This window comes from Pinus tabuliformis, chromosome 7 (genome assembly GCF_031772625.1).
Source record: "Pinus tabuliformis cultivar Carrire ecotype Pingquan chromosome 7, CPIR1, whole genome shotgun sequence".
Lineage (NCBI taxonomy): Eukaryota > Viridiplantae > Streptophyta > Pinopsida > Pinales > Pinaceae > Pinus > Pinus tabuliformis.
The window spans coordinates 355,049,240-355,121,328 of record NC_142293.1 but is presented as its reverse complement, the minus strand read 5'-3'; the positions used below and the strand labels follow the sequence as shown (position 1 = coordinate 355,121,328).

The 72,089-nt window shown below is 34.9% G+C and overlaps 1 protein-coding gene across 3 annotated transcripts; it reads right to left on the bottom strand.

Moving 5' to 3' along the window:
* Positions 1 to 40,604: 40,604 nt before the first annotated feature.
* LOC149247415 (uncharacterized) lies at positions 40,605 to 49,577 on the bottom strand. 3 transcript variants are annotated; one of them, XM_089458201.1, is made up of 6 exons: positions 48,420 to 49,577; positions 46,680 to 46,964; positions 46,317 to 46,490; positions 46,104 to 46,210; positions 41,752 to 42,119; positions 40,605 to 41,569 (listed from the first exon to the last, which is right to left on the bottom strand). In XM_089458201.1, the coding sequence occupies exons 1-6, from the start codon at positions 48,564 to 48,566 to the stop codon at positions 40,845 to 40,847; spliced, it is 1,806 nt and encodes a 601-aa protein (XP_089314327.1). In that variant the 5' UTR covers positions 48,567 to 49,577; the 3' UTR covers positions 40,605 to 40,844. The 3 variants fall into 3 exon arrangements, with proteins under 3 accessions (XP_089314327.1, XP_089314325.1, XP_089314326.1); XM_089458199.1 differs by having other exon boundaries at positions 40,605 to 41,575; positions 48,420 to 49,575; XM_089458200.1 differs by having other exon boundaries at positions 40,605 to 41,575; positions 46,680 to 46,961; positions 48,420 to 49,575.
* Positions 49,578 to 72,089: the final 22,512 nt, after the last annotated feature.

Below are 72,089 nucleotides of genomic sequence, written 5' to 3'. Positions count from 1 at the left end.
ATATATAAAAGATACATAAGAAAACAAAAATTCAAATATCGAAAAAACAAAAAAACAAAAACAAAAACAAAAAAAAAAAAACACAAAAACAAAAACAAAAAACAAAAACAAAAACAAAAAAACAAATAAAAAACAAAAAACAAAAACAAAAAACAAAAAACAACAACAAACAAACAAACAAAACAAAAAAAAACAAAAAAAACATGACAAAAAAATCAAAATATAAAAAATATATAGAAATGCAAAAATTCAAATATTAAAAAAAAAAAATCAAATATTGAAAAAAAAATAATAATAATAATAATAACAAGTAATAAAAGAAAAAAAAAATGACCAAAAAATCAAATATAAAAATTATATAGTAATGACATAAAAAAATAAAAATTATAAAATGTAAAAAAAATTAACCATACCATGTAAAATTAAAAAAGAATAAAATAAAATAAAAACCGAATAAAAAATTAAATTATAAATTATAAAAATAAAATACAACATTAAAAAAAAGAGAAAAAAATTCCCAGCCACCCCGATGCCCAACCGACCAAGGGTAGCAAGGGGACAATTCATAACCAAAAAAAAATCATAAAATATATAAAACAAAAAAAAAAAATCAAAATTCACTTGTAAAAATGAAAAATTTAAATAAATAAATAAAACAAAAGAAAATTAAAAGATTAAAAAAAATAAAAAATAAAAAAATGTATATATATATATATATATATATATATATATAATTTAAGAAAAAATAAATAAACATTAAAAAAAACATTTTTTAAGTTTATATATATATATATATATATATATATATATATATTCTTTTTTTTTTTTACAGAGGAATCGGCGAGTGGGGCAACCTCGCAACTCGAGTAACACGGGGTCAGTTCTGGCCACTACCACTATAACCCCTAAGACACTGTGCCCGCCCCTCTCCACAGCTCCAGGTTAGTCTGAGGGATTTGAACTCGTGACCTTCACTATGGAGCCTGCCTTTCTAACGAACTTCACCGCAATGTGATTACCAACTCACCTACCCCGTGGGGCTCATATATCTATATATATATTCAAAACAATTGAAAAACAAAATTAAGTTATAAAAATTAAAAAATTAAATAAAATAAAATAAAATTTAAAAATAAAAATAAAACAATTAAAAATAAATAAATAAAAAGTAAAAAAAATATCATTTAAAAAAAATCAAAAATTATTAAAAAAACAATTAAAAAATAAAATAAAAATCGTATGAAAAAAATAGATAAAAATAAATAAATAAAAAATTATTAAAAAAAAACAATTAAAAAGAATAAATAAATAAATAATAAAATAAAATAAAAAATCATATTAAAAAAAAGCATATTAAAAAAAATAAAATAATAATTGCTCCTCCGCTCACCACCCCACCTCGCCCCACACCCTTCTTTACTCACCACCCCACCTCGCCCCTCCCCGAGCCCAACACACCCGTCCCCCTCCTCCGCTCTCCACCGCACCTCGCCGTGGGGTGGTGAGCGGAGGAGGGGAAGTGATGTTTTTATTATTATTTTTTTAATATGCTTTTTTTTATGTTTTTTTAATACGAATTTTTTTTATCTTTTTATTCTTTTTATTTTTTATTTTTATTTTTAATTGTTTTTTTTATATTTTTTTTAAATGTTTCATTGAATATTTTTTTAATTGTTTTTTTAAATGTTTTTTTCTATAATTTTTATTTTAATTTTAATTCTTTTTTAATTGTTTTGAATTTTTATTTTATTTTAAATTTTTTTTTTAAATTTTGCTTTTAAATTTTTATAATTTTTTTAATAATTTTGTACTTTTTATTTATATATATATATATATATATATATATAATTTTATTTCATCTTATTTCTTTATTTTTATAATTTTAATTTAAAAATAATTCTTCAATTTTTATTTTATTTTATTTTTTATTTTTTTATTTTGTTTATTTAAATTTTTTAATTTCAATATTTTTTATTTTTTATTTTAATTGGTTTTTTTTTAACTTCTTCCTTTTTTTTCTTAATTTTTTTGGTTTTTTGGGTAATTATTTTAAGTTTTTTTTCTAGTGAGGTTTTTATTTTTTATTTGTTTTTTAAACTTAAAGAAATTGTTTTTAGATTTTGTTTTTTATGTGTTTTTTTTTCCTTTAAATTATATATGTTTTTTGAAAAAAAAAAAAAATTCAGTTAATTTATTTTACTTGTTCATTTTGGTTTTTTTTTTTCATTTTTATAGGTTTTTTCTTTTTTTTCTTTTTTATATATTCTTTTGTATTTGATATTTTTTGTCTTTTTTTTTTCTTTTTTTTATTACTAACATGAAAATCGTCAACGTTTAAAAAAAATTATCCACACTTGATTCATTAGAAGATTTAAAGTGTAAAAACTAAGCCTTTTAAACAAAAAGGGTTGCCACTCATCAGCTCTTTTCAAGATCAAGATGAAAATCACTAACAAAAAAAAAATGTTCCTACTTAATACATAAAACAATTGAAAGTGTCAAAAATAAGCCGTCTAAAAAAATGTGTTGATGTTGCATCAACACTTTTCAAAATCATCTTGAAAATCACTAACATTTAAAAAAATGCCCATACTTGATACATAAAAAAATTTAAAGTGGCAAAAATATGCTCAAAAAAAAAGGTGTATTCTAAACCACCATTTTTCAAAATCGAACGATTTTTTGCTACCGCAAAAAAACGGGTACTAGGTCATTTTCTTATTTGATCGGTAACTATGTTATGTATTCTTGTTGCTCTCCTTCACTTCCTCACTACTCAGAAATTTTCTCCTTGCTCTTTCTTTTCTTTCTCTCAAATGCTCATGAAAGAATGAATTGATCTTTTCCTCTTCTCTTCTCCTTTTGTTCTCTAAATGACCTTTTAGGTTACCCTAAGATCTAATGGTTGAGATTCATTTAGATCTAGGGATGAGAATAAATGTGCATTTAATTCTCACTTTCTATATTTTAACTCACCCACCTAAATAAAGACCCACTTAGCCTTTTATTTCCATAGTCACGTTTTCACTTTCTAATTCTTCATTGACTTTAATAAAGTCACCTTTAAATTAGAATGTAACTTTACCACTTATAGAGTCATTTTTAAATTAGAATGTAACTTTACCACTTATAAAGTCACTTTTAAATTAAATTGACTTTACCACTTATAAAGTCACTTTAGGAGAAAAGTACAAATAAATTTGGACACTTTTCCCTAGGCCAAAAATAAAAACCTTAGGGAACCACTTGTCCTCTGATACCCAAATTTTAACGCTCCCTCTTACCGAGGAAAGTGATCCTCACCACTCCCATCTTGTCTCTCAAGTAGACATGCTTGCCCCGTGGTAAGGCTTTCGTGAAAATGTTCGTTACCTACGCATTTGTGGAAATGTACTCAAGCTTAATAGCTCCCTTTTGGACATAGTCTCTAATGAAGTGATATTTGATCTCAATATGCTTTGACCTGTCATGAAAAACTGGATTCTCTGTGAGTTTTATGCAACTCTGATTATCACAGTAAATCACTGAAGGTCTCAATGCCTGACCAAATAGACCAAACAACATCTTGTGAATCCATATGGCCTCATAACTAGCCAAACTAGCAGCCATATAATCTGCCTCAGCTGAGCTCAATGCAACTAACTGTTGTTTCTGGCTGATCCACAACACAACTGTCGAACCCAACACAAAACAGCATCCAAAAGCACTCTTCCTATCTGAAGCATAACCTGCCCAATTTGAATCCATGTACCCTGCCAGTCTCACTCCATCACCTTGTCTATAATCTAGACCAAAATCCACAGTCCCCTGCAAGTAACAAAGAATGTGTTTTGCATCCACCTAGTGCACTCTCCTGAGCTCACACATGAACTCACTCATAGTGTTAACTGCAAAACATATATCTAGTCGAATACTGACCAAATACATCAAATAACCAATCATCTATCTGTATAGAGTAGGATCCACCAACTTGGAATCAGAAGCGTGAAGCTTCTTTCAGTTAGTGATCATAGGTGTAGACATGGGTTTGCAGTCCTCCATGTGAAATATGCTAAAAATATCCACAGTGTACTTCCCTTGTCCTAGGAAGAAGTGCCCCTCCTCCTACCACACCTCCAATCCCTTAAAATGATCCATCAAACCGATATCCTTCATCTCAAACTCTAAAGTAAGATATCTCTTGCATCCCTCAATGAGTCTTTCTACACCAGTGATGAACAAGTCATCAACATACAACACCAAAATGAGAGGCTCCTCACCCACAACAATGAAGTATAGGTTCGGATCAGCCTCACTCTTTATGAAACCCAACTGCTGCTAGTATGTATCAATCCTTGAGTACCAAGCTCTGGGAGCTTGCTTCAGGCCATAGAGTGCCTTTTTCAATCTGCGTACATGGGATTCCTTCACATGCACCTCAAAGCCCTGCGACCGCTTAATATAAGCCTCCTCCTAAATGAAGCCATTGAGAAATGTGGTCTTCACATCCATCTGGTGGATATTCCAACCCATATTTGTTGCAATCGATATAATGGAGCGAATAGATGTATATCGAGCTACGAGAGAGAAGGTCTCCTCATAGTCAACTCCCTTTACCTGTGAGAACCTTCTCGCCAAAAATCGATCTTTGAACTTCTCAATGCTACCATCTGCAGCATGCTTTATCTTGTAGAGCCATCTGGAAGTAACAATTTATTTACCTTCAGGTCTCGGCACTACCTCCCAAACATCGTTCTTCATAATAGAAGAATACTCCTCCATCATGGCCTCTCTCCAGACCTGCTGGCTGGCTACCTCCTCATAACTAAAAGGCTCGGAGTCAACAATGCTTGTTACCAATGCCATGTAACTACAGAACTGCTCAGGTGGTTTACTCTCTCTAACCTATCTCTTTGGCCCAGCAACTGGTGCGGCCTCGCATAAGTTATCTTAAAGCCACTTGGGCTTCCTCTTCCCTGAGCATACTTCTCCCACCAGAGTGAAAGAATCCTCATCGTCATCAGAAGCATGAACTCCTAAAGGCCTGCCAACTGACCTCATGCCTGAATTTGTGCCTGTAGATGCTGAAGTACTGTGTGAACTATCCATTAGTGGACTAACAAGTGAACAGCTCTACGAACTGCCCTGCATGCTGCCCGAAGAACCACCCACCTGACTCTAAGAGTCATTACTCACTGATGAACTTGACATTGCAATCGATGTACCTCCTGATCCCTGACCACTGGATCCTTGTGACTGACTCAGCTTCTCCTGAGGGTTTGGTGACTTTGGGTACTCTAACTCCCGTGACCTCTTGAAAGCTCTCTCCTCCTTGAATTTCACATCCCGACTAACAACCACTTTCCTCTGCACAAGAATATAAATCCGATAAGCTTTCAAGGTCTTTCTATAACCCACAAAGATGCCCTTGTCTGTAGTGGGCTCTAGCTTGGTCATGCTATCCTAGGGGACATAGGAATATGTAAGACACCCAAAGATACGAAAGTGCCCAACATCAGGCTTCTTCCTAGAAAAAGCCTCCTCCGGAGTCGCATTCCCCAAGGCACGATGTGGACTCTTGTTCTGCAAGTACATAGCAGTGTTGCAGGCCTCTGCTCACAAAAATAAAGGTAACCCCTGATCATGAAGCATGGCTTTGGTAGCCCCTACAACAGATCTGTTCTTCCTCTCTAGGACCACATTCTGCTAGGGGTTTTAAGGAATTGTGAACTCCCTTCTAATGCCTAGCTCAACACAAAAATCAACAAACACACTAAGGGTATACTCCCCTCCATTGTCCAACCTGAGGACCTTGATCTTCCTACCTGTTTGGGTCTCCACGAGAGCTTTGAACTCTTGAAACCACTTGAAGACCTCACTCTTGGTCTTCAAGAAATAAATCCAGGTCTTCTTGGAGTGGTCATCAATGAATAAAACATAGTACTCATAGCCACTCAAGGATACATGAGACATCTGACCACTCACATCGATATGAATCAAGTCAAGGGTCCTGGTTACTCTGTTGTCACTGTTGGGAAAAAGGGATCTAGAAAACTTCCCCATAGCACATCCTCTGCATACATCAAGGTGATCAAAACTGAAATCTGGCACACCAGTGGTGATCTCCCGCAACGTACTCAAGGCCCCATGATACATGTGCCCCATCCTGCGATGCTAAATCTCACACAACTCTAAACTGCCAAATCTGTTGTCAGTTCTGTCTCGAGTGCTGCTACTCAATTCCATTAGGGTCTAGAATGAGAACTTGTACACCTTGGCATGGCGCACACCAATCTCTCTAGATGAAGAAGCTAGATTTCCTCTAGGATATAAAAGCACCTTCCCTCTCCTAACAACACATCATACCCTCTGTAATATCCCATATCAGGAATATACCCCAAACACGAGCAAACTCCAACCAGAGATGGACTGGGAGGGCATTTACCAGATATGTCGCCTCTAAAAAGAGGATGAGATCCGGAGGCTACCTGGCCCTTTCCATACTCTATCTAAGAGTATAATAGAAACACACACATGGTATAATAGCTGAGAATGCTCACAGAGATACAAGTAACAATGATACTATATATATCAAATAAGCCATAAACAGATACACAAGAAATGTAGCAAGAAATGCTAAGCCATTTTATTATACTGAGCTATAAATGAGTACAAGAGGTGATTAGACAGATGGCACCTCGACTTGCACAAGGAAAGTGAAGAAATGCTATCAGAATGACAAGAATGGCCTCTCTGCGTGGATGCTGCTAGAAAACAAACGATGATTTGGGGTTGCTCCCCTCCTCGGAAAAAGCTGAAACTCTGGATTCAGGCTCTACTCAAGAAACCCAGAGAAACCCATAAATCTTTCCTGGAATGGCCTCACACTGATCTGTGTCCCAACTGCTGGAAAACTGTTGTGCTACTACTACTGCTGGAAATCGAATGAGGATTTGGGGCTGCTCCCCTCCTCAGAAAAGGTTGAAACTCTGGAATCGGACTCTACTCAAAAACCCTAGAAAACCCAGAAAGCTTTTCTGAAATGGCCGACCCCCGAAAATCACCCCCTTGGGGTTCTATGCAGTTCCTCAAAGATGCTGATGAAACTGCTGCTGAAATGCTGATGAAACTGCTGCTAAAATGTTGATGAATCTACTACTGGAATGCCAATAGAAATACCTTGCCTGAGTAGGCACTCGAAGTCCCCCAGGGCTAAGGGTGAGATCTCCGAACAGAGACACTCAATTTACTAAACGGTGCTGCAGACTAGCTAAACAACCAGCGTGCTCTAAGTCGAAATGACTATCACAAATGCTCATAACCAGAATGATCAAAATGAGGGGGCTCCTCTCTCCTTTATAGCTTTTTCCTCTCTCAATCCCAAGGCTCACCTCCTCCTGCATGATTCCTCTCCTGCCATGTGTTCCTTTCCTTTTGCAAAGTCCCTCCATGTGTCTGCGTGGGCCCCATTTCTGCGTCTCCCTTTGGCCCCCTTGGTTCCCCCTTAAGTCACAACTTTGTGCTACCTAGGAAGTGACTTTTTATCCTAAAGTGAGTTATGTTCCCCCTTCCTCACTTTTTATTTACAAATAACTATAAAAGGAAAAAATCGAATATTATAGCTAATTAGGAATAGTATAGTCTCCCCCAGCAAAATGTTGCTTGTCCTCAAGCAACTGAAGTGATGGATGTTGTAAGATCTCCTCACTCTCCCAAGTGGCATCCTCATCCGACAAATTCTTCCACCTCACCAAGAATTCCCAAACCATCCTGCTCTGCAGTCGTCTCTCCCTAGAGTCAATGATAGGCTCCGGCTGCAATACCAAATGCCCCTCATCATCCATGGGTGGTAGCTCATCTGTCATGGTCACCTGCTACCCCAATGCCTTCTTCAAGGATGATACATGAAAAACGTTATGAATCTTGCTGCCTTGGGGTAGCTCCAACTCATATGCAACCTGTCCAATCCTACGTATCACCCCGTATGGCCCATAAAAGTGGGGCTTGAGCTTCTCAGCCCCCTTTTGCTTCAGCGATGACTGTCGGTATGGCTATAATCATAGGAAGACCATGTCCCCCACCTCGAACTACCTCTCCACCCGACCACTGTTGGCATACAACTTCTGTTGGTTCTACGTTGTAGTCATGTTATCCTTGAGAGCTTGGAGGATATCCTGACTCTCTTGGATCCAAATCTTGGCTCTAGGAGCCCTACTATCACCAAACATCACATCGACAAAAGATAAAGGATGATACCCATATAAGGCATAGAATGGTGACATACCAATGGACATGTGATGCGAAGTATTGTAGCAATACTCCCCCAGATGCAGCCACTTCATCCATGCTCACTGTTGTCCACTGACATAGTTACGTAAGCAGCCCTCCAGACACTTGTTAACTATCTCCATCTGTCCGTCCATCTGTGGGTGATAGCTGGTACTCGATGTCAACTCCGTCCCCACCAATCAGAAAAGCTCCTGCCAAAACCCACCCATCAAACGGTTGTCCCTGTCACTGACGATGGTCTTAGGAAGACCATGTAGCCTAAAGATCTCCCTGAAGAACAGCTCGTCCACTTGTGTTGTTGTATAATGTGCGGATATGGCAAAGAAATTTGCGTACTTCGTCAGTCGATCAACGACGAAAAAGATACAATCCTTGCCCTGTACCATGGGCAACCCTATGATGAAATCCATCGAAATACTCTCCCATTTCCCCTCCAGAATGGGAAGAGGTTGCAATAATCCTACAGGATGGCTCATCTCTCCCTTGTTCCCCTAGCAAACATCGCACTCCCGGATGTGTTGGAGTACGTCCTCCTTGAGGCCCTTCCATGATAACCTCTCCCTAATGGCCCTGTAGGTTTTGGTAAAACCCTGATGTCCTGCCAATGGGGAATCATGTGATGCCTGGAGTATCTTCTTCTTGAGCTGAGACCCCTCAGTCAAGAAGATCTGGTCCCTGTAGTAAATGAGCTCATCGACTGCCCTGTACCTATCATCTACCACCTGCCCATCCAGAACCTCACATGCAAATCTGTCCTTGGAGTACTCTACTAAGAGTCGATCCCTCCAATCTGTATCCAAGCTCATAAGAGACAACGTGGCTAGTCTATGTGAAAGGGCATCTGCTACCACGTTTTTCTTACCTTTGACGTACTCAATGTCAAAGTCATATGCTTGGATCTTACTGATCCACTTCTGTTTCCTCTCCTGTAGCTGCTTTTGCTCCAAAAATAACTTGAGGCTATTGTGATCAGTCCTCACCCTGAACCTGTTGCCTACCAAATATTGCTGGTACTTAGCCAATGCATGCATGATGGCCAGCATCTCCTTGTTGTATATGGAATACAACCTCTCGTGCAGAAGGAGCTACCAGCTCTCAAATGCTATAGGGTGACCTCTCTGCATCAATACTGCGTCGATCCCCTCTCCCAACACATCACACTCCAAAACAAATGGCTGTGTGAAATCTAGCAATGCAAGCAACTCCTGGATAGCCCGCTCAATCTCATCCTGATAAGCCTTGGGGTGCCTATAGGGGGTGGTAATCACGGCCTGTATGCCCAGGTCAAGCTCGATGGTGTGCTCAAACCCCTGATCTGGTGGCTTCCCTTGTGGAATCTCCCTAAAAACTATGGCATATCGATCAAGGATAGACTATATCTCTGGATGTACCGTCTGCCCTGTAGTTCCTGCCTCTGATGCACATAGCTCTACTACCCACTCTATGTCTCCCTTTCGGAAGACTTCCTCCATCCGATGAGCCGAGATAGTTTGAGGCGGATATGTGTACTGTCCCCATATCTTCTCATGCCTCCCTATCTTCTCATCATCCCACTCCATCTCCAGGGTCTTCCAATCTGTCGTGACCTTCCCTAGAGTGATGAGCCACTGAACACCTAGTATCATGTTGGTGTCCATAATATCGACCATGAAAAAGTGGTCAGTCAATGTGTAGGCACCCATTGTCACTAATAGCTCTGGAACATAATGAGCACACATCATATTTTGATATCCTGGGACCAAAACTAAAAACCCATCGAAGCTCTCTATTTGTATACCTCTCCGCCCAACCATCGGTGCATCGATGAAGTTGTGAGTGGCCCCACTGTCAACCAAAACTGATACGCACTGGCCATGTATTGTCCCTCGTACGTGTAACGTCAGATACTTAGGAACTCCTTGCAACACTGCAAGGGCCCCTCCAGTGGATGCAAAAGATGCACCACCTGCTGCTGGTGGTGGAGGTGGCAAAGGTCCCTGTATGGCATGGCTATCTCCTACCTCCACATCCTCCTCGTCATCCTCTTCTCCACTGCTCTCAAAGAAGACCTCAATAAAATGTGCTTTGCCAGCAGCACATCTATGTCCTAGTGCCCATGGCTCTTGATAGGTGAAGCACAACCACTTCTTCTTCAGCTCCCTCCTAGCATCATCGTCAAGATGCACTCGTCATGGATTCCCCTTTGGAGGACGAATCCTCACATCCTTCCCCTTAGACTGAAATTTTTTTCTCTGGGGGTAAGGTGTCCAGGTCCTGGGTAAGACATCCTGTAAGTCTCGTGTCCTGCTGATAGCGTCCTGGAGCATAGCTGGTCTACTGGATCGAACTAGACCCCGACGTGGCTCTGCTAACCCCTCAACATACATATAGACCCTCCATGCCATGGAGAGGTCTGGCACCATCACGGAGACCCTCAAGAAATCTGCGATGTAGGTCTTTGGGCTCCCTGCATGTTTGAGCCTCGTCAACTCAACGAAATGCTGCTCTGGATCCCTCCGATCAAATCACTCCATCAGTCTCTTGGTAAACTCAGCATATGACATCACTATGGAGTGCCCCAATGTGACCATCCCATGAAACCACCAATCCTGGGCCTCACCATCCAAATGCAACGTTGTCACCTTGATGGCCTTTGCCTCTGACATCTGGTTAAGCTGGAAATAAATGTCCAGCTTTTCCACCCAAGACTTTGCCGAATTGTTTGATGAGCCATCAAACATAAGCAAGTGGAATATGCTCGCTACATGGTGGGTGTCGCCATCATGGTAATGCTGGTACCCTCTGTGATGATCTCGGGGTCTGCTATCCTACTGAAGCTGAACAAAATCTCTAAATGAGAGGGCTTCCTTGAGCTCCTACCCATAAGCCTGGTACTCTGCAAAATAATCACCCATATACCCGGGCTCTGCCTCCTGCTGGGTTGTAGCCCCGTGTTCGCTCCTAAGAAGGTGGGCATGGTAAAGCGTGTAGGGCATGTGAGGCCCCCTGCTGCACAGTATCACACTACTCTGGCAAGTGATGGGATGCACCTGATCCCTCACCTATCTGAAAAACTCGTGGGCTCTTTGGCTGTCTGGCCTCTACTACTGTTAATCTCTGCCCCATCACCTCAATCTGCCTCGACAGATCCTGCACTGATTTGAGGAGCATATCTGCAAATCTCTTCCTGTCCTCGTCTTCCATCTGCTATGCTTCCACTACTGGCTCTCTCTGTTTTGCGTCTACCACAGGTTCCTCTTGTTCTGCGTCTGCCACAGGAACACAATCTCCCTCTCCGTAGGTATTCTCCAACCTACACCAAGTGTCTCTGTATCTCTGACCTTTGTAACAGATATAGGGTTTTTCCCCCGGTGTCATAGATTGCTAGCTCCACAGGCTAAGCCAAATCTATGCTCTAATACCACTGTAATATCCCATAACACGAATATACCCCAAACACAAGCAAACTCCAACCAGAGATGGACTGGGAGGGCATTTACCAGATATGTCGCCTCTAAAAAGAGGACGAGATCCGGAGGCTACCTGGCCCTTTCCAGACTCTATCTAAGAGTATAATAGAAACACACACGTGGTATAATAGCCGAGAATGCTCACAGAGATACAAGTAACAATGATACTATATATATCAAATAAACCATAAACAAATACACAAGAAATGCAGCGAGAAATGCTAAGCCATTTTATTATACTGAGCAATAAATGAGCACAAGAGGTGATTAGACAGATGGCACCTCGACTTGCACAAGGCAAGTGAAGAAATACTCTCACAATGACAAGAATGGCCTTTCTGCGTGGATGCTTCTGCTACTACTAGAAAACAAATGATGATTTGGGGTTGCACCCCTCCTCGGAAAAAGTTGAAACTCTGGATTCAGGCTCTACTCAAGAAACCCAGAAAACCCAAAAAGCTTTCCTAGAATGGCCTCACATTGATCTGCATCCCAGCTGCTGGAAAACTGTCGTGCTACTGCTACTGCTGGAAATCGAATGAGGATTTGGGGCTGCTCCCCTCCTCAGAAAAGGCTAAAACTCTGGAATCAGAATCTACTCAAAAAAACCCAGAAAAATCCAGAAAGATTTTCTAAAATGGTCGACCCCCAAAAATCACCCCCTTGGGGTTTTGCGCAGTTCCTCAAAGACGCTGATGAAACTGCTGCTGAAATGCTGATGAAACTGCTGCTGAAATGCTGATGAATCTACTGCTGGAATGCTAATGGAAAAGCCTTACCCGAGTAGGCACTTGAAGTCCCCCAGGGCTAAGGGTGAGATCTCTGAACGGAGACGCTCAATGCACTAAACAATGCTACAGACTAGCTAAACAGCTAGCATGCTCTAAGTTGAAATGACTATCACAAATGCTCATAACCATAATGATCAAAATGAGGGGGCTCCTCTCTCCTTTATAGCTTTTTCCTCTCTCAATCCCAAGGCTCACCTCCTCCTGCATGATTCCTCTCTTGCCATGTGTTCCTTTCCTCTTGCGTAGTCCCTCCATGTGTCTATGTGGGCCCCATTTCTGTGTCCCCCTTTTCCCCCCTTGGTTCCCCCTTAAGTCACAATGTTGTGCTACCTAGGAAGTGACCTTTTATTCTAAAGTGAGTTATGTTCCCCTTCCTCACTTTTTATTTACAAATAACTATAGAAGGAAAAAATCGAACAAAATCGAATATTCCAGCTAATTAGGAATATTACACCCTTTGTCCTCAAGTGCCGAGACGGATATCAGGTTCTTCATTTCAGGCACATATAGAACATCTGACACTTTCAAGGGAGGTTTGGGTCCCCTATCAAATGTTAATGTCCCCACACCAACTGCTCTAACAATGTTGTCATCACCAAGTACTACCCCCATATCAGTATCACCCTCTGAAAGCTCTGAGAAGTAATCTTTGACTCCTGTCATGTGGCAGGAAGCGCCATTGTCAACATACCAAATGCTATAAGATTCTCTGTTAGTAGCGGGGAATGCACACTCCCTCTGAACCTGTATGGCAGGTGATCTTGCACTAGTGACATCATAAGCTATGAACCCAAACTCCGGATCAAAGCTCTTTGAGAAGCTCTCTATCTCTACAGAAGTTGCCATGGGTTTTTCTTTCCCTTTCTTGTTCTTCTTCTCCCGACACACAACAGCATAGTGTCCCAATTTTTGACAATTCCAACATTTTACTTTAGAATAGTCCTTCTCCTTGTTCTGTTGCTTGCCTTTACCTTTGCCTTTGCCTCCACTGTTGGAAGCTTGCTTCTTTTCTCTGCCCTTCTTGCCTCTTTCTAACAATGCCACATTGTCATCCTCCTCCACCTAATTGGCTATCCCAAGATGGTTCTTTATGATCTCATTCTGAATGCAATCATCCCACAACCTCTCCCAATCGAGAAGGTTTTCCCGTGCAACAATGTCATCCACAAAATTCTCCCAAGTCTTGGGAAGACCATTCAAAGCAATCCTCACCAACTCAGTGGGTGAAATAATCTCACCTACGGCTACCAACTCATCTCTCACTGAAGTGATATTTGTGAGGTATGTTGTAGCACTTTCAGTCTTAGCCATTTTAATGGCATACAGTTTCTCCTTTACGACCATTTTTATGTTTCCTTTGAGCTCTGGTAAAGACTGTTCAAGGCTGTCCACATCTCACATGCATAAGTTTTTCCTCTCACATGAGGAATGACATGGTCTTTGATTCCTTCTAGAATCAATCTTTTTGCCTTAGCACTATTTTTGTTAAACTCTGTCAACTGGGTCAGCAGGTACTACCACTGGGTTCTATGTGGTATTTACCATAATGGCCCAGAATTCTACTTCCTCAAAGATGCTCTAGATTCTCTCCTTCCATGCACCATAGTTGTTCTGCCCATCCAAAATGTCCTCAACTCTCAAACCCAAAGACATTTTTCATTGTCCAACCAAACTGAAATTTTCAAATCTGTGGTAAAGGTTTCTGTTTTCTGTGTAAAAATCAGCTTGATGTAATTTTCACTTTGTTGTCCCAAACTACACTTTTCAGCCAACCAAGCTCTAATACCATCAAGAAATTTCAACCCCCACTCCAGTTATCAGTTTTCCTTATCACTCCATGCATTTAGTTTTAAATCTAAGCATGAGAAAAATTCTAAAATCTGGAAATGACAATATTTTCTGAAAACACAAATTTAGAGATTTCACAACTATTGAAATTGCAAAAATAAAACATAGCAAAATTATGATAGCCACGCACATAAAATAACACAGTGATTTTTTGTTAATGTGACCCTGGAAAACCCCCTACAACTCTTGGGGAAAACCAGTTTGAGAACTCTTCTTTATTTCTAAAAATGCTTTTACAGATAAACTAAAATATACAGTAAAAATTCCAACAACCACAAATTACAACTTATCTCAATTTTTGTGCTTGAAATCTGCCTCAAAAATCGTGCCAATCAGCAAACAGCCAAAACAGAAATTTTTCTAGCAATAAAATAACATTAAATGTTGTACAACCTGCCTCGAAAAACATGCCAAGAACTTGTTGTATGGACTATACGGATTTCAAAGTATGTCTACCTCGAAATGTGTGCCCAAATCTGCCTCGAAATTCGTGCCTTTGTTGATGTCCCTCTTCCTCGATTTTTGTGGTGTCCCTCTTCCTCGAAATTTGTGCCTTTCTCCTATTGTACGATTTTTTCTTGGGATGCGTGCTAATAAATGTTGCTTCACAGATTTCTTGAAATGTCTTCTTGCTGTTCTCCTTCACTTCCTCACTACTCAAAAATTTTCTCCTTGCTCTCTCTTCTCTTTCTCTCAAATGTTCATGAAAGAATGAATTGATATTTTCCTCTTCTCTTCTCCTTTTATTCTCTAAATGACCTTTTGGGTAACCCTAAGATCTAATGGTTGAAACTCATTTAGATCTAGTGATGAGAATAAATGTGCATTTAATTCTCACTTTCTATATTTTAACTCACCCACTTAAATAAAGACCCACTTAGCCTTTTATTTCCATAGTCACTTTTTCAATTTCTAATTCTTCGTCGACTTTAATAAAGTCACCTTTTTAGAATGTAACTTTACCACTTATAAATTCACTTTTAAATTAGAATGTAACTTTACCACTTATAAAGTCACTTTTAAATTAAATTGATTTTACCACTTATAAAGTCACTTTAGGATAAAAGTACAAATAAATTTGGACACTTTTCCTAGGCCAAAGATCAAAACCTTAGGGAACCACTTGTCCACTGGTACCCAAATTTTAACATTTTGTTGTGCATAATTTCTTTGTTTTTCAATGTTTGCAAATCAAGGCATATGTCAAAGGTGCACATTTGCAAATGTGACAAATATTGTGACAAATCAAAAATGAAATTGTAGAATATGAACATTAGAAAAATGACTCAAGGTGACAACAAAGATATGGTAATACAAATTGTATGATGATCTGTCCAATAAGCATCGAAGACATGTAAAGAAAAAGTAGTACAAGAAAGGTTTTTCCAAAAGTGATCTAGCATTGAGATATAGTCAATGGTTGGTTTTTTTGTATGAAAATTGAAGCCATTATTTTGCATAAATGAAAGTAGTTTTTTTGTTGGTTGCTAGTTTGCGACATGTCCAAATTGAAATAACCAACGAGCACAATTGGGTAGTCTTTGCATTTGTGCTCTAAAATGAATTTGATGAAATTAATTATTTCTTCAATGTTTGCATTTGGTGCAATATATACATTTGCAACTATAATGGTTTTTTTTCAACATGCAATGTTGCGATTATTGATTCAATTTGGTCATTTGTATAAGTGAAATGATTCTCAACCATAATATTTTTTCTATAGTATGTGAGAATTCCATGTAAATGGTATAAATGTATGTAGTCATATTTGCTTCACAATAATGGATTTGATGGAGGTGATTTCTGTTTTGTTTCTTGGAAACAAAGAATGCCAGCACTCATTAGATCATAGTCAGCAGTGATATCTTCGAAATGCAGGAACAAACTACGAGTGTTCAATGAAAATACTGTCAAATCGTCAATTGTTTTATTTTGATATATGTTATATCCAAGCTCATAGGAGGCATTTTGTCTAAATCTATTTAGCTCAATAGAAAATTTGTCATTGAGGGAAAATGTGCCAATTTTTTTAATAAATACAAGGACTTAATATATTTGACATGAGAAAGTGCAGTATAAACAATTGCATGTTGCCTAACTCCTTTTGGGTAAAAATCCAATTTGTCCATTGTTAACCCTTGTGATCGATTTATAGTTCGTGCACATGCCAATTGAACAGGAAATCGTTTTCTTGTAAAACTATTTTTTTTGTTTGATTCATTATTCCTACAAACTCTAGTAACATGTGTCCATGCAGACATTATTACATCTTTGTACAAATGTGTCATTTTTTCTTGTTGAATAGTGCCAACAACTGGATCAGAAAATTCAATCCAAATCGCGCCATTTTAAAATGTTGTCTATGCTCTAAAAATTCCTCCAGCACCATTCACCAAGCCATCTTAAATATTGTAATTTCCCCCAATTAGTTCAACAAGCATATTTTCCTTGAGCACAATAGAAGATGACAACTGCATTTTAATTTGTTTATTATGATTTATATTTGTTGAGTCAAATTTTTCTATCATATGAATTTAATATAATTTATTCTTTGTTGATGAGAGACAACATTCTTTCATTATGTTCATGTACATTCTTGTTTAAATAAAACAGGTATGGAAAAGTTGGATCATTTGGTGCCGATCTATAACAATGCTTTTTCAAGAATGCAAGATCATCATAAGTATGTGAACATGTCCTAATTTTTTTCAAGATGGATAAAAATTATTTATTGTCTTGTAGCGTTACCTATTTTAGTTCATAAGTTGTCATATTTTCTTTCCAAAGGTTGTAAGGAGCACAAGTTCCTTTAAAATGCGGTTGTTCAAATATCCAATAATCAAATATAGGCTATGCTTGACATGGGTCACCACAAAATATTATGTCAAGGTTCCCAAACAGGGAAGCTGGAGTATGCATAATTTCACGGATTCGCTTGTCAATGCTATAAAGCAATCGAGACCCAATTAATGAAGCTTCATCTATCAACATAAATTTAAGTTGTTCGCATTTTTTTCTCAATACATCGAGTCTATTAGAAGCCAATGGAACCATGTGACATGGTGAAAGTGGCAAATGCAAAGTTGAATGGACTGTAACACCATGTGCAATATACGCAGCTTTGCTTAGGCTTTTTTTTCAAAGGGTCACTTTGTAAGTCTTTATTATAAGGACATACAAGTGCATGGTGAAGTGCTTCTGGATTGAATGTCTTTCCTGTACATGCACCTCTAGTGATGAACAAATAGAAACGCTTACCAGGATTAATATTTTTCCATAGAACTATTTGTTTGATTATTAATCGTTGCTCTTGATTTCATTTTCTCATAATTTCATGGTATGCCAATGTGTCCAAACCAAAGGGATGCTTAATGAATTCATTGTTTTATATATATATATATATATAGATATATATATATATATATATATATATATATATATATATATATATATATATATATATATATATATATATATAGTTTGAGTGTTTTTGAATTGAATTTTCTCTTGTAAAGCTTGTTGAATGTCATATTTTTCATTAGGACAAGCCCTATTGTCAGTTTCTAACGGCAAGTGAAGCATAAATATCTTGTCACTTTGGGATGTAATTATAGTGGAATCAGTTCCAATATCACCCCATGGTGCGACTAAACGAGAAAATTGTTTTTATGTGACATCGATAATGTATTTATGTGAAAAGTATGATTCAGGCCACGTTTCTTCATTTTTCTTTAATGTGTATTCAGATTCCCTATTTGGGATGTAAAGCATTATTTTTTCTCTATAATGGTTTTTTGGGTCCATGTGTTCTTTGTATCAAATGAATCTTATGACACATGTATGTTTTCTTTTTTTATGTTGTTTTCATGATTGAATAAGAGGAAACATATTCTGCCAAGAAAAATTGCTCAAGGGCAACAGGAAGTGCAACATATCTATCAACAGTCATCATGCAAACAATATCTTCAGAATTACCGGGTTCTTGTTCTAACAAAATAAGCCTTTTTAGAACATATGTTTGTTTTTCAACTAGAACAATGTTAATGAAAAAATATTTTTTCTGGAAGTTGAATACAAAGGAAATGATAGAGAAATGTGGACTTCTTGTTGACTTGAAATTTGTTGCATAGTTAGAAATGTGTTTCCAATTTTACAAATATTTTCAATTTTGTTGTCTTTGCAATTTATGCAATTTTCTTGAATTTTTTTGAATGCAGTTGTCATGGAGCAATCCATTTTTGTCATATAATAGTAGCAATATGATGTTGCAACATAGGCATCTAAAATAAATTGAGCATTTGTGTTTGCTTGCCACAATGAAGGGATTTTTTTGCAAATGCATTAATTTAAACATTGCGAGGATTTCTTTTGAGCAATACGGTTGGCCGAGTAATACAAAATCGTAAGTGCATGATTTATTCTTGTGTTGTATTCCAAGATCGGCTAAAAACATGGCAAATGTTATGTTCTTTTAATAGGATTTGTCATGTATAAGAAATTAAAGTTTCTATTGCATTGTTTGTATATCATTGTTTTCATTGCACAAAGGATGCAAGATACAAGTTTCATCAATTGGTGGGATAGGAAAATCAAATCTACAACTAGATTTTTTATGTTTTTTGCAAGTTTTTGTGTGATGATGAGTTCAAAATTGAATCATTTGATTCAACAAAATTGTTGAATCACAAGTCAAATACTGATCAATGAAACCTCTGGCATCAACATCAAGGGATTTTTCATATATTGGCGCATTTTGAATCCAAAGTAATCCATTGTCATGCTCTATTCCTCTACTTTGGAGTTTTGTAATAAAAAAATTATCGTGCACTTGACCAAATAGTTCATTGTTTTTTGTTATCAAAGAACGCAGTGACGAGAATATATGCCTATAATATTGACTACATATGATCGGTTGACATTTGATCAATGTGTCAATGCATTCATCATCGAATTTCTTTGCCTCATTTGTTATGGAGTCAATACTTTGTATTTTTAATTCATTTATCAATGGTTCCCAAAAGATGCTTAGCACTAGTGAATGTCACAAAGAAATTCGGTGGATTAAGTTATTGTATCATTGCAAATATATCTTCCTTTAAATGTAAAATAGTCAGACGATGTGCGAATTCTTCTTAAACATTGATATGCAATTGGTGATTTTAATCATTTTTAAATATTGCTTTTATTTGTAACGTCTTTATCAACTAGTTTTTGTCCTTTAAGCTCTCCTTTGCGAATAGAAATCCAAGCTGAGTTAGAAACCCAATTTACCAAAATATGAATTGCTTTAAAAAAATATGTTTATAATATCTGTTGAAAAATCAACAAACATGTGAAACAGTTACCATTGTGTAATTTTTTTATATGAAAAGTGATTGATAACATCAATAGGGTGACTTGATCCAAAGAACAATGTCGAAAAGTTCATTTCTTCAGAGAATTTTTCTTAAAAAATGCCTAGGCGACGAAACCCTTCAAAAGGTGCAATCTGTATTATTCTTGTATGAAGATCATGGATAAGGTGTGCCTCTGAATAACCATGTACAAATGTTTCATTTTCTTTCTCTAGATCATTATCGGCATTTGGTGAGTCTAGTTCCTTCATTTTTGGACTATCGTTCTGATGATCTTGTCTACTTTGATCAAAATTCTTTTTCCATTCATAGTTGACTACTATTTGTCTACTCTTGTATAGAGATGTATTGCACAAGTCATGTAATGCACACATTACTTTCTTGGGTCAAATATTTCCAGACAAATATGAATTCTTGTATTCTAATTTTCATTTTAGCATAATTCCCATTGTCATATTGTCATCAATATCTCTAGACAATGCCCTCTGAATTCTAGCTAGACTGGAAGGAACCTTTATTATTGTTCCTGTTAATCCAATTTTTGATATTTTGTAGCCAAGTTGTATTGTTTGTGAAAAAACCATCCTTGGTTCCACTAACCTCTCTTCCAAATATGGTAGTTGTGCAATGAACACCAATTTTTTGTTTTGTCGAATATAAAGAGGCAATGAAAATGTAGGGATGCTTTTCATTGAGTATTGCATTATTACAAGATTTGCATATTTGTTCATTGATTTTAATGGTTTTGATGTCTGAAGTAGACATCATATAGAAAATAGTAGATAATATGTCTTGATTAATAGATTGCATGTCCTTTCCAAAGGAAAATCTATCACAAACGCAACATGCATATGTAGGTGTGTCTTAGATTGATTGCAAATATGTCTCAATTGCTTTATTTTATTTTACATGTTTCTTGTGTGCTTCGTGTGTTATAGCATCTTGTGCTTGTATTGCAGATTTCAATTAATGTGAGTGTACCACTTACTATAAGAATTGGAAAAAGAAGTAAAAAGTTCTTTGTTATTTTCTGTCGCCATTGAAAAAGGATTATTGTCCTCATTTGATGATGTGGAATAATTTTATACTACAACAAATTTTCCTTTTTTTTTATATTGTGTTATCAATTGACAAATGCTTTAATTGAGTAGAACATCTAGTAAACCTAGATTCTTTGCTAAAAAGATATCTACAAGGTACCCTTGAGGTCGGTTTGTAGTTATGTCTTTCCGAGATTCCTTGGAGCATTTGTGGTGAATTTCTAATGTCACTAATATTCTCAACATTCTGAATCTCCATAATTTCATGGAAATGTGCATGTGTTGTAGATATTGGTACATGCATAAGGTACAAGACTTTGGAGCAAGTTTTTTATGAATAGAATATCAAGGAAATATCTTTTGTTTCTATATTCCATATATATGTTAACATCAAGAAGTTCACATATCCATTGTATTGCAAAACCTTTTCCCTCTATATGTCCATATGCATATGGAATTGATAAATTTATAATATGAGTTTTCCAATCATTAATACATTGATCTTTTTCATTTTTTTTTAGCACTCACGTGTTGTTGTGAGCAATTGATAGCTTTATCATCATTGAAAATAAAACAATTGCAAAAAAAGAAAAAATTGCAATTGTTTTTGTAATATTAGACATATCAAACCATGGTGCAAACGTGCAAATAGACCCAAACAAAGAGTCATGACAGTCATTGAAATTTTTTTGATAGATCATGAATCCTTGTTCAAATAAGATTTGCCCAATTGACAATATATCAAACTGTCCATGTGAGAATTGGTATGGGTAAATGCATGGGACAATTGTTCTATTTATTGAAGCTACACTATCTATTGTGTTATGTAGCAACAATTGTTCAAAAATGTCCAGATGTAGGATTTTGGTTATGTAGAAAAATATTATATTAATAGCGTGGAATGTCTGAATTCAACCATAGATATGTGTGGCCATTTGTAAATAGCCATACATTTATTGGAACTAAAAACCACTTGGAGAACCATTTGATACAAAATGCATCCCCCTATAACCTAATTGTAGATCGAGCACAAATAGAAGAAGTTGTAGACAATCCTTTCAAGTACATTTCAAGATCATTAACATGATGAAGATCCTGAAGGTATTCATGAGTCAATTTTGTATGCAATGAATGCAAAGCAACATCATGTCCATGAGATAAGCAATGTCGAAAGTGGTTTACAATTCCATGTTGTATTTCAATTGAACTATAGAGAAAGTGAAGAAGAAGAACAAATGAGCCAAATAAACAGTCACCAAGATAACAGAAGAAATTCTCTAATCTATGTAGATTGAATCTAGATAACTTGTGATCATTTTCTTTCAATTTTTATCATTTCAATGTAAAACTATTTTTCATTGCCCTAAAGTATATTGAGATAAAGTGACAAGTTGTCCAAATGTGATAATGATTTATAGCATTAAAAGCATGGATTGCATTGAATGTTCAATCGCTCTATTTTTTGTTTCACAATACTCTGAAAATGAGTACCTAGAACTGTGACAAAAGAGTAGACGAAATGGCCATAAGGAACCTTGAAGATTGCATTTTTTGCAATTGAAACATAATTTAAAACTAAAGACATTTATGCAATTTAAAATAATAGCAACAAAAGCATTATTATCATTTTAACAAATTTCAAATCACAATATGTAATTTGCAAAATTCTATAAAAGATTGGGCAATTACTGTAAGTTATTTTCAAAATGTATAAATCAAACAGAATCCAACTATCAACTTCAAAAACAATTACAACGTAATTTTCTATAATAAACAACTCTAATTTAAGATAACAAGCATAAAACTACTTAAAAAATTTATCATATTCATAAGCTTATTGAAATAATAAGCATATTCAAATGCTTATTAATATAAAACTATCAATTGCACCATGTCTAAGGTACTAACCTATTGTTGCATTAATAAAATATTATGCTATGAAATAAAATGTAAAGTATTTAGCTTCCTAGCATAATGTAATATTTATTTTTTAAGACTTGGTGCGAATGGATACAGCTCCAATTGTTTGAGCATACCTATGGCTAACATGTGAACATCATAGTTTTTTGGCATATCATCATAGCATTTGAGGAAAGTCTCATAGCTAGTGTGTGCATATGCAAGAACAAAACCCAAACATAATTGGTAGACAAAAAAAAAAAAATGAAAACTAAAAATACTAATAATTGGTATTTCTATCTAGCAAGAAGAACCGAAGAAAAATTGTAAGTGTTTTGATCAATAAAACACACCACATATTGTTGTTTTTTCTACAAATACCTATGCAACTTTTTTGCCATAAAAATTCTAGTTTTTTTGTTATATATATGATTTTAGAATTATTCTATCTAAATTGTCTCTCTATGATTTATGACACAATAAAATTAATTACATTAGTTCTATATACTTTGTTTTCATGTATAGCATATACATAGTTCAAATGTATTTGTCACCACACACTAATCATTAAGAGATTGACATACTTAGAATGAGACTACATGAGAATCACCAACAATGTATGTACGTTACAACAATATTAATAGCATTGTAACCATGAATTTATGAAAGCTACACAACACTTGTGTACAAAGACAAATTAACATTACATTCAATGCTACTAGAAAAAATATGTGTGTGTGTGTGTGTGTATTTTTAATCTATTTTCTACAAATAACAATGATCAAAAATGGGTGATGTGATTTTGTATCATATTATTTACTAGCCATTGAAAGCATTACCTACTATGTCATAAGAAATAAACAACATTCTAGTGACACGTGACTAAAGAAAGCACAAATAAAAAATCATTGCCCAATTGTAATCATAGTACTATAACTACATTAAATAGAAAACCAAGGTGGGAAGTCTAACTTTGTATCATATTGTTTTCTAGTCATTGAAATCATTATCTACTATTTCATAAATAACAAATAACATTCTAGCCACACATGACTACAGAAATTGAAAATAAAACTCATCGTTCAATATTAAGCATAGTTCTATAACTACATTAAATTGTATATGTACTTTAGTAAATGTGTCAATTTGAGAAAAACATATTGCACCAAAATTGTCTAAAAATACAATAATTTAAGCTTCCATAGCCACTCATCTTGGAATACAGATTCCACGTAGACATACACAGCAAGAATGGCTATGATATTTATGGGTGCATTTAATATCTGTTGAATTTAGCATTACAATTTGTGAGAATTCTTTCTCACTTGAGACATAGTGAATCAATAAATTTATCATTTAAATAACACAAAAAAATTTGTTGCATGTTGGCCTTTGACAGTCATCCACTGTTCTCTGGATTTGAACAAAGATATTTCATGCAACAGCACAAACATTTGCACCAATTAAAATTGCAACTAATCCACCTACCATTAAAATTGCATTCAAACCGCTCATTTTTTTCCTCTTCGCAGTTTTATTTGCAGAATGAAATTTCTGACTATCAATCTCCTCCTCTTTTATAAGTTGTTACAATGACTTTGACAATTCCACAACTACACATTCCATGAATCAAAATCATTCACAATTTCATAGCATTGTTCTATGATAGATTCCGTCCAAACTAGCAGACATCGCCTGAATCCAGTGTATCATCAAGTCAAATAACAATTTTACAATGTAAATAATACTACTCTTTAAAGGCTTTTAGTATCAACTACAATAAATAATACGAGGAAAAAGTGTTCTAAAAACTAATTTCGTTAATCAAATATGTTCAATTGTAAACAAATTAGACATTTTACTTCAATTCATACCAAGCGTCAATTGGCCAAAAAAATAAAATCTAAGTATCTAAAAGTATTTGAAAACCATTATAATTGTCTTTAAGTGTTTAGACATTAAATACTATTAAACACCACAATTGCAAATAACAAAGTATGTAAGGTTTTTTTATTCCTTCTAGTTCCTATTTGTATTTTTATTTCTTTCCACTTGTTTTGAAAAGAAAAAAAAAAAAAAACACATAATTGTTACATAAAAACATTAATATTATTCCATAATTCAAAAATTCTTTAAAAGTTTAGCTTACCACCTAGACATAAATAACATGTAATTTAACCCCAAATTAATGGACAACAATAAAGTTCATTTAAAATTTCTAAAAAATCTATCAAGTTTTGGATATTGCCTTGTCTAGATAAAAGTATTTAGCACTTTAAAATTTAGAGCAAATTCAAGATCGTGCAAATGTCTAGAACATCCTAATCATTACAATCGCATACCTATAAAATAAAAAGCACATGCAGAATCAAATATTTCTTAGACAATATGGCAATTACTTTATCGAATCCTAAAATATATATATTTCAAAGGTCCATCATAAACATTATGAAAGCATTAAACCAATGCATGATCTATTTACAAAAACACCTAGATAAAATAATTTATATTAGCAATTTGTATCCATGACTATATTTTTATTACTCAAGTCAATCTTCTTCTTCTTCTTCTTCTTCTTTTTGATAACATATGTTCATTGAATATCAAGCAATGCATCATGATTAACAAAAACCACTAATAAAAATAATAACATGTTTCTAACTATACATCACTAAATAATAATATATAAGTAAAAAAACAAATAGATATATATATATATATGGCCCCAACGGTTAGCTCAATTGGTCGAGTTCCCATTGCTAAGTACCTTGCCAATTGGGAGGTCACGAGGTCAAATCTCTTCGATGCCCTTGGGGTTAGGCTTCGTTTGTTTGGTCGGCACATAGATCTCTTCAGATTTATCTGCGTGGATTTTCCGGATGTAGCTACCACCTAGTGTTCGTGAACCACTCTTATATATCTTGAATTTTTAATATATATATATATATATATATATGAAAATTATCATAAATATAATTAATTATTTAATACTCCAAATACTTAATTTACAAAATATATGAATAAAATTTAAATTCACATTCACATGACTTTAAACTAAGTTTCTTTCATTTTTATAAAGTTTAGTCAAAATAATCAAAACACTCACTAAAACTTTAATTGATTTTGCAACCATCCACAAATTTAAGTAAAACCAATAAAACTTAACAACTTAGTCACTTTCCACAATTTAAAATAGTTAGAACCCAAAAAAACAATAAAAAATTAAAAAAACAAAAACAAAAACAAAAAAGAACATGGTCAACAAACAGAGTAAAAAAAACAATTCATATAAAATGTATTATAAAACAAAAGTTAAATACACTGCAAAGTTGTATTTTAAATATAAATTGATAAAATAGCTAAAGGTATAAAAGAGTTTAATTATTTTATATAGTTTTAGACTAATTTGGTTGTATATTTTTTCCACATATATATATATATATATATATATATAAACTTAACATTTTATAATGCATTGCCTAAAATTGTAATTTAAATAAATAATTTCCAAATTTAAAACAAAATTGATTTAGAAAATGGAAGAAAAAAATTCTAACATAAAAACTATTTGCTTGCTTATTTATATTTATAAAAAAATTAAAAATTAACCACAAACTAAATGTATAATAACAACTAATTTTACTGGATATTTAACTTTCAATTCATAAATAATGATGGACCTGATCATAGACCACATTTAAGTCATTTATAAAAAATAATAATAATAAATTCTAGAAAAAAAAAAAAAAAAAAAAAATATATATATATATATATATATATATATATATATATATATTGAATCAAACAATTCATTACAAGCCAAATTTGTATCAGAACATAAATAAAACATGCACGATCAAATAAGGTACAATTTTCACGTAATAAATGGTATAATTACCCTAAAATCTCAACACAAACTATAAAAACCATGAAGCAAGATAGTTTGACCATTACTGCTCATTTCTTTGCAAAACAAGAAAGCACTTTAATCTCACCTAATATCAACATTAATGTATATGTGAACAATTTTGATTAAAATAATATTTAAATATAACACATATCACAACCTCAATTCAATTTTTCACCACTCGCACGAGCTTCCTTGTAGCTAGAGCCGATTTGGTCGGGGACTATCAATAGTCGGTAGTGTCCAAAGAGACTTTTCAAACGAAAAGACCGACTTCTGACCTCATAGTCGGACTCATCTTTCGATTTGCTTTCAGTAGGGACCACAAAAAAAATATGTACATACAGTTGGGCGTGTTTACAAAGAGCCCAATTGGTCACGGAATGTCATAGCATTGTCCAAAAGATAATACTGACCTCCAATCTCATAGCGAGCCCAACCACCAACTTCATTCTGGCAAGGCCGACAAAAGAAACATATATGTATAATTGGTCTCTTTATAATTTATTATTTTATTTTTTTCATGTAACATATTATTTGATAAAATTAATTTAAAATATTTTATTTTTTTGTCAATAAAAAAATAAATTGAATAAATTATTATTATAAAATAAAATGTTTAAAAGATGGAACCTGTTATCCCTTCTTTAAAGAAAAAAAGAAGTATTAAAGTTGGAGCCGAATTGGTCGGAGAGTGTCAATAGTCGGGAGTGTCTACAGAAACCATTCAAATGATAATGTCGACCTTCGATCTCATAGTGGGGGTCGACCTCTGACTTCCTTTCAGTAGGGATCCACAAAAGAAATATGTGTGTATAGTTATGCGTAACTTCATAGTCATTATGACCTCTGACTTCTTCTACAAAGGCCCACAAAACAAATATGTGTTTATAATTTATTTATTTATTTACACATAACATATTATTCAATAAATGTAATTTAAAATACTTTATTGTTTTATCAATAAAGAAATAAATTCAACAAATTATTTTCATAAGACATTTAAGATTTAATTTATAACATATCAACTCATGATAAACCTGATCATAGACCTCATTTAAGTCGTTTATAAGAAATAGTAATAATAGCAACATTGAACCTAGACTCTAGGAAACAAAACGCAAAAAAAATAAAAAAAAATAAAATTTAAAAAACAAATTAATATTAAATTATATAAAAATAAAAATAAAAATTAATTAAAATTATTATTTCAGCCGACAGTTTGGGGTTTTTCCAAAAGTTTCTTCCTTATCACTATTTATTATTTCTCTACTGCTCTTCTGTCATCATCATTTCTCATATCCTGAAGATGGATCCCATTTGGGATTTGAAACGTTGGTACAAAAATGATAAAACTGTGGATTCTCCGGTCAATGATTCAAAAGAAAAACATATTAATATTATATATATAATATTCATAAAAAAAAAAAATAATATTAAAAAAAAAAAAAAAAATTAAAAAACAAATTAATATTAAATTATATAAAAATAAAATAAAAATTAATTAAAATTATTATTTCAGCCGACAGTTTGGGGTTTTTCCAAAAGTTTCTTCCTCATCACTATTTATTATTTCTCCGCTGCTCTTCTGTCATCATCATTTCTCATATCCTGAAGATGGATCCCATTTGGGATTTGAAACGTTGGTACAAAATGGATAAAACTGTGGATTCTCCGGTCAATGATTCAAAAAAAAAAAAAATCATTTCTTATTGAATAAAAAAAACTAAATTTCCGTCATAATACTTTAATCTTATCTAATATCCACATTAATGTATCCCAAAATAATTTTGGTTAAAATAATATTTAAATAAAATAGATATCGCAACCTTCATTCCATTTTTCTGGCCTCGCATAAGCTCACGTGAAGTATTGATGCTGGAACCAAATTAGTCGGGGAGTGTCAGTGGTCAGGAGTGTCTAGAGATACCATTCAAATGAAAATGTCGACCTCCAATATCATAGTGAGGGTCAAGCTCTGACTTGCTTTCAGTAAGAGTCACAAAAGAAATATGTGTGTATAGTTATGTGTGTTTACAACGACTACCTCCAACCTCAATGTCAGCTCGACCTCCAACTTGCTTCTACGAAGGCCCAAAAAACAAAAATGTGTCTATAATTTATTATTTTATTTTTTCACATAAATATTGTTTAATAAATGTAATTTAAAATACTTTTATCAACAAAGAAATAAATTCAAAAAATTATTTTAATAAGACATTTATTTAAAGTAATTTTACAAAAATATTATTATTCTTTCTATTTAAAAGTTTAAGATAACAAATCCAAAAACTATATACAAATTAAAACGAACTTAAGATTAAAATGTTTAAAAGATATGAACCCGTTAGCCTCGTCTAAAGAATAAAACAATCTGAATATGGTTCATAAATAACAAAAGTAAAAAACAACTAACTTAAACATCAGTTGCAACTTCAAGACAGCTCGAAGCTCAGCCTTTGCCAAGATGGCTCAGAGCTTGGCCTTTTCCTTATGATTCTTCTCCAAAGACATGTTGATTGCCCGACCATGAAGTTAGTCCCAACCTCAACTATGGGTTTCCTCTGACTCTAAAGAAACCCAAAAAACTGAAATGGAGATAAATGCCCTTATTTGAAATTTGTTTTTTTTTAAACGTACTCTCACAACCATGACTCAAACTTGTTCCTCTATGCATAAAATCTGGGAAGAACGTACATCAGAAAATCCCACCATTGGAAACTCAAAATACTATTAACATTAGTCTCAATAGTTCTCTGATATCATTGAAACTTGGATTTTTCCATTGATTCTTTTATGTTTTTGTTTTTCTAGTTGGAAATTATTTGAGACTGTAATCTCTCGTCACTTAAAGTATGACTTTTATTCCAATAAATTTAGTGTTTTGCAAAACAAATTAATAGAAGCAATGTTCTCTATAACAATGGACTGAACGTAAAAGCATGAGAAATCTCACATACATGAGTCTGCTAAAATGGAAACATGCGTCAACTTCCAATATCACAATGTGTCGCACATGACTAAGGTCGAAGTTATTTTCTTCTCGAGTTACATGTTTATGTCAATAGAACTTCAACCCCCCATCTATCTAAAACAGCACGATATGCAGTCAGAGTCGCATATCGTAACCTTCATCGTAACCGCTACAGAAAATCATGGAATCAATGTCGACAAATAATTTAAAAGTAGAACATGTGCAATCAGGGTCGAAACCTTGTGCACAAGGCTTCTGCAAATGCAATGATGAGCTGACATTTGACCTGGATGTGGTCAATTTATATTGAATTATTCCTACAACATGGCATACAAACCATGGAAACTTGAGCCGACAATGTATTTAACACTTCTAACCCATTAAACCAAATTTTGCTTACAAGGAGAACTCAAAAATTTACCATGTTTCTGTCGCTAAAATCCAGCAATCCATTTACCTGGACAACTCTAATGCTCTGAATTTTAAAGTCTCACCTGCAAATTCTGCAAAACAGTGAACCATTAGAACTCCAAATTATGCACCACAATCATTAAACCAGAAAATAATGTTCATACGTTTACCTGTCAAATCATCGTCGAGGAGGTTGGAAAACTTGCATCCTGCCGCATAACCAAACACCTTCAGCGTTCCAAACAAAAATTTTATTGCTCGCATATGCCAAAGTAAAAAAAAAAAAAACTCACTTGGTAACAATGAAACCCTAACAACGAGGAGTTATGCCGCACAAAAAACACAAGCACAGAAATAGGAAATTCAGCCTCAATGAGCACCACAACACCAAGAAAAAAATAAAACAACCACTTTGAACAACAAAAACAGCGAAATTCGCTTCTCGATAATCCATTAACTATAATAATAAATTCTCCACCAACACTCTTAAAATGAAATTAACACCACCAGAGCTCAAAGCAGTGCAAGTTAACTCATATTTGTATGAAGGATCGCCATTTCCTATACCTACATTGTACAATACGGTCTACCATGCATGGCAAGATGACGTTAACCCTTGAAATTCAAAGCCGGCGATGCAGCGAGGCGCTGACGTCATGCAAAAATTTCAACCAAAAGCCTAATGTTAACTATAGAAATTTGAAAAAATGCACAAGTATGGACAAACTAATAGTTTGGAACTGATCATAGATGTCACTGCATAACGAGTGACATAACAAGAGTAACATGGTGGCCATGGTGGTAATGTTACTACTTCGTTTTTTTTGTATAGATGTATTTTCTATATATAATTATATTAACAAGGGTCATGTGGTGGCAGTGTCATTGCTTTTAATTTTTTTGTATAGATGTATTTTTAACAACGTAAACTTTGAAACGAGAACTGTTACAATTACCAGCGTTTTTGAGGTAGAAAAAAAAAATCAACCGATTTTGAAAAGTGTTGATTCAGAATATATATATATATATATATATATATATATTAGAAGATTTTTGACACTTTAAATTTTCTTATGTATCAAGTATGAACATTTGTTTTTAAATGTCAGTGATTTTCATGTTAATTTTGAAAAGTGTTGATGTGGCATCAACCCCTTTCTTTAGAGGACTTATTTTTTACACTTTAAATTTTCTAATGTATTAAATGTGGATAAGTTTTTTTAAATGTTGATCATTTTCATTCATATTTAGAAAGACATAAATAATCTTTTAGGCATATTTTTCACATTTTAATTTTCTGATGTCCTAAGTATACATATTTATTTTCTAGTTGATTATTTAACCATTTTTCAAGTTCTCTTATTCCTCTTCATGTTTTTCATCCTTAGATATTTGGTTTTTAAGGGTTTTCCAATTTTTTGTTTTTTGTTTTCCTTTGCACTGTTTTTTATAATGAAAATTTTAATTTTTTTGCAAAGTTTAAAAAATAATAATAATAATAATATTTTGAGATTATGATTTTTTTATATTTATATATCGTTAATTAATATTTCAATACACATAAAATAATTGTCACTAAAAAATAATAATTTTAAAAACTTGATAGAAAATATACATTTTGCATATAGATATAATTAAAAAATATGTATTTTAGGACATTTGCGCCACAAAAAACCAAAACCACATTAAATGAAAATTTTATAGAAATTTTGAATAAAAAAATAAAAGAAATAACAAATTTTATGAATTTTATATAAAAAATGATGACATTTGAAAAATAAAAATTCAAAAAAATTTATTCAAATATATTTTAAACAAAAAACAAAAACAAAAACATAAAATTTAAAAACAATAAAAATCTTAGGCATAAAAGAGTTTAAAATAAAAAATACAATTAAATTATAAAAAACCATTAAAATATATAGAAAAAAAAATAACATTAAAAAAAATTATATAAAAATAAAACAATTTAAAAGAATAAAAAAAAAGATATATGATAAAAAGAAACAATCTTAAGAAAATTAAATTAAATGTAAAAAAATTAAACATTATAAAAAAAAATATAAAAACAATAAAAAAACTAAAAAATAAGCTTCTTTTGGGGTTCTTGGTCGGCTCAACCTGATTTCAAGAAATGGGTTAGGGGCTCATCCAATTCTTGGAATCGGATTGAGCCTGCTCAGGGGCCCGAGGGGTCGCGACCCTAGGCGGGGGTTGCTTGCAGCGCCGCCTGCTTAAGGTCACGGCTACTCGGGCCCTTGGGGCAGAATTGGACAGACCCTGCCCAGGGTCACGGCCCCTCAAGCCCCTAGGCGAACTCAATCTGATTCCGAGAATCTGATTGAGCCCACCCAAAGGCCCAAAGAGCCCATTTTTTTTATTCTTTTAATAATAATTATGGTTTATTTTATGTTTTTTTTGGTTTTATGGATTTTAATTTTGTTTGTATATTAAAATTTTAATGTTTTTTCCATGATTTTTTTATTTTCAAGTTGTTTATTGTTTTTTATATTTTTAGTTTGATTTTTTTATTAAAAAATTTTCAAATTTTTTTAATATTTTATTATTTTTTATATATGTGTTTTTTTCCTTTCATTATCCAATGATGCATTTTTTATTTGTATTTTATTTTTTATTTTGTTTTTAATTATTTTTTTTTCTTTCGTCATGTTTTTTGAAAATATGTTTTTGTTATTATTTTTTTTTTATATTTTTTTTTATCTTTTATAGGTTAATTTTGTTTTTTTTTTACATTTTTATGATTGATTTTTTTTGTCTTTTAAGTTAATTTTGTTTTTATTTTTTTACATTTTTATGTTTGATTTTTTTCTTGTTTTTTCATGTTTTTATTTTTAATTTATGTTTTCATTATTCTTTTGAAATTTTAATGTTTTTCAGAATCATGGTAAAATATTTTACACCATTATTTCAAAATGTTAAAAATTTATCCTTGAAAAAAAAAAATCATTAACACATCAACATTTTTCCTTTTCATGGTGGTTTTTGCACACAAAAAAAAATTGTTTTTCACTACCATTTTTAAAACATGTTGAAAATTTACCCTAGAAAAAGAAAGTGTTATTCTAGCATTAACACTTTTCATTTTTGAGTTGATTTTTCATATTTTTTAGGGTTTTTTTTGCTAGAGTTCTTGTTTTGAGTTTATAGTTCTCGTTGTTATGTTGTTTTTTTTTGCATGTAAATACATACAGAAAATACCTTTTAAAAATATTTTTTTTAACTCACTAACAATTTATCGATATGAAATCGAAAATACTTGATAAAAGGAATAGTGGTAGTCATTATTTTAAAATGTATAATCTAGATATAAAAATCATAAACAAGTCAATATACAATCGTGGGTCGGAGCAGAGGAAAGCTGCAAAAGGGAATAACATAAACTTTTGACAACAAAATCAATGTTTGGTGGCTTATGATGTTTTTGTTGACAAAAAATACTTGGTATAAAGAATGGCAATGGTCATTGTGATGACGATGATGATGGTAGTTAACGTCCACTGAGACCAAATTGGTCTATCGGACCTATAATTTTCTTAGTTTTTAATTGTCTGGCTCCTCGTCTTTCTTGGTGAGATTGGTGTTATAGCTTTTTCTTTTTTCTCTACGGTCTTCCACCTTTCTTTATCTTGCATCTCCTTCATCTCTTTTGGTTCCTGGGACATTGGTGTCTTAGCTTCGCAATCTATTGTGTTCGTCCTTTTGAAGATAGTCGGAGAATAAGTTTGGTCTAGGAGATCTGCTTTGTTGTTAAATGAAGATTTATTTTGTGCGGTATTCGAATCCTCATAATTGTTGATGCTTGAGGGGTTGTCGAGTTCACTCTTTTGTTGTTGGGCAGGGCTTTCCCCCTCCTTGTCTTGAGAGTTGTTTCTTTCTTGCCCGATTTCTTGTGATTCAGAGTTTTGTCAAAAGTATTCTTATTTGATGACAGTGTAGTGTTCTTTTTGTGCTTCTTTCCACCATGTAGATCTGTGGTGATTTTTTCTAGCAGAATTTTTCTAGCAAGCTTTTGGGCAATTTTTGGCTAGGTGGCCTGTCAAGTAGGATCGACATCTGAAAAGAACACTTTCATAATCGAGTTTCTGGTTCCACATGTAGTCTTTACTTGTTAGGTGTATTTCAACTAAGAATCTGGCACTGAATTCCATTTCCACACAGATGCATGAATAGGTGGTTCTGACATATTCCTTTGTTTCTGGGCACCTGTAATAAAATTTCCTGATTGCATTTCCAATGGCTTTTAGCGAAGAGAAATTCTAGAGATGCAAGGGTAAGTTTTGCAATCTCACCCAAACTGGTGCTGAGATTGCGACTGTTGTTGAGGGATCGAATTATGGGTTCTATGGCTTCATGAATAGGCCTGACTTTTCCCAAAACCAAGGGCTAAAATCTAGAATACATTGTCTACTTTCAGGGTTTTCAAAATCTACTATAAAGAAACCCCTAACACGGGTAGATATTAATTGCATCAGGAATTACAGGCTTCCATACCTCCGAGATCCAACTATGGAGAGCTGTCAGCCGCGGCCAAAAACCATTGTATAATCTAGATATAAAAATGAGAAATGAGTCAATATATAATCATGGTGGAAGCAGAGGAATGGTGGAAGTAGAGGAAAGAGTTGCAAAAGGGAATAACATAAACTTTTGACAACAAAGTAGTGTTGGCTAGCCTATGATGTTTTTGTCGACAAGAACGTGTTGGCTAGCCTAGAATGTTTTTGTCGACAAGAACGTGTTGACTAGTCTATGATGTTTTTGTCGACAACTTCTTTGAAGTCTAGCCGAACAAGTTTAATCACGTAAAAAGCCATACAAGGCCATGCAAATGAAACTTTAAATTGATGACCTTATGAAAATAAAGTTTTCAAATGCAACTCTGTAATTTTCATTTTGATATTGAAAATTAATTTTAAGAGCGCCAAAACAATTGTTAACAAGTCAATGGCTGCTAAGCTAAAAGATAATAGAAAAATTATTAAATTTATTATTTAAAAAATAAAATTAATTTATTGTTTCAATGTAAATAAAGAAAACAAATTAATGTATGTGTATTATAAATTTATATATTAGATTTGGAATATGCTCTAAAAAATTATTTTCTTTAGCCTTGAATAATAGTGATGAATCAACCTACATTTATAAATAACTAGTTATAATTATCCTATTATTAATTTGATCACTAAATTATAATAAAATTTCGCATTATTTAACATCATAAATTTTAAATATATAAGAGTTCTTCCTATCCTTATAAATATATATCAGCTGTGTTGTTAATATATTTTATTGATAAATAAAATGTTAATAAAAACCAATTTCCCTAATAAATAATTAAACAAAATATCAACCAAATCTACAAATTTCCATTTAAAAAAATATATGTATATACATTAAGGAAATGATAAGTCGAATAGAGTACGTGCGCTTTTAGACGCATGATGGAAGTGTGTTTATTACTACGAATCTATACAAATAGTCATGTGGCCTATTATACGAACCGATCAACTTCGGCGTGTTATGCGGTGTAACGTCATCACCCATCAACTTCGGCGTGTTATGCGGTGTAACGTCATCACACATCAACTTCGGCGTGTTAATACAAATTGGTGCGCATTTGAAAACATTTATTAGGATGATTTCAGGGAATAAAATTGTATTCTAAGGTTTATTAGATTAAATATTTATAAGATTATTAGTTTTTTGTCTTTTGTTTTTTGGAATTTAATTATTTCTAATTCAAATTGGTGATGCGCTTGTCCATAGTCTATAAAATTATTAGTTAGTTATTTTCTGTTTTTTGCAATTCAATCATTTTTCGATTCAAATTGATAATGAGCTGGCCCAACTTTCCGACAATCTTTTGGCTAATAAAATAATGCCAAACTGATACTAACATTTCTCACATTTCAGGTTTTAAGTCTTAGTCATCTCTCTCAAAAACAGAAAATTGGTCCATAGTCTATAAGACTATTAGTTACTTGTTTTCTGCCTTTTGCAATTCAATCATTTTTCCGATTCAAATTGATAATGAGCTGGCCCAACTTTCCAACAATCTTTTGGCTAAAAAAATAATGCCAAACTAATACTAACATTTCTCACATTTCAGGGTTTCTCACATTTTGGTTTTAAGCCTTAGTCGTCCCTCTTGAAAACAGAAAACTTATAATTCAACATTGCAAATTGAAAAAAATTATGGAAAATTTTCTATACAATGAAATAGTAATTTATGGCTGCTATATATCACTATTCACTATTTCTGCAATGACATAATAATTAGTAATTTATGGCTGCTATATATCACTATTCACTGTTTCTGCAATGACATAATAATTAACAAATGTTACATAACAGTGAATTTTGCGACTTAGATTAAATATAGTTAAATTAGAGTAAAAATATTGAATTCAAGTTAGTGTTAAGAATTAGAATTCAATCAATATAGATTCTACAGATTGCTAAAGTCTTGATCTATACAATTAAGGAGCAAGACCGCAAACATAGCTTTAAAAAACTATAATATGTTCACCTTAGAAAGAAGATTTTGTTTTGGTGTGTGGGAAATTTTTGCATGCTGAAGTCTTGATCTATACAATTAAGGAGCAAGACTGCAAACATAGCTTTAAAAAACTATAATATGTTCACCCTAGCAAGAAGATTTTGTTTTGGTGTGTGTGGGAAATTTTTGCATACTTATTTCCACACCTCAGGATTGTTTTTCCAACCCCCTAGCCAAGAAATGAAAACATGGCAAGTTGAGGTCAATTGGGGATCAAGGTTCCAACTTCCATTATTAGGTTTACGATACCACCAGCTCTTAGTGGACTAAAAAAGCTTTCCCGATTTTCCATATTGTAACATATCATTGTTAAAGAAGCAGAGACAACCTCATAGGACAAAAGAATATTATTTAAAAATTAGTTGACTCGAAAGCAATTACATTATATAAAGATTGTATTCTACGCATTTAATGTTGCATTGAATATATAATTATATTTGTATTTACATTTAAATTAGAATGACATATTCTCACATTTTTTAAAATACCGTGGTTAATCATATTAATAAAATATGATAGAATTAAATAGAGCAACATTAAATAATGATATAATTGTTTAAAATAATTTTTTACAATAAGTCTCAGTTGTATGTATTTAAATAAATGCCAATAAATTTGTGGTGTTCTCCAAATTTGATTCATGACTTTTATGCTTCGAAGTTCACCAAGCTAATGATGTCAGGGTCTAAAATACCAACAACATTTAATTCCCCTGCCCCATAATAGGAATATTAAAACATTTAATGCCCCTATTCCATAATAGGAATATTCAAATGTTAAAGGTTGAAGTTTCATGCATATAAGATGCATCTGTCCGTATGATTAAATGTTGTCTCATTAATAAACTATACAACCAGCACATTAGAACAGAATTGTTATGACAGCGATAATAGTTGAGGTACAAAAGAAAATCATTGTAAAATAAGACTATAGCCAATGAAAATAGAGAAAAATAATAAGATATTTTAAAAAATAGATATATTTTTTTGTTTATAAGGTTGACTTTGCTTCCAAATTCACCACGCTAATGATGTCAGGGTCTAAAATACTAGCAACATTTAATGCCCCTGCCTCATAATAGGAATATTCAAATGTTAAAGGTTGAAGTTTGGTGCATATAAGATGCATCAGTCCATATGATTAAATGTTGCCTCGTTAATCAACTATACAACCTACAATGTCAAAACAGAACTGTTATGACAATACAATGATAATAGCTGAGGTACAAAAAGAATTCATTCTAAAATAAGACTATAGCCAATGAAAATAGAGGAAATAAAATAAGATATTTTAAAAAATAAATATATTTTTTTCTTTATAAGGTTAAATTTGCGAAGTGCTAATAATTTTTAGTCAAATAACAAAGTAATTCATAGTCAACGCTATCACGAATGCCTTGGGCAAGATAATAAAGAGAAGAATCTTTAATTATATCTTCTAAAAAATTTAAATAACTCTTTCTCTCTCTTCGTGTTTGTATGATTTTTTTCCTAGTAGTTTGGCAATGTATTTAATTAGCATTATTTGGAAAACAATCTTGAAGAGGCACTAGTTCAAATTGATATTTGGCATTTTAAATGGAAAGAGGAAATTATTGACCATATAGATTGGAGCTTCGAAACAATTTAGTTCATTATGTTTTTCTAGCCTCTTTAATATTGATAAACATACTAATTGGACTATACCATATTTATGAGATAATGGTGGTTCTCTAGCCTCTTTAATATAGATAAACATACTGATTGGAGTATACCATGTTTCAAAGATGATGGTGAAATATCATCTTGCAATAGATAAACATATTGATTCGACTATACCATATTTCTAAGATATTGGTGGAATATCATCTTACAGGCTAAAGAATTGTGAAAAAGAAGCTAACATCAAATATTTTGAGTAGCAAGGTTTTCAATGAAAGGATAAATCAGTCTATTTCTCAATAACATGTTTGATGTTTATAAAAATAAGACTATCTTAAATGTACAACAAATCCTTAGTTACCAAGTGATATAGTGATATTGTAATGGGTTTGGTGAAAATATGATAAGTCAAGAAGAACCTTATGTATTGGCACCCATGCATTAGGCTTTTACCACCAAGAAGCTACCTATCATTAAATGGTAGCACAAAATCTAACCTGGACTCAACAAGGCATTAAAACAACTAATATTTTTGTGCACTATTCATGAACATAGAGATTGTGGTCTAAATGGGTTGAGGTTTTGAGCTATAAAAATAGATTGAATAACTTCGATTTGAAGAATTATTATTTAGTGACTTTCTATGTCATAGGATTTGGGAAAAGAAGTAAAATGTAGAGAAACAATGCAAGTGTTTAATGGTTGACCTTCCTTTACATTAAAGATTTCTGTCATAAAATTTGGAAAATCTAGAATTAATACTTTTAATAAAGCTATCAAATGCATCAATCTAATCAAGAATTAATACTTTTAATAAAGCTATCAAATGCATCAAAGAAGATTGAGACACTATCAAATTAAAAAACTCCATCTCAATTAGAGGCCGGGCAATAAGACATGATTTTGAATGACTTAAAAGGCTAGCTTCCTTGTAAATTATCAACTTGTTATCACATTATCGTATTGTTTCATTTGGCTGATTTTGTCATATTAAACGGTATACACATGTTTTTCTTCTATATACATTTATTTATATATGTCTCATATAATTTGGAAAGACTAAAATTAATACTTTTAATAAAGCTATCAAATGCATCAAAGAAGATTGAGACACTATCACATTAAAAAAACTCCATCACAATTGGAGGCCAGGTAGTAAGACATGATATTGAATGACTTAAAAGACTAGTTTCCTTGTAAATTATCAACTTGTTATCGCATTAACATATTTTTTCATTTGGCTAATGTTATCATATTGAATGGTATACACATGTTTTTCTTCTATATATTTATTTATATATATATGTTTCCGTATTTAAAAAATTGTTGTGGTTTTAATATGTTTCCGTATTTAAAAATTTGGTTGTGGTTTTAATAGTCTCATATATATATTTATATTTTTTTTATATTTTTTTTAAAAAACAAATATCCGTAATAGAAGCTTCTCACTTTTCATGTATGTCAAACAATTTAATCTTATATGGGGATCACAGGATTGTATCTGTTCTAGTAAGAATTTTATATGTATCTTCATACCATATAAAATAGCATTTCAAAACCTGCAAATGAGGAAACTATATTCAATGGTTAAAAGTTTATATTATCTGAGAAAATAATGATTGGTCTTTCCACTAATCTAGCTTTCCTTCTTGCCTTTTGATGGATGAGTTGACTGCTTGTCATTTTGAGAAACTATATTCAATGGTAAATTTTTTATATTATCTAAGAAAAGAATGATTGGTCTTTCCAGCCATCTATCTTTCCTTCTTGCCTTTTGATGGATGAAGTTGGCTGCTTGTCATTTTGAGATGATGATGGGTACAATATTACGCTATGGTTAGAATAATTTTACATGGTATAATAATTGTGAAAAAGAAAAGGGAACTTGAAGATTGAAACGCACTCCATTGGAACTCGATTGTTGAATGGTACGCCAAAGCTATCCAAACCTTAGAAGACATCAGATGTGTCTATGGATGACTTAATTGGTTAACTGGACAATATCTTAAGAAAGCAGTCACTTGTTTCCATTAGCGACCTCAGATGTGTCTATGGGTGACTTAATTAGCTAACTGGACAATATCTTAAGAAAGCAGTCACTTGTTTCCATTAGCGACCTCAGTTGGTGGAGAAAGAAGGATGGAAGGTCTAATTTCCTAGGCTCTTAGGTGTCTATGCCTCACCAGTTGATGACAGGGGCATTCCTCTGCATTAAAGGAGCAGTGTCCATGAGATATATGGTTGGCAATGCATATTGTACTCGAGCTAACAATCAACGCAGGGTAATGAAGGTGGACTATTCTTCCATCTTAGTCTTCATTTTGCATTTAAGGGCAAAGGGTTTTATTCATGCCTGCAGGACAAATCACCATGGCTTTTGTATCTTCTCTCCCATTCCGTTCTTCTCAGTGCAGCACAAGCATCTAACAGAGGAGGAAGAGTCTAACACAGAACTAGAGCAGCAACAGCCACAGAAACATAGCCTAACAATCCCTTCAGCTCAAAGGAATAGTCCTGGTTGTTTGTGGCACGTGCTTAGTACCTTTCAAGAGAAAAATATCAACATAATGCCGATGTTACTCAGCCAAAAAAGCTTCAGGACCCTGCAGTTCCCTGAACCAATTTTCAAATACAAGTGCAAATATCATTGATTTCTAGCTTTATGGCAATGAGCAATGACTTTTCATTCAAAAAGTTTCCATCCAGCTATTCCAGTTTGCTCCACGCTCATGATGAATTGATCAGAAGAATCATCAAAAAGCTGAGGAAAAGATGCAATCCAAGGAATATTCACTGCCAAATCTGCTAAGGAATCTTGCCTGAGAAAACCTGACGATTGTCTACAAAGTATGTAATCATCTTCCATTACATGAGAATTAAGCCTGTCATCCCTACTCAAACCAGCTCCCGTCATATGATCATTTATCTCATAAACTTGTCCATCATCTTCTCCTTTCGCAAGCCTTCCCGAACCACGACCTGCCCCTGAATTTTCTAAACTTTCAGTATTCCCATTGGATGCATGTAGTGCAGAGACATCGTTCTCTATAACAGAACACATTGAATTGATATGTGCAATAACATTTTGCTCATCAAATGTGGCTGATAAGAGCGAATCGCCTAGCAAGTGGTCTGCAATGTCATCAAGTATTCTTTTATTTGCTTGCCAAGTCTCTTCAATAGTTGGAACTAAATTATGAAAGCCCTTTTTCTCTGATGAACAAGAAACTGTTTCATTTACTGGCAGCAAATCCATGGATTTTGGTGACAGCAAATCACAACCCTGATTTCTCAAACCACCATAGGGTGTCACAAATATCATTTGCTCGCAATTAGCAGTCGCATTTACGTGCAGATCATCATCACTAGTGATTCCACTTTCTTCGGTAGCCAATGAGTCCATCGTTACTGAAGCTATCAAAATGCGATGACTTAAGTTTATCATATTGATACAATAGATGTGATTCAATACATATTTGAAAAGCTAAAGCTTACTTCTAAAAAGATTTTGAATACACTAGGGTTGTTTGGAAGCAGACTTAACAAGCCCATTCAAGAATGACGGCATGACAAACAAAAAATATAAGTACCTGAGCATGGTGAAGGTGTGTCCTGTGGTGCAGCATCCAAAACCCTGCCATCCAATTCAGGAGGTTCAATTTTTTGGACCATTGATGAAACACCAGGAGTTCTTCTGTCTGGAAGACTCCAGAAAGGTGGAAGATAGCTATCTGTCAAGTGATCGGACTCCAGAAATAGCTGATATTTCTGCTTATATGTCGCACCATAACAACGATGTTCATTCTGATCTTGAAATACTTCACCACTAGAATCAAAATACGGGCAATCCCCACTCATGATGCCTTCCTTCCTTAGCAAGTTTAAGTGATGTTCACATTGCAAAAGTTTCTCATGATATCTCTCAAGTCTTCCTTGAGCAAATTGCAACAAATGTCTCCTGCAAAACATAAAAATTAAATTTGGTTTGGATTAATATAAAATATAACCCACAGAATCAGGTGTCGATGCTCATCCAACAAAATTTCAGAGGTTATGACAATTCATTTTGTTACAACAAAATCTAGAACCCACAAAAGTGTGAAGTCCCAAGCACCAAGGTGTTAGCCTTGTGTAATTGAGGAACACTTCAGTAAAAGTAGGATTGTTAAGGATATGGAGTGGACCCTCAAGGTGAAATTTGAGGAGTAAGCTTTAACAAAACAAAGGTTGTAACACAGGGAAGGAAATGAAAATGGGGAGTAGGATATGAGAAAGAAAGGAATGGGAAGGAGACAAGGAAATGAAATGATGTCATAAGGGATCAATTCTTATCCAACATATTGGGCTAGTGGAGTCGTGAAATATTACATGAAATGAAAGAATAGGTTTCTTACAATCAACTACATTTGGGTAGGCTTTATAATAGAAAGGGCTAGTTTGCCACATTCAAGCTCTTTGGAGGAAAGAACTAGTTTGATACCACCATCATTTAATTGTGCATTCAAGGAAAAAGGAACTAATTTGATACGTTTAACCTTAAGTGTTTTCTGGGAAAGTTTTGTAGAAACTAGTCTTGGAGAGGTAAGAGTGCCACTCATTAATGTTAATATTGAGGTGCCATTTTATGGCTGAATTGTGCTCCCAATCCCAAACTTAATTTGATAGAATATGGATAAAAACTGCAGAAGTAAAACAGAAAATAAAATAAGAGGGAGAATCTCTCCACATTGCTTCACTACCCAATGAATAGTATGTTCATTATTAGGCCTTCAAAGTTCGAATGATAACTAGAAGTTTCTACAATAATTTAACAAGAAGTAAATGGTATAGACCTAATACTAACAACGAAGTAGATGCGACACCTCACTTCTTCATTATTCTTCAATCTCGATATACAAGGGAGCTCCATCAACCATCATTTTCAAGCTCTCACAATCTCCTATCACTTCTCTCACTCCAAATCCACAATCACCCAATTACAATGAATGGAGAGAAAGCTCCTTTTTGTAGAGGGAGTCTTCTCTATCTTATTATATAATATTATCTAACTCCATGACAAGTCAAAGAAATAATGAACTAATGTGGTAGTCAAATCTTGCTGACCATGTCAAGTGGATAGAGTGGCCTCTATCCCTCCAAAGGAAGCTGCCCCATCCAAGAAAGAGGGTAGTGTGCTCGATATCCTCCAAAAGAAAGAGGGTGCACCACTAAAATAGATTTTACCATGTTGAAATGCTAAGTTGGTCCACATACAATGTGCCTTCCAAGGTGCTAGATCAACAAAATACATCAAATTGTCATTGACATGGAAGGATGTGCTCCAAGATCCACCTAGAAAAGCTCACTTAGTGCACCCTCCAAGATGCACGAGGGAGAAAACAATAAAATAATCCTCCTCAAGTAACCACTCCCATGAGACAAGTTCAACAAATGATAAAGTAATGAAGTAGTTACAACCTCCAACATGAAAGACTCCACCAAATAATAAAATATTCTCCTCCAAAGTGTGCCCTCTAAGGAAGCAAGGATGCACTCCTCCATGATAAAACCTCTACAAATCAAAAGAGGAAACTCTCCACGTGGTCCAAATATAAAAGGAGTCCAAGTAAATGCATGCACAAGCCACAAGTGTGGTTGTCCAAGTGCAACTCACGCCTCAAGAAAGTTCCTTCATAACCACCTCCAAATAAAATAATATAAATGCCAAGTCAAGGAGGTGAGGGTGCTCTCCAAGAGAAGAGAAATAATGCCAAGTGTAGCTGAAATAACCATCTTTGACCCTTCTCTTAAGGCACATTCTCTTAGGGCCAAGGGTGGTTAAGCTTCATCAATGCATGTGCCAAAACCATGTGTTGTGTTGCATATATATCAACTAATTCCTCAAACCATATGCACAAAAGAATGGTTCCCTATAGAAGTATGCAAAGGTAGTTACACTCCTAAAATAAACTAATACTCCATCACAACCTCCAAATCATGTTCAACCAACCAAATGAGTTGCACGCTAGAAAAATGTTCCATCCTCTCAAACACAGTAATATAACTTATTCATGCTTTGAAATTTGTGCCAAAGACAGGAGCATTTCACATAAAAGACTCAACCATCCTCCAAATAACCCTTCCAAGTAACTAACCTTCACCAATATAAAAATAATTAATTATCCATCGAATTGTTAAATCAACCTCATCATGCGTGCACAAACTCTAATGCTCTAATAAAACCATAGTCCAACCCCAAATAATCATTAAATGATTAAATCAACATAAACATGTGTACCAATGAGGCAGTGCACTCTACCAAAATGTTGTTCCATGTAAATAAAAGACGTTCTCCCTAGCAAAACTCCCGACCATGATACCAACAAAACATAAAGCCTAACATAGAGCACACCACCACCAAGGGACCATTACATCAAAATACATCATCCAGCCTTAGGAGAAGGATAGATCACCAATATATATGTAGCACCCCACTACCATATCAACATCATAAGAGAAGGGGGTATAAGAAAGTGTTAACTTCGTCCCCCCATCACACATCCAACATAAGAACCATGGAGAACACTCCCTCCTAGTGACAAACCACCATCATCATCAACACACCTAGTCACTGGGATGCTCCATGAAAAAGATAACACATGCAGAAGCAAGCACTCATATGTCAAGAGAGTGATCCATCAAGCAAGATATGAAAGTAACACCAAAACCATGATAATGACCACCAACCATGACCATTCACCAAGAAGAGAAGTGAAGATCTTGCACCAAGATGTTCCCATCAAACAATCCAAAGCCAAGAATAGGAGAACCTCCATAAAGATGTATATCCTCCAAGTCTATCAAAAGCTCCAAGGTACCAGCAGAAAACTCCACCAATGTGATGAAAATCATAATGTGGAACTTGACACAATATGAGGTGTAACACACTCTTCTCTACTTGAAAAAATCATATAAAACATAATGACAATCATGAACAAGAATGTTGAATAGATTCCTATTACATATATTTTGCATCATCTACGAAATGCATTATCCTATGATTGATTCCCTGTGATTTAACTTCCCACAATTTAAATCTATAATTACATTAAGTAAAATTCATATAAGATTAGGTGTACTTTCAAATTACCAAATGTCTCATATCCATGGACAGCTGAGGTTTGGCACATCCTCCTAAGCCATAGTTTGTAGGAATGGATAAGCATAAGGGTTACCAGTCTGTAGCATGCAAGAGAAGTTAGATACGTTTAATGTTGAATTTCAATAGATCTTCAGGAAGAGATTCAACCACCAACGTGGTGGACTGTCATTTTATGCAGAGGGGATTTACATTCCAAGCGTTGAATGTGCTGATTTACCAATTTCATAGCTTGTGTACTAGTTAAGATCTTAACAATGTTAATTTTTGGTCGCAACTTGCTATTAGCATAATACTAGTAACATATATTATTTGCAAGCTTGCTGTCGAGATTGGATGTATACAGCATTTTTAAATACTATCTAGCTCATTAAACAAAGAGTTGTCCTTTCTAGCTGCATTTCCTCTTTAGAGTTGCTGCAAAGGTGGAACTCCTATCATTTTACTGCAAGGAACCAACCTGTCTTATTATTGACTGAAGGAAAGGAATTCCTCTCTGATGTTATCAAAATATGATGAACATTCCAATCGAAGAATTGTCTACAACGGTTTAAGCCTGGGAGTGAAATCAACACATCCCGTCATTTTAAATTAAGAAACTGAATGAACTGTTGTTAGTAATGGAGGAGAGTAAAAAAGATATGTATTGAATGACAGTTGAATGACTCAATGCCAAAAAAGGACCGCAATTATCATGAAACATGGTTCTACATAGGGTCGTCATTTTACATTATATACTACAAGTGAAACTCTGTACATCAAACAAATGAAGCCCAAAAAGTCACTTGAATTACAAATACAGACCTGCATCTAGATGCTTGCCCTCCTGTAAAGTCAGAAGTAGGCTGCCAAATAGTGTGCTTTCTTGGCTGAGGATCTGTCTCCCTAAAGAAAAGTGGACACCTGGATACCTGTATGATACAGAAGAAAAGATACTGGTATAGAAAGATCAAAAGCACCTGCACTTCAACTCCGCCTCAAGTAGGACACAAAAAATAAGCAAAACCTGATGCTTACTTCAATCTCTAGGGTACCAGGTTCATTGTCGGGACAACTGGTCTTCAAAGAGGTTATATCTGACCAATGAATCTCCATCTTGCTCTTCAGACCACCCTCCAAGACTTCCCAAACAAGTTTACGCTTTGCATCATAGCATTTTACCACCAAGTCTCCTTCATATCTTGAAATACGCTGGCATCATCAGCATCTTTATGTCAATGCAATCTTGCTAAATGTGCATTACTTACTACCATATCATGAGTTTCCATCGGTGGCTATCAAAAGGCTTGTTGAGGTGAACAAAAAATATTTAATATGTTCTGACAAGATTGAAGAATTTAATATGCAAACTTAGCTGTATTAATTTCTTATGTATATTACCTCCCAAGAACCAATTCTCAAAACCAAGGCTGGGAAGTTTGAGGCCTTGTACTTGTCAGCAATAACCGGTCCCGGTGCACACTTTGATTCATTCTTTCTCCCCACCTCCAGGCTGGAATTATTTATAGCTAAGGGAGCTGCTGACTCCCCTTCAGAAAGATTCATTTGAATAAGTTCTATGAATGAAGGTGTTTTCTTCAGCGTTAAACCCAATGGACTAGTCTCCTCGAATGGATGCAACAAAAATCCTGGAGAGAATGCCGTGCTTGTTACAGGGCTCCCCTGCTAATCCACCAAAACATGAAATAGAAGCATCATTGCCAAAGAGAATAGAAGGTAGATACAAAAACAAACTAAGGAAATCCACACCATGCAATGCCTCAGCGAAGTTTTGTAGAAGCACACAACTTTCTTAAATTCCTCAACAATGTCAAAAGACATATTTTCAATTCTTGATACCCTACAAAAAAAATCAAGATTCTCAAGACATTCAAAATTTATTAATGACCAACCAGGTAAAAACAAAAATCTATTTGAGGTTGTAAACAAATTCAGAGTGCCACTAATACGGCAAACATCGTATTATTGACGATTTAAACAAATTTTGGGCAAAAACATATTTTGAGCAAATGATGTTTTATTTAATTTTGCCCAACAGAATTTCAGGGCTCAAACATAGCTTCATACTTGTAAGTCACCAACATTCTTGAAGTACTCTGGGAGGTTTCAACCAATTGCTTATCCATTTACACTTTCATTCATAACAGTCTTGGTGACCCAGGGTAATCTCCAAATCACTTTTCTCAAAACATTTCAACAGAGCCGTTGGAAAAAGGGAGGTGAATTGAATAGTTAAAAACTTAAAAGACTCTTTTACTCCACCTCTACAGGTCCTAAGGAGAGATGTTTATTTGGTTTTGCACTAGCAAAGCTCAAGGTTCAATCTTAACTTTATGCTTATGTTTCACTCACGTTATAGATGAGGCTTAGCAGTTCTGCATAAATTTTCAAACATCATAGCCGTTGGAAAAAGGGAGGTGAATTGAATGGTTAAAAACTTAAAAATCTTTAACTCCATCTCTGCATGTCCTAAGGGGAGATGTTTATTTGGTTCAATCTTAACTTTATGCTTATGTTTCACGTTATAGATGAGGTTTAGCAGTTCTGCATAAATTTTCAAACATCATAGCCGTTGGAAAAAGGAAGGTGAATTGAATGGTTAAAAACTTAAAAATCTTTAACTCCATCTCTGCATGTCCTAAGGAGAGATGTTTATTTGGTTTTGCTTTCTAGATGTGGCTTAGCAGCTCTGCACCAGCTTCTTAGAAATTTTCAAACATTTCATTTCACTCGTTGCAATCATGGTGAACCAGGTCCCTCTCCAAATCACTCTCCCCAACTCCATCTGTATTCTCACAGGCTGATGATATGGATACCTTTAGGCTCCTTTCGGCCTAGAGACCAACCTTGATCCATTTATTTCAAAAATAAAGACTCACCCAAAGCAAACTACACTCCATAAAAATGAAAAGAACAATGAATATGGCCTGTAACAACCATAGGATTAAAGTCTATTTGTTGGTTTTATAACTCATACTACAACATATAATCAAACTCAACATAATCAATGATGGGTATGTTCATGCAGGCCAGATTCGTAATAAAAAAAAGCTAAAACTCAAATCAAGGACTTGAAAAATAAAAATATAAACAATGAGCATTATTCACTGGGAAAATTACCAGATGATACTTGGTGCGCTTGTGTCTCAGATGGCGTTCTTCACCAGCAGTTTCATCCGCATCTATTTTTGTAGTGCCATCGTGATATTTAGTCATAAGATCGCTAGCCATGATTGCTAAAAACTCTCTCCTAAAACCCGGCTCCATTTCCACCACGGTTAAATCCAGGCCCAAAAACAAGGTTCAGTTCTTATTATTGTTATCATAAAAGCTGCCCTAAATTGCTCCGTGCACCACGATGCCGCTTCACCCGAACTAAAATATATATATAATCAAGCTGAATATAAATAAAAGACAAGCTCCCAAGCTCGATTTTCCCTATTCTGCCATTATGTTAATTAGCACATTCAATCAAAATCATCAAATTGGCAGCAACCTGCAAATCCACTTATTCTTCTCTCAATAACCTCCTTTCTGCAGATTTCAAAGCTCGACTATAACTGAAACCCAAAGCTCGATTATGACTGAAACCCAAAGCTCGATTATGGCTGAGACCCAATTCACCTAGTACAGAGCAGATAAGAGAAATTTGATTGAAGCCTCGAAAAAAGGAGGGGGGAATGCCAATGGCTGAGTGGGTCTCTAATCAATTTGTCTGCGTTCGAATCGGAGGAAATTTTTTGACGACAAAATGGAAAGGCCCACCGATAGTTCCTGAATGGGTGATCGAAACATGCAATATCGATGATGCCCAGTGGCAATCTCGATGATACCCAGTGGCAAATCTGCTCAACCCACCTGTACATACTTTCGATTTTTCCCTTCTTCGCCCCCTTATATTTTCTTTTCTACGGTTTTCTTGTCGCTATTACAGGCATATACGTTCATGTTTGCTGACCCGACGGCCCCGTCATATCATGGGACCGCCTGGCAGCATGCGCGCATGCTTGCTTTTTCATTTTCATTTCGAGAAGATCAAGGGAACAGGATAAACTCCCCATGTTTTCGTTAATTATGGTATTTGTTTCCATTCCGTTGATTTTGGAATCAGAATTTCTAGAAGATAGACAATATTAAGGAAGTTAAAAACTCCTAGGTTTTCAATGCAATACCCATATGATTCTCGCAGGGTGCCCGCTGCCAATTCTGCGTGCTCTCTTATTCGTCTCGCTGTTCAGCTTGAATGAACCTCTTCCATTCTCCTCTACATCGCTCCCCGCTGATCTTGAAACCGCGTTACTCCTTTCATTTTCAAGCGCCTAGCCTAACAAGGCTGCTCAGAAAATAATAAAAAATTTGGTAAGGTTTTGTTGGGGAAATTTAGATAATTTAGGGTAGAGTTTTTAATGGTGTTAAATTTATTTCCATATTCAAAAATAAAATTTAAACACTCCTTGTATGATATTTTTTGAAGAAAAAATGTGCAATTTTTTTATTATTTCCTAACAAATTTGCCACTATTTACTCACATTTTTCTCTGATCCATGGTATGAAACAAGAGTAGTGCTTAAGAGGGGAGAGGTCCTTGCCTTCTATGTGGATTCATTTTATCTTCTTGACACCATGATGTTAGGATAAAAATGAGGTAAATTAATTAATTAGGGTTTATCTAATATTATATTATACTAGTAGTTGCTCTTAAATGTGAAAAAATCACGTAACGAATAGAACATGCTTATGATGTCACTGTAAAAAAGTTGCAGCAAAGGAAATATAACAATCTAAAAGGTGAAGGAGAGGAAATGTGTTTAAGCTTGCAAGAGTGTCACACTTGTGTCCATGTACAGATGTTGCTTGAACAATTGTTCTTGCCTAAATTATTTTTTTCCAAACATCCCACTATGTCAAAATCTTATATACATATATCCAAGTTATAACATGCATGGTAATGATGAGAAACATTACCATAGGTCTTGGTGCACTGGCACACAAAAAATGCTAAAGAGTGGATTTCACTCTAGTGACCTTCAAATTCTAGGATATGCTTCAATCGACATAAAGAAGGGGGTTTGTTTTAGAATTTTAGCCGGGGTTTGTTTTAGAATTTTAGCCATCGCCTTTTAAAAAAATTAAATTAATTGGGAGCCATTTTCTTGGAGCCATTAATCAGTTTTAAATTTAAATTTAAATTTTGTCTAGCAAATATTTGTTGGAATTGCAAATGTATGTGGTGTAGTTTACACAATCCAAGTGTCCAAGTAAACTTCCAAGGCATTGTATCCATTTATGCATTCAAAAATATAGTTTTAAAAATGAAAAGTTACACATGCTATATGCATATATAGAACCAATATAGATCAATTTTGAAAAGGATTAAATCTCTTGAGGTGCATACTTTTTTTCAAGTTTTGCACTCTAAAAGAGGTTGATATAATTGATCCTACAGTTGGTAAAGTTGTGGTTAAAATGGATCTAAACCAAAAAGTTGTTCTTTAAATCTTCTACCTTTTAGTTTTTATTTTTTTAAATAATTGTATTTATTAAATTTACATAATTTTAATGTTATAAGTGATTTGAATTTATTTATACATAATAAAAAAACAAAGAAATAAACATTTTAAAAAATGTAAAATTACAATTTGACTAAATAATAGAACATGTTTTTAAATTAAATCTATTTATAATTAAAAATATATCTAAAACAACATAAAATCACAATTTATGGATGAGTTCCATAAGCGTATTTGGGACAAGGAGATAGGGAGAAAGAAAAAATACTATATTGAAGAGTTTAATCCCACTCATAATCATCAACAAAAAGCGTACATAGGGGCCAATATTTCTTGGAGAGTCAAAATTCTTATTGCTCAGCTAAGGACTAATTCTCATCAACTCCGTTGTGAAACAAGGTGCTGGAAAAGGCCAAAAGAACTATGGGAGGAAAGAGTATGTACTTTTTGCTCTTCCGAAAAAGTGGGAACATGAAAACTTTTCATTTTAGAATGTGAGGCCTTCAAAGAGAGCAGGGAAAGCTATGCATATATTCTGGCAGCTAGCTCTTAGGGTAATCTATTCAGTGAGGGGTTTGTCAAGAAGTTGGGAGCGTTTATTGTGAGGCTTCACAAGAAAAGGGTTTAATACAAGAACCAGATGGAGAAGCACGTTGTCCCATAGGCTGTCTTTAGCCTCGTAGACATTAAAATAATTTCTTTCTTTCTCATCTTTCTAGAAGTACGTACGGTTTCCTTTGCATAGCTCGTGTGGGTCCCACAATAACGAGTGACCATGTAAATTAACTATAGTTAAGAAGTCTTTATGTCAAGGATGGTCATTCCTAAATAAAGAAATACCCAATAACATCTCAGGTTGAACATGATTTAAGGTGGGACTTTATCATAATTAGTTAAAGCAATTTTGTGTGGGAGTTATCTTACGAATCCCCAAAGCCGGAATTTTGATATGAACTTGACCAAAAATTTGGATATTTTCTGTTGTATAAAAATTTCATTAGGTTATGATCTAGTTGTAAATTGGTTGAAAGAAATAAAAATTAAGTCCATTTAATTTTTCAACTACACATTTTATATCATTCTACCTAAAAATCCCCTAAGCACCTAAAGGAAATATTTAGAAAATATATAATTTAATGTAAATCTTATCATATTATTTAACATGCTAACATCAAAAATAGTGTAAAAAGTGATGCCAAAAATGGCTTGTTTAAATCAAATTTAATTTAAGGTGTTTGTTCCTTGTATAGGGAAGCACTACATCATATGTATCATGGATTTTGAACATGAAGCTCCATAACCACATCCTAAAAATGAATATATTTATTTTTTATTTGTGAGCTACCATGATCTCGTCAAGGATTTTTTCACCCCTCCACAAACCCTATTTGTTCAAGAGATATAACATTGGGGAGCAGAGGCTTCAACCTGTTAGCAATAATTTTTGTAATACTCTTACAAATAACATTGCAAAGAGCGATAGGTCTAAAGCCACTTGGTTTCTCTACATTGCCATGTTCTAGAACCAAGGTGGGGAATGTGGCATTGAGGGCTTTTAAGATGGATTGGGATTTTCGAGATTCTTCCACAGTAAGACATACCTCTTCACTTACTATTGGCCAAGAATCTTAGAAGAATTCAATGGTGAATCCATCAGAACAAAAGGATTTATTATGTGGCATACATATGACGAGACCGTCAACCTCCTCCATTTTTATTTCTCGAAGTAGGGCAACATTTTGTCCAGAAATAACTGAGCTTGGTATATGAGTTGTGATGTTATGTATTTCTTTTATCCTGTGAATATGAGGTTGCATTAGAAATTTTTGGAAGTCTTCGGTGAGTTCCTCGATGATATACTGAAAACTATGTACCTTTTCACTAGAAAGGTTTTTGATGGAGGCAATTATATTATGGTGATAATGTTGCAACATAGATTTGTGAAAGAAAGTGGTATTTCTTTTGCCCTCCTTTAGCTAGTGAACTCTAGACTTTTGTTTCCATAGGAGTTCCTCTTATTCCTGACACTCTTCAAGCTAAGTTGGGGTAATATGCTCTTCTGCAATGAGGGCATCAGATATACCATTTGAGATAGCTTCACGTTGAATGGTTGCCATTTTTTGCTCAAGATTGGATTTCTATTCTAGGATGTTGTCGAATTTAGACTTATTTCAACCTTTCAATTTCCATTTGATGTGTTTTAATTTCTGCTACATCCTAAACATGTAGGAGCCTTCCAAGTCTTGCTTCTCCTCCCACCATTTTTTATGTTTTTTTGAAATTCAGCATGTTGAATCCATTTGTTTTCAAAGTGGAATGACAGGTTGTGAGGTCTTAATTGTATGTATATGCTAAGACAGATTACCCAATGCTTTGATCCATGACATAGGAGAATGGATGCCTCCATAAAAATATCCCAATTCAGAATGGATTCTGAGATGATGGAGCAATGAAGTTTGGAGGCAACTTATTGCTCTCCTCCCCTGCGATTGTTCCAAGTGAACGTGTCATTGACAAATTCTAAGCCTAGTAGAGACAATGTGGTTAAAAGCTTCTAGAATTGCACATATTCGGCATCAATTCGCCAAAATCTACCTATTTTTTCTGACAATGACTTAATGTGATTAAAATGTCTACTCAAAATCTAGGGCAGGAGAGTTAGGAGTTGATGCATGCAAGAAATTGATTGAATGAATCTCACCTTGTGCTGCAAATGAGTAGGCCCATAAAATTTTTAGAGAAAACATTCTTTCCTAACTCCTATAAGCCAGAACTGAATTGTAAGAATATGATTATCAGTTAACATGTTTATGATTTAAACCTCTTGGTTTTTCCATATGATGGTTAAACTACTAGAATTTCCCTGAGAATCTATTGTTGTCATGCAATAATCTTGTTCCCATCTACTAACCACTTTAGAAAAAGCTTCACCAGTTGATTTGGTTTCTTGTATCAGTAGTATATATGGTTGTTCTAAGTACCATTTGTCTTTAGGGAGCCTCTTCTTCTCTTTGTAGTTGAGGCCTTGTATATTCCAAGAGATGATCTTCATTTCAAGGGTATGTTGGTTGTGGGAAACACATCTGAGATCGTTCTTACACGCCATATATTTACCAACATACTCAATATTTCCCTCAGACATTGCTCATTTGTTTTACACCCCCTTTTCTTTTCTTCCCAGTGTAACTTTGAGGATTTTTTCATGCTTAGGCTTGAAACTTGAGTAAGCTCAAGTTAGAGGAACTTGTTGAAGTTTTAACCCCTTCCTAGAAAAGAATGAAGTAGGCTCATCTTAATTATTTACCTGATGCTCACGAAGGGTAAATGAGTCTTTTCCCTTCTAGGCCTTCACCAAATTTGGAAGGTCAAAGGCATTAAGCTCCATCTCATCTACTTGTTCCAGGGCCATTTTGAGGATATCCAAGGGGGAGTCTACAAATTAGAGTTAAGGGGTTGTGAAATCAACGAATCAACTTCTGGGGGGGATCTAGGTCGCAGAGGTGTTAGGCAGTTGGTTGGATTCTTGCATATCCATTTCATGTGGCCGGACGACAATTGGGAGTTTGATGGAAGTCGGGGACGAAAGGGGTGTGAAAGGGTTTTGGGATGAAGGGCTCACTTTGTCATATGAAGATGAGGGATTTTTTGGAGGATTCTTCTTAGGGTTGGAGCATTTGCCTCCAACTCTAATGAATCCATTTTCATATTAGGCCTTAGAAGTTGTCGCATTTGTAGTGGAGGGTGGTAAGGGGAAGTTTCAGTACTGGCCATACTCATGACAACGTCGGTACCATAAAGGAATGTGCTCATAGTCAATAGTTTGCCACCAGAGTACATTGGGATTTCATCTTGGTAATATAGCTCGATGGACTCTAGCAATGGCTCAGAAATGTTCATGCACACATAGATTCTAACATAGGAGATGTATCTTGCTTGTTTGGTTGCCTCAAAGGATTTGACATAGTTCCCAATGGTATTCTCAATGTCAGCCAAAGTGTGTTCATCCCATAACTCTCATGGAAAATAATACATGTGTATCCATATTGGAGAAGCTATAAAATATTCTCAATCTAGTACAAGCCTCTATGTCTAGAAACAAAGGTAGAGACTGGTAGAATTATAAATATAGGGGCCATTTTTTAGCACCCAATTTCTATCTACCAGATCTGCAAAAATGATTGTAAAGAAGCCTTCTACACCTAAATCAAGCTTGGTTTTCCCCTACGGCTTCCACTTAAGTTGGATCCATTAGGTTAGAGCTTTTTTAATTTGTCAGGTACCTAAAAACTTACTAATGCGGGTGTGGTATTTCATGAACTAAATATAGCCTCCAATATGTTTAGAGCTAACTTCAAATTTCAAATCCACGACTGCCTTTGGGAGTTAGCTACTGAGTTGGCGTCTTCCTTGAGGAGGGGATGACTATTGGGCTTTTTGTTGTTTCCATTAAGATTTTACTCATCATTTGGAGGTTGATTGCCAGATGTTTGCCCTAATTTGTTCAATCCAACAACAACTTGATTGTAGTAAGAGGAACCATTCCCTTTGCTAGCATTTTCCATGGTAAGAATAATGGAGATGAAAGCAATGATTAAATAGCTAGGGTTTTGAGACAACTAAGGTTTTGCAGAGCTCAAATTTTTCATCAAGAGATAAGATTCAAATTCTAAATTAACTAATAAACATATTCAAATTTTAATCTTTCATTATATATTTAAGAATATTCATTTCTAAACCAATTAATAAACACACTTAAATTTATTATTAAATATATTCAAATTTTACTCTTCTATTATTTATTTAAAATTTATAATATTAAAATTTAATTTAATATATATCATATTGTGACTACTCACATCTAAATCTTGAATTTTCATTACACATTCAAAAATTATAAATATATTAAATTGTAAGTATCCAAAATTTAATCCATTACATTACTAAATGAGCCCTTTACTAATAATTCAACCTTTAAACCAACAAATACCATTATCTCAAAAACAATTATTGTTAATACACATTCAAAAATAACAATGGATTAATAACACATTTGGGCCTTATTCTTTTAATGCACATTCAAGAATTATAACATATCAAGATATATTTCAATATATATCAAGATCTATTCAAAATTTGAATCCACAACTGCTTTTGGGAGGCAGCTACTAGGTTGGCATGGTTGGCATCTTCCATGAGGAGGAGACGACTACTTTTTGTTGCCATTAAGATTTTTCTCATCATTTGGAGGTTGATTGCTAGATGTTTTTGCTAATTTGTTCAATCCAACAACAACATGATTGCAGGAAGTGGAACCACTCCCTCCGCTAGTAGTTTCCATGGGAAGAACGATGGACAGAAAATCAGTGATTCAGTAGTTAGGGTTTTGAGACAGTAAAAGTTTTGTAGAGCTCAAATTTTTCATCAAGAAATAAAATTCAAATTCTAAATTAAGTAAAAACATATTCAAATTTTAATCTTTCATTATATATTTAAGAATATTCATTTCTAAACTAATTAATAGACACAATTAAATTTATTATTAAATATATTCAAATTTTATTCTTCTACTATTTATTAAAATTTATAATGTTAAAATTTAATTTAATACATTTCATATTGTGACTACTTACATCTAAATCTTGAATTTTCATTATACATTAAAAAATTATAAATATATTAAATTCTAAGTAACCAAAATTCAAACTTTAAACCAACAAATAATATATCTAAATCTTATTTGTTTTGAATACACATTCAAAAATAAAAATGAATTAATAACACATATGGACATCATTCTTTTAATACATATTCAAGAATGATAACATATCAAAATCTATTCCAATGCATACAGGAAGAACTAGCTAGCTCACTGTATGAGCTAACCAATAAAGACATCAAACTTTGTTTTATTATTGTATATTCAAAATTTTGATAAACATTTGATGTACATATTCAAAAATTCTAATATCAACCCATTGTATAAAGTAAAAAAAAATACATATTGATAGTATTCTCTAAACGCACCAATGACATATCCAAACATTCAAGAAATTATTACCGCATATCAAAATTTGTTCCAATATATATGAGAAGACGATTCTATTAATAACTCTAACTCAACCAATAAACACATCAACCACCAATAAACATATCAAAACATTATTATTTCATTAAACATACCATACTTATAACATATCAAGATTTAGTCCAAAAATTACTATATTATATATTATTGGAACAATACATTAATAACTCACCCTCTAAATCATCAACGAATAACATGTCTCAATCTTGTTTTATCATTGCATGTTAAGTCCTACAAGATTAATGTATATTGGAGGAATAATTGAGCTATGAAAAGTTACCCGGTTTAGTAATGAAAAATTTGCAATTTTATAAATTTTAATATTATAATACATTTTTAGATAAAAATTAACTTTGTGATTAAAATTTATATTTAAAAAAATTATTAAAAAAAATACATTTATTTATTAGTGATTTATTATAGCAATCAAAATTTATATTAAAAAAATTACTCTTTTTCATTTATTTTCATATTAGGTAACAACCCTTGCCGGTAAAGAACATATTGGTGGCAATAGGGCCTGGGGCCACATAATTTGCAGTAATTTGAGTGCCCCTCAATTCATGTGCCAGGATTCTCATCATGACCTCCTCACCTCCACCACTGCCTTGTTGGTCGCATAGGCGTCGAACCCTAGTCTCACCAATCCCACAATGGAGCTGCTAATGCTGATGATGCGACCGCCGCCTCCGCGGACGACCCTGTTGGCGGCTTCTCTGCTGCACAGAAACGCCCCCTTGCAGTTGATCTTGAATGTTCGGTCCCAATCTTCATCGGAGGTCTCTGCAAGTGATAGATACTTGGGGTCCAGCACTCCCGCACTATTTACCACATGTGGAGCAGCCCAAACGCGTGCTCAGTCGTGTTGAATATGTGGGCAACCTTCGAGGGCTCAACGACATCAAATTTGCACACAATTGCCTGAACACCATCCCTAGAAGAGGAGGATTTATTATTGATTATGGAAGTGACTTCCATTGCGAAGTGTTGACTAGAGGAGTAATGGATGACCGCTCTGGCTCCCTTCTGCCAAATGGAGGGTGATCTATATTGATTCCTTTGTTACTCAACGTATTTCCTCATGCGTGCAACGATATTCTCGATTAAGCCACACTCAAATTTTGAACAAATGTCACTTCATGGGAAAAACAACACACACATATGTGAAATTGAGATGAAAAGGGTATACAATGCCTAGCCCGACCAATTTCCAAAAGGGACACCTTCAGTGTAACTAGCAATTGCACCTAAAGGTGCAAAGGAAGATCGATTGGAGGAGTTGGGAAAATGTGTACGATAATATTAAGAAGTTGGTGTTGTTGTTGGAGGTGATATTGGCAAAATTGATGTTGTGAACATTGTTGTTTTTGTTTGTAGTTGCCTCAATTTATGGTGGCTTTCCACCAATGAAGCACGTCATTCTCAAGAATGTTGTTTCTTACCACGTGATTAATGAAGCATGTCATTCTCAAGAATGATGTTTCTTACCATGTGGCAACATAGTAGAGCATAAAAAATGCTTGTCTTAAATTCCTAGAAGTTAAGATGAATTTGTGCATTTCAGAAAATTTTCCAAAAATAACAAAAATGTTTTCTCAATCTTTTATATAAAAAATCTCCATTATCATTTACAAATTGCTCCTTTTGAAATAAATTTAAAGCATATTAAAAATATATATTTACAATTACCACTTATAAACTACTGCGTAAGGAAAAAAAACATGTGTAAAGTAATCTTTATCCTAATCCAACTTACATTAATATTCTCTTTATTAGCATATGAGATCATAATTTCAAGTCTGCCAACAATTGTATCTTTTTGTTATGATTTTTAAATCGATTCTATTAAGAAGCCTTTTGTGTACAAGGAAATAGACCTTCTTTACACTTATGGAAGATCTATTCTTAATAATAGCTTTCATATGTTTTGAATAGTAAAAACTAAAACTATCATCAACCAGTGAAAAGTGATTTTCGGTGAGTTTCATATGTTTTGGATAGTAAAAACTAAAACTATCATCAATCATTGAAAAGTGATTTGTGTGAGTACCATGATTAAGGGATTGAAATCTAAGAAAGAAAGAGAAAAAAATAGACCCATATTGGTCCACATTGTGTACATTTCAATTATTTTGGTTATTTGGGACAAGACTAAAACCAAGGATGATGAAAATGAGGATGGTGTGGATGAAAAATCAAAACAAAACACAACTTGTGTACTCCTGTATTAAACATTAAGATACCATAGTGAAATGTTATAATGGCCTAAAAGCTATAACCAACCTAATACATTGCTTGTATATATTTATTATACACATAGAATATGCTCCAGCAATCTGCTATTGTTCATTCCATGCACAAATTATGACAATCTTGATTCATACCATAGAAACTATTATACAGATCAGTTGTAGAAAGAACAGTCTATTTGAGTTAGTATCTAAAAATTTCCAGAAATTTTTTACGTATACCAATCTTAGATTCTTAGTCTGTTGAATATAATTCAAAATCTTTGTGATGAGCAATTTCTTAGGAGGTACAATGCATGTTCTGTATGTATGGAAGTCTAAAAATATGTTGATTGACATTCAATGGGGTTAGGAATTTCTGTTATTGGAAAGTTTGATTGGGTTGCATAGAATAAAGCAAGGTTGAAAGATTATTATTGACGTTGTAGTTGTAGTTGTTCTTCATGTTGTCGAATCTCTTTGTAGGATGGCTTTTATTGTCCTCATATGCCAAGGAGAGCATCCCCATATGCTAAGGACTGGGTCCTCTTGAGAGATTGGAATTTGTTTTCATTCTCCACTGCTAATGCTTCTTGTTTGGGGACAACTTCATATGGGAAATCGCTATTATTGTCATTTTTATTGCTGAAATTGTTGTGAGAAAGGTTGGAGGACTAGACTTGAGTTAGTCTGCTACCTTTTCCATTTCCATCCATGGCTTCATTGTTCAAAAGACCCTCTATGAAAGGATCGTCATTCTCCAACAACCCACAAAAAATACCAAGTTTGGGAAGTTGCAATTTGTTTTGTTGATCGATATTAGGAAAAGAAGCCATCACTTCATTTTCACTTGGAGATTCATCTCATTCTCTCCCTTGTACTCTTTGAAAATGACCCTTTTTCTTGACACAGTGCCCAATCATCAAGTTGGAGAACAATTGTATCATCAAAATCAACACTCCCAATTATATTGAATAAATAAATTCCTATTTTATAAAGAATCAGAAATGAATATTCACCAGCATATGAACAACAGTTCCATCAAACTTTCTCAGAAAACAGGCAAATTAGAAGATATCAACAAAATATTTTGGAGGGAAGATACAAGAATTCAACTAATATATATACTTAGTCTCAAAGAACCCTTATTGTTGGGAAAATGGCTAGGTTTGGCTCCATTATTGATATGAATTAGGTCAGATTAGTAATGTTGTGCTAATTTCCCTCATCAAAACATAAAAATGTGCTTGAGGTTTGACTCCAAAATAGCAAGTAAAAGCATGAATTTTATGTGTTTTTACTTAAGTTAGTTTCATGAAGAAAACTTAAAACATGAAACCAAAACAATGAATAGAAGAACACATCAAACAGTAATACACTAGCCATTGATAAAGGATTTCACCTCTCTTGGGCTACATCTCCTTGGATCAACTCTAAAGGCATGACTCCTTCTCATTATGTTCAATATCAGAAAAAGAAGAGTACATAAGCTGTTGAAATGGAATGGCTAGTTTCTCCTTCAAAGAAACAACTTCCTAATACAACTTCCTACAAAAGTTCTCACTCCATACACATGTTAACCTACAGTTAAGCATGTAAATCTTCAACAAACACAGGCATCTTACACCAAGACCCCATACTCCAACTTCCAAGAACATAAACAATACTACAATCCACTTGAAGTACTTAAACAATTCTCTTTCTCCATACACATATAGAGCAAAGAAGAAATAAAACTACAACACTATTGTAATGGCTACTACAGAAAGCACATGAAGGCTGGAAGACCCCTGCAAGGTCATCTCCATCTTCAAACTCTTGCATAAGCTGAATCAACACTCTAGTTGACCAAAGCACCCATAGGCTTCACTTTGCAAAAAATTATATCCAGAAGTGCTCCTTTGCTCCTAAAACCTATTCCAATGAGTTCAGAATGCCAAAAAATGGCTATCTAGCCTCTTTTTTCACCTCATTCGGTTGAAAATTGCCTTAGTTATGACTTCTGTCAGTCTCTCCACAATTTTCTCCTCCAAATATGGCTTACTGCTAGTTAAATTCAATATTCGCAGTTAAAACTAGCAGTTCCACCGAAATCAGTGGTTCTGCCATCATTCCTACCTATCTGGTGGTTAACAGCCAAGTGGTCACATGTGGAGTGGTGGTTCGGTGGTTAATGTAGAATTTCCCGCTGTAGATCAACAAATTATGCAATGTACTAAAGCAAAATACAAGATCTACTTCTACAACAAACTTTGGGGAAGCTTAATCGAATTGAGCAAGATCAATGAGAACACATATAACTGAGATGAGAAATCAATCACACATAACACAGAAGAAATAACCCGGGGAAAGCCTCAGCCTAAAACCCCAATCTTTGTATTATCATACAAGTGGAAATATGTTCAAGTTACAAAAATAATCAGCTCTCAAGCTATCCTTCTCTCTTTGCAATCAAACAATACTGCTCATAGACAGTCAAAGGCTCTCATAACCTTCTCCTTTGTCCTCCTAGCCTCCTATTTCCTTGCGCAATTTTTCCTAGGGTCTAGTGCTTCCACTTGTGTGAATTCCCACCTCACACTGCTCACTTGGCTCAGAAATAACTGCACAAACCTGAAGGAGATAATTCCTTCTGCATGGACGAGTTTCCTTTATAGGAAAATTCCTCCAAATGATAGTACACTGTCCCTTCCTCTGATCTCAATTGGGTCTCTGATTGAACTGACATGCATGAGTTATTTATGAGAGAATATTCAGTTATCTGGAGAGCAGTAGTTACATGCATGCAAGCATTAACTAACTGAACTCACAATTAATTCCACAAGCTGTTGGATCTAATCTAACTGGAATTAACTCAGTTAACTGAGCTAACTAATTACAACTCATCCTTATCTCCTTAACTGATGGATAAATTCCTCAATTAATGGAGAAACTATTGCATGTCCCCACATACACTTCATGTTTGATTTTCTCCAACTAATTAACTCAAGATGAATTATTTAATTATTTTACAAACAACTGCTAAGATCAAATTCAAATTTTACTTCTCAATTTTAGTTCAAGGACTAACTAAAATTGGAATATTTTTAGCACTTCCATTTTTCATTCCTTGTTGCTATGTCCAACATTGGTACCTGAACTGCTATTTATAGCAATGCTATATTTAGCATTACTTCCTGCTATTTCCAACACTCCCTCTTGTAGAGCTATAAAAAGGGTCTCTTTCACCTCTAGTTACCTCACATTAATATGTCAATCCGGGATCGTCTGGTTATTTCAAAGGGTGTCTCAGTCTGAGGCTAGCATTTGCCAGAGTAATGCTTGTAGTACAACTATTTACAACTACAAAAGTAAACTAATGCAAGTCTACAACTTAACTACTTCAAAGGACTAAATCACACCAAGTATTGCATCAGCCAAAGGTTCGATAGCAATAACCCATCCTTTTCATAACTGATGAGAATAGATCAGAGGTCTGGGAGCCAAATAGCAGATGCTGGGCTCGCTACAGCCTAGGATCGTTCTTAATGATTAGAAATGAAACAATAGATAAAAGAAATGATAATGAAATGGAATAGCACGTTAGCCAAGGGCTTGGTAGCAATAACACATCCCTTTCATAGCTGACGGGTGCAGATTAGAGGTCTGGGGACCAAGTAGCAGATGCTGGGGTCCTCTACAGCCTAAGTCCGTCCTCAAGAAACAGCAAATTAACAATCTGGAAATGGAACAGCAAATGGAAATGGAACAACAAATAAATGGAACAGCAAGTAAATGGAACAACAAATAAATGGAACAGGAGGTAAATGGAACGACAGTTCAAGAATAGAATAGTAATCGAAATAAGTAATAACTAAGTTCTTTAAGCTGCAACTCTATTCAACCATGCCAATCAAAACACCAATCCCTCAATCTCATATGATGGAACAATACTAGAGAACCTTAGAAACACACCATTCTTAATCTGCTTCTGTTGAAACACATACAACTGTATCTCATAATAAAGAATAGTCACATTCGATACCTATGTAAAACAGATCTTGCCAAGTGACTTGTTATAATGCAAAACACAATCGTAAAGAATTCTGTAATAAAGTAACAGTGTCCTGTAGCGATTAATCAATGCTTGAAGAATTGGTAAATTAACATAGCATCGATATAAAGTTCAAGAACACGAAATGACTTAATCACAACAGAGCATCTAATAGAATATTCTCAAAACACAACAGATTACCAGAGTATGTCTATGAACAAACCACACGGAAACCACACGTAATAATACAAGAGCTAGTGTCCTCCAGGGCCGGGCCCTTAGCCTCCAGGGGTACACCGCTTAAGATAGATCCAGGCTCAAAGATGAAAGAGTGAACAAGTTTGTATTAAAGCATGTAATAAAATTACAGGAACTCAAGTCTTCAACTGAACATAAAGATCATAGTCCTGATCTTTCTTAAAAGAAATTACACTCCTAAAAGATCCTCTCTGAAGCCAACAGTGCTACCCCTTTTATAGGGAAGATGGCGGAGATATCTAGGTACATAAAATAGATAAAATAGCGATCCCTCAGGATCTCAGATCCTGAGGGATTCGCAGAATCATTAATACTGCGTTACTTCTTTCCTTTTCTGTTTCGTGTTGGTATCTCCGCATCCTTTCTTGGATTGATTCGTTGTGATTTGGTTCGTTTCCGGTCATCCTTGTCTTTACTTTTGGAATGGCCAACTCCCGTATTTCCTCCCTCCTGCACATAGAAATGACGACTATCAGTGCTTTTCATTAATCTCTCGTGTTTCATTATAAATTCTTATCATTATCTAGATTTCTCATGCAAAAGGCTTTTGAGTTCTGATGAAAAGATACCAAAATGACCATCGAAACATACCTTCCTTGGTACTCCACACACCCCCCAGCTTACCCTTTTTCATGGCCTCATGAAAACATTGTAGTTGACATGTAGAGCAGTGAGGGAGTAGGCTGGTGATGGAATTTCGTGTGGGGGCCTACACCCATGATGCGAAACTAGATGATCAAAGAAATGGCTTGTCTGTCCCTCGGGCATTTCATACAGGGCTTGGTATCCGGGTGCAGGATGCCAAATGATTGGACTCCGGAACCTATATCCTAACCAGGATGGCCCTTCCCTCAAAACAATTTCACCATAGAGGGGGAATCGATTAGCAGCAAGCTTAAAATTTTCATACTTAAACGGCTCTCGAAGCTGAATATTTGGATTAGATACCCGATATCGAAATTTAGCTGCTTCAATGGCAGGGTCTTTAATAGAAGAAAAGAATTCAAGCCCTTGCCGAATGATTGCTTCATGCATGGGTCCTAATGCTTCAATCACGCCTGGAGCCTTCATGAGATTTCTATGACTTTTCCATAACTGTTCCGGGTCTCTAGGCTCAGCTCTTACCCATAGGTCTAATCCATTTTCTTGTCTCTGAAATGCATTGTAGGCTTTGAGCCATTTAATCTGATTAACTGCAAATGAAATGAATGCTTGTAATTGAATATCTCCGACAAAAGGGCCAGGGTTCAGCTCGGTCTCTTGTTCTAGTACAAGGTTATGCAGGTAAAATTCACACAATAACCTTTGTACTTTTACCCCATAATGCTTACAGCAGTTTATAAAATCATCTATAGTGTTAATTTCTATGGGAGCACCTGCCCTAACGGCTTTAATTTTCAATTGTAAGTATCTTTCCATTAGAAATAGGGCATAATTTTTGGCAGGAGCTCTACATGCTAGGGCATCATTGTACAGAGCACACAAGGTATCCATTTGTTTAATAACTACATCTAATCTACGGTTTACCTTGGCGACTTCCTCTTGCTCCTTTCGCCATCCTTCGAAGGCTTGGCTTTCCGACAGGTTGACGTTCCTTAATTGCTGCTGTAGTTCCTCATATTTTTCACGGGGGACTGTTTGTTCCCTGAGCTTTTCTGCTTCTTGCTGAGCCTGCTTCAATTGATGGTGGAGGGTTCTTGTTTTTGGGTCCTTTTTCCATGCATCTGTGGAGGCTGGGAGCTTTACTTGGAGTTTCTTATTATGCTGCTTTGAATTCATAACCCTTATTACTCCCGAGGGTGGTGCCTCCGTCTGAACCTCCTTATCATCTTTTTCAATTTTGACACCAACTCCAGCCCACTGCTGTTCCTTTTCAAATGGAACAGCAGTCTGTCCTTCTGTTTTAATTGGAACAACAGTTTGTCTTTCGGCTTCATTAGAGATAGCAGTTTGGCTTCTGTCAGGGTTTTGAGTAGTGGAACGACTCCCGGTTCTCTGCCTTTTATTCTTACAGGGTCTTATTGGCGTGGCCGAATTTTTTCTTGTTGAGGTTCCTACCCCCCTTTGTCTTGCTTTCAGAAGCCTAATCTGCTGGCGAAGCCTGACTATCACGTTTAACAGTGTCCCTTTTTCCTTTTGCAATTCCCTTATTTTCATCAACTTCTCAGAAAGAATAGCTAACTGTTTGTCGTGGGTTGGAGTGTGACTACTTTCCAGATCTTCTTCTTGAGGTGGCTGATCCGGGGTAATAACCTCTCTTGGCTCTGTTGTTTCTTGGGCCAATTCTTCCTCTGCCCTTATTTCCTCTGGATTCTCCTCTGGTACCTTCTGACTGGGAATAGGCCGTTCCTGCCTGATATTTTCTGTTTCCTTCTCATCATGGACGGGTGAAATTTCTATTTTTGCTTCTTCCGTATGCACTTCTTTGGGTGCATCTTTTTCCTGGGTTTCTTCTTCGGCCTGGAGGTTGGATGGACTCAGGGGCTGGCCATACTCGCCCATGGTTCTCCTAACGTTGCTGGTAGCACCCCTTTTCCTCGAACTGTTAAGCTCTGGCCCTCGTCCTGAAATATTTCCACAATCTTCTGCAGCCTTTCCTTCTTCATTGTCCACACAGGCCCTGTGGTCGGTAATCCTGTGACTTTTGCTATTATATCATCCGTGACCTCTATTCGTTTTCCTCTGATTGTGGAATGTTCTTACCGCAGGTTTTGTAAAAATTCCTTCGCCACAGTTTCATTAGATTCCTTCAGGCGGTTGAGGTAGGTCAACCATCCTGCTTTCTTCAGAATTCTTCGGGCTGCAGCTGAAGCAGTCAATGTCTGAGGTTCTCTGCGGACTGACCTTCCACCCATGGCTTTACTTGCAAATTCTCAAAGGAACAGCAACTGTTCGTTAAGACGCAGAGAAGCTGGTGGCGGGTTTCTCGTTCAAGTTTAAATACAACGGTGTATGCAATGGAAATAACTTCGAACAACGATTCATGCAGAAGAAACAAAAATGGCAAATGATCATACCGGTGAGCCATGCTGTGCTCGAGTACAAGATCTTTTCGAATAATGGGCTGACACGTATTCTGGGGAATAATGAGGTTACTCCCCCCCCGCAATATGATAGGTTGTCCCAGCCGTCAAATAAGGAGCAGCGGCTGCTTCATCCACGAGGCCTTTATGGAGCAGCTTATGAAAATATGCCATGTCCGCAAAAACAGCGTATTACTGGAATCGAGGTGAAAAGTTAAATCGCTTTTAATACGTAAGCGACTGCGGTGAGTTGATGGAAGCTCGGGAGTAGACATTTTCCATAATTAGCGAGCCCCATGCGGTCACTGTCACTAGCTCCGTAATGATTGGCGGTAATTAATAGTCATGCGGTATATGGCTGGATAATTAAATTATCACGTTATAAGATGCAAAGGTTATAATTTCCTTACCCATTGGTATAAAGGTTACGACTTCAATACCATTAACAGAGCTCTGCTGCCGACAGGTGTCCATAACCTTGGCAGAGTTGTTTATTTCACCCCGGGAACCATAGTCCTTTATGTATGCGAGGAAGTGTTATGTGATGTCAAAACTGTAGGCCACCATGCAGGCTTGGTAACTAGTTAGTCATAGTGCCATTCACGAGGAAGGAGCGAATAGTGGGCAGGCCGGCTCGTGGTGAGACCTCCTGTTCCAAGGGTTATTTATTTATTTTGATATACCTTTTGGACCATTTCCCGGGTGTGGTGGCCCTAATGGGAATGCCACTTCGCTTCCATCCTGATGATCATGGTAGGCCAGCTCGTAATGAGACTCCCTATCCTGCAATTTGACAAAACTGCTTTGCTTGCTTCTTCTTTTTTTCTTTCTTTGGTTTTAATAGAGAACCTTTTCTGTTTATACACAAAGGGTGGTTCCACACTCCTTAAGAGTAGGAATGGTGGAAGAAGTCTTAAAATCCCAATAGGAAGATATAAACTCATTGATCTTATTGGCGAATGATAATTAAAATAAAAAAAATTAGCATGATAAAGATTACCAATCAGAACAGAGTTAGTAGAACAATGGCAACGAAAGGTGATAAGTAAGCATATCTTTTCCCTACAACTTTTCATCAATTCAGGGCAGTTGCTTATAAGGATAGCGATTTATGATTTACCAATTTCCGTATACTGTGCTTTTGTTTCCATCACATAAGTAGATAGCTATATTCTAAAGACCATTAGCACTCTGCAAGCTGTAGTGCAATTTTAAGAAAGATACAACAACGGTTGTTCGTTTGGAAAAAGAAGCAGTGGAAATCAATGGTGCAGTTCAATCAAACAAATGTCGTTCCTTTGGAAAAAGACCGGCAGAAATCAAACCGTGTTGTTTCTTTCAGAGACAGCAAAAACACACAAATTTTGTTCTTTTTGAGAAAGGAACAACAAAAACACTCAAGTGCTGTTCTTTTTTAGAAAAGGAACAGCAAAAATCAGAAATGTTGTCCCTTTTGAAAAAGGAACAGCAAAAATCACAAGTGTTGTTCCTTTTTGAAAAAGGAACAGCAAAAATCGCAAGTGTTGTTCCTTTTGAAAAAGGAACAACAAAAATCGCAAGTGCTGTTCCTTTTGAAAAAGGAACAACAAAAATCGCAAGTGCTGTTCCTTTTGAAAAAGGAATAGCAAAAATCGCAAGTGTTGTTCCTTTTGAAAAAGGAACAACAAAAATCGCAAGTGCTGTTCCTTTTGAAAAAGGAACAGCAAAAATCACAAGTGTTGTTCCTTTTGAAAAAGGAACAACAAAAATCGCAAGTGCTGTTCCTTTTGAAAAAGGAACAGCAAAGAAAAATCACAAGTGCTGTTCCTTTTGAAAAAGGAACAGCAAAAATCACAAGTGTTGTTCCTTTTGGAAAAGGAAAAGAAAAAATCGCAAGTGTTGTTCCTTTTGAAAAAGGAACAGCAAAGAAAAATCACAAGTGTTGTTCCTTTTGAAAAAGGAACAACAAAAATCACAAGTGCTATTCCTTTTGAAAAAGGAATAGCAAAAATCACAAGTGCTGTTCCTTTTGGAAAAGGAACAGCAAAAATCACAAGTGTTGTTCCTTTTGAAAAAGGAACAACAAAAATCACAACATGCTGTAAAAAAAATATGTACAAAAATAATTCAAAGAATTATATACAAATTGTAAAGAAAAATAAACTTCTTAGCGAGTTACAAGTGGAGGAGACTTGTCTTCCTCCCTTAAGATCTCCATATCTGAATCTTGGCGTAATTGCTGGCAAAAGGACTCCCTGGTGAGTGGTTTGCGATAGAGACGGACTCGATGGCCGTTTGCCTTAAAGGTATACCCAGAACCATCAATAGTAATTAGTGTGAGGGTACCATTGTCATGTACTTTCTGAATTTCATATGGTCCCAACCAACGAGTCTGGAGTTTCCCGGGGAAGTCCTGAAATCTAGAGTCATATAAAAGAGCCCAGTCTCCTTCATGGAAGACTTTGTTTTTGATGAGAGCATCATGCCACTTAGCTCTTTGCTGCTGTATCAGGGTAGTATGTTGAAGTGCAGAGAGTCTAATTTCATCCAGCTCATTAATCTGTTGCAATCGATTAGTTTGCACCTCGGTTAAGTCTAACCCTACTTCTTGTGCTGTTCGTAATGTCTGGATTTCAAATTCTATAGGAAAGATAGGTTGTTTTCCAAACATAAGCTGGTAAGGTGAGTGGCCAGTGGTGCTTCTCCATGTTGTTCTATAAGCCCACAATGCTTCTGGTAGTCTGGCAGCCCAATCGCGTCTATGTGATGCAACTGTTTTGGTTAGAATTGTTTTTATTATCTTGTTGCTGCTTTCTACTTGCCCATTTGCCTGTGGGTGATATGGGGTGGTCATTTTATGCTGAACATGATAATTGTTGAGTGTTGCCGCTATTCTGTTTCCAGCAAATTGTGGCCCTCCATCTGTGATTATCTCTCTAGGGAGGCCATAGCGCACAAATAGATGGAGCAGGAACTGTATAACAGATTCTTCTGTAGCCCTGGGCAAGGCTTCCGCTTCAACCCATTTAGTGACATATTCTGTTGCCACTAGAATGTATGTTTTCTGGTTTGATGGTGGGTTGATTGGCCCCACGAAATCAAGGGCCCATCGCTCAAACGGTTCGATAACTAGCTGTGGTTTCAAGGGCATTTCATCTGAGTGACTAGGGCGTCCCGCCCTCTGGCAACTATCACATGCTTGGACAAATTTCTTTGTGTCTTTAAAAATTGTGGGCCAATAATACCTTGTGTGTAATACTTTATGTGCAGTCCTACAATCAGCAAAATGTCCACCACATGGTTGGTCATGGCATGCTTTTAATATATCAAAGATTTCATCTTGTCGAACGCACCTCCTGATTTGCATGTCTGCCCCTGTGTGAAACAGATAGCCTCCAATCCAGGAAAATCTGGTACTTCGCTGGACAATCTGTTTTTGCTCATTAGGGGTTAAATGTTTTGGTAACTTACCTACTGCTAGGTAATTGGCGACATCAACATACCAGGGTGTTTGAACAGCAACAACAAAGAGATACTAATTTGGAAACTGATCTTCAACTGCTGCTGCATCGACTGGTTTGGGCATTCTTGAGAGGAAATCAACTACCGGGTTCTCTTTTCCAGGTCGATCCTTGATTGTAATGTCAAACTCCTGCAATAAAATCAGCCATCTGGTTATTTTGCCATTTGTGATAGGTTTATTTGCTAGATACTTTATAGCGGAATGATCTGTGTACAAAATAACGGGATATCCAGTGATGTAATGTCTGAATTTATTGATAGCATGTATAACAGCTAGAAATTCCTTTTCAGTTACCGTATAATTTAATTCAGCAGGGGATAGATTTTTGCTGATGTAATAAATGGCGTATGGTTTTCTATCCTCCTCCTGACCAAGGACCGCTCCAATGGCTGTATCTGAGGCATCGGATGATATCTGAAATGGCAAATCCCAGTTTGGTCCGCGAAGGACTGGGGCTGTAGATACAAGCTTTTTCAGGTCATTGAAAGCACGTTCACATTTCTCTGTCCAAAGGAAATCAATATTTCCAGTTAGTGCATACAATGGTGCAGCAATACGTGAATAATGTTCTATAAATCTTCTGTAATAACCAGAGAATCCAAGAAAACTACGTACCTCTGTTTGAGTAGTAGGAGTAGGAATAAGCAAAAGTATTTGGATTTTGGCTGGGTCTACCTGTATGCCGGCTGCTGAAATATAGTGCCCTAGAATAAGTCCTTATGTCATCATCATGTAGCACTTTTCATGGCTTAGACAAAGCCTGGTAGCTATACATCGTTGTAGGACTTTTTCTAGTGTTTCTAGTGCTGGATCAAACTCTTCTCCGTATGGAGTGAAATCATCCATATATACTTCCAATCCTTCATTTATTAGATCTGCAAATATGCTAAGAATAGCCCTTTGGAATGTGGCAGGGGCATTACATAAACCAAAAGGTAAAACTCGGTAGGCAAATGTTCCCCAAGGACAAGTAAAAGTAGTTTTATCTTGATCTTCAGGGGCAATCTGTATTTGGTTATACCCACTGAAGCCATCAAGAAAAGAAAAGAATTTCTTGCCTGCCAAAGTGTCCAATACTTGATCGATGAATGGGAGAGGAAAGCGATCTTTCTGCGTTGCCTTATTTAGTTCTCTATAGTCCACGCAGATTCTCCACTTCCCATTCTTTTTCGGTACCACCACAAGCGGGGAGACCCACTTACTATCAGAGACAGGGTAGATAAAGTTAACATCTAAAAGGTTTTGGAGCTCGGCTTTTACTACTTCTTTTAGATGAGGATTTAATCTTCTCTGAGGTTGTCTGACAGGTTTTGCATCATTCTCTATGTAGATGTGGTGTGTACACAATTGAGGATCAATTCCTTTCATATCGGGGTAATCCCATGCAAATGCATTTTTATATTTTGTTAAAACATGGATGAGTTTGATTTCTTGTTCCGGTGTAAGGTTGGCATTAATGTTTAAGGTCTTCCCAGGTTCGATTTCCACTATTTTACTATGTGCAACTGACGTGACAGGGATTGTATGGTCATGCACATCTTTCAGAGGTTCCTCCTCTACTTCGTTATCAAATTCTGCTTTTATCATATGACACTGGGTACGAGATGTGAGTTCAGTTTGACTAATAAAATTACTGATGGCGTCATCTTCTGTTTGATTTTTGAACTCTAGTGCTTCTTGTATAGTTAATGGAGATCTAATGTTGTCAGTAAGATATGATACAGGGTGCCTATTAGTTTTGACTATTGTGATGCTTGGCTGTGCTGGGGGATATAGTACTAAGTTCTTAATATTTGCCCCCTTAGTTATGATCATGTTTCCTTGTCGACAACCGATGTAGGCATCAGCGGTAGCGAGCCAAGGCCTTCCTAAGATTAATGGATGTCCATCTAGTCGGGTTTTAGGATTTATTATCAGGAAATCAGTTGGGTATTCCCAGGAATCAACTGAGACCATAACATCATGCAATATGCCTTCTGGCCTGACCACAGATCGATCAGCCAATTCCAACAAAGTTGAAATAGGTTCTGCAGATGTAATTCCTAATTTTTGGCAAGTGGAGGTGGTCAATATATTGATTGCAGCTCCAAGATCAACTAAGGCATTGGTTAAGGTTTGGCCATAAATTTGAACAGTTACTATTGGGTTTCC

Bases quoted from the DNA above. Each gene is read 5' to 3' on its own strand.
- LOC149247415 (XM_089458199.1), bottom strand. From the start codon at position 48,566: ATGGAGCCGGGTTTTAGGAGAGAGTTTTTAGCAATCATGGCTAGCGAT. The intron at 46,211-46,316 runs GTAAGCATCAGG...TGTATCATACAG, and splicing joins CTGGTACCCTAGAGATTGAA to GTATCCAGGTGTCCACTTTT. The intron at 42,120-46,103 runs GTCTGTATTTGT...TATGTTTTGCAG, and splicing joins GGGCAAGCATCTAGATGCAG to GAGACATTTGTTGCAATTTG.